The sequence below is a fragment of the Mesocricetus auratus genome, unplaced genomic scaffold (genome assembly GCF_017639785.1).
Source record: "Mesocricetus auratus isolate SY011 unplaced genomic scaffold, BCM_Maur_2.0 Super-Scaffold_100041, whole genome shotgun sequence".
Taxonomy (NCBI): Eukaryota; Metazoa; Chordata; class Mammalia; order Rodentia; family Cricetidae; genus Mesocricetus; species Mesocricetus auratus.
This window is the reverse complement of record NW_024429218.1, coordinates 5,694,438-5,766,371: the sequence shown is the minus strand read 5'-3', so window position 1 is coordinate 5,766,371 and position 71,934 is coordinate 5,694,438. Positions and strand designations below refer to the sequence as shown.

Here is a 71,934-nt window from a genome sequence, read left to right as displayed (position 1 = left end):
CCTATCTGCAATGCATTGCTTCATGCTGTTCTCAGACTCTCTCCCTCCCTCTCCCTCCTTCCTCTCCTCCCTCCCCCCCTCTCTCTCTCTCGTGTGCGTGTGTGTGTGCGTGTGTGCGTGTGTGTGTGCGTGTGTGTGTGTGTGTGTGTGTGTGTATGTGTGCGTGTGTATGTGTGCGTGTGTTGCCTGTGTGTGTGTTGAGGCACACCTGTGTTGTATGACTAGTCTAAGTTATGATGTTGAAATGAAGGGAGGATCCAATTCTGTACGAAGTCGATGGAGACAGAAAGGAGCCAGGAGAACGGCAGCATTGGTTGCTAACGACACTAACACAAAGCTCTGAGCTGGTATAAGTGCAGAGTCTTCAGAATTTCTCCCACAGGCCTGCAACACTTACTTTTGCCAGGGGGCAGGGATCATGCAGTTTGTAGTAATCTATTAAGCATATGTTGAGTTTTCACATATTATTGAACTTAATCCCCATGTGAAGCCTGCTAGGCTCATCTTGGGATGGTTTTACAGGTGAAGCAATGAGACTTAAGGATTCTTCTAGAGTGATACAAGCTTCAGGAACGCTTGGGGAGAATTCTGGAGATCTCTCTGTCATACTTCCAAGGTAGAGCTACTGTCACAGACTTTTGCCATCTGGACCACTCTGCAGTACATGGCTCCTCCTTTCAGATTTAGGGAGCCACACCCAACTCTGCTAATCTCTGAGGGAGTAACTGCTCCCTCAGTTAAGCAGATGAGGGGCATCTTTCTTGTCCGCTGGCCTAAAGTGGGGGCATGTAGCTTGAGCTGGCCAATCAGGCTCCCACCCAAGACTCAGTTAGAAGCTCATGAACTAGAGACGTGGAGTGGGGGATAATCTATTATGACAAATGGGATGGGCGGCATGGAAGATGATGAAAACCTCTAGCTTCCTAAGGCGGGAGAGTGAGCTGGTTGGTGTCATTTGTTACTTCAGATTCTCCAAGGCCAGCCTGCAAGCTGTGTGATGATCACTTCTCAGAGAGTGCAGAATAGGAAGTCAGGGTTCATAGCTGTCCGGTGGGGACACGTGGCACACGGTGCTTCAACCAGGTTACCAAAGCCGTTATTGAGAGTCGTCAGTCTTGATCATTCATGCCCTGGGTAGGATATGATAAAAAGGATAATCTGCACTTGTGATCGTCCCCCGGGATTCTATGTCTCCATCCTAGCTGGGAGAAAAACATCAAACACACTCCGGTGGAGGACCTGTACAAAGAACCTGGCCATCACTCACAGTCGCAGGAGTTTTAGGAACAAGGAGAATCTGGGACATTTTTGTAACGACATGCAGTCTAAGCAAAGATAAATTCAGTGTGGTATTCTGGGTGGCGTATTGGAACAGAAAAAGGATAGTAGTTGCCTCGATGAACCGTGGACTGTATTTATTGATAGTGTGTCAATATTGGCTCATTAGTTATAGCAAATGTTCCATACAAATATGGGAGTGCCAGGAGAATTATGGGAAACTGCTGTACTGTCTCCTCAACTCTTCCAGCAAACAAACAAAAAATTCCAAGAATTAAAGACTAGGGGCGGGAGAGTTGCTCAGTAGTAGATCCCTGACATTGCATGTGTGGAGCCCTGGGTTCCAGAGCGACAGAAAGAGAAACTAAAGACTGCTAACAACAAGAAATGTCGGAAGACAGCAAGCCTGATTCTACCTCTGATACTTGCTGGCTCCCTCTCTATCCCGTTCAGTAGAGACAGCCGGGCCTGCTTCTGTCTGGTGGGAATAGTTCGACGCTGTTGATATTTTGGTTTACAAAACTTCAGGCTTTATTCCACAATGCATTAGGTAAGCTAGATTTGATGGCACCATGCTGATGGGAGTTGATGGGCAGTAACTGAGAAGAATCTTGGATGCCTTGGTACGTATAAGAAGAAAGGATCATATCCCATGGAACAACAGGGAGATGCCAGGCTGGTTCAGGCATGCCGGGCTGGCTTCTGCAGCAGGGATGACAGAAGAGTCCTACGAAGCAGGTCCAGTCTGGCGGATCTCTGCATTTTATAAGATGTCACATATAAGCCCGTGGCTCTGACCCATTGACAAGGCAACCCAGGGAGTTTCTTAGGGCTTACGGGATACAAGGAACACAGGGCTGGACATAATCGTGCTTTCTTTCTTTGCGAGATTACACAGGGACATAAGATAAAGTCCAGAAAAAGTCATTGCAATTTAGGAGACAGCATTTAAGGGCTTCTTGGGAAAATTCTGTGGTCTTGGCAAGGGCTTCTTGGATTGGAGACATTGTCACCACTAGGCACGTGTGTTCCCTGTTAAGTCTGCCATTTTGACTGAGGAGGACTCCAGTAAAGCACAATTAAAGACCTGGGAGAGGAAATGAGAACTCCTGGTGAATTCGGAGTTGACTGCGGATGAGTCAGAATGTATTGACGGATGAAGAGTCACACAGGGTGGGCATCATTTCTCCTGTCTGTGCCCACAGACTCACCTGTCTGCTGATCTGCGGAGGTCGTGATCCCGGGATCCCTCAGGGTTGCAGTGGGAGCATGAGCAGGGATGTGGATAATCAGAACGCACTTGATCCTAACTCCACAAATAGTCCGTCCCTAGACAAGAGAGCGTAGAAAACTCCAATCCAGAGGGCTCTGTTGTCAGGCTTTATCCTGGCAAGATCTACACAGTGCCTGATTTCCCTCCCCCCCGCCCTTTATTTGAAATATCAATCCTAACATGGGATCATGCTTTTGTTCATGGAAACCTACTCATCAAAACTCTTGGCCGGACTGTTGAGTTTGGAATTGCTACCCTCCATTTCCAGGTCTCCTCTCTGCCATGATGTGCAGAGTTTTACATGGCGTGAGTGACAAAGGCACATCCTGGGACTTCTCGATCTGGCTGCCAGTCACAGCCAGTGCCTATCAATTCCCAGGTTCATTCTTTCCTGGATTCTGTGAAATTCTTTTCTGTGAAAAGATGAAAAACTCCTGTTCTTGATTTAATGTTTTTGGTTCTCCTGGTCTTTTCGATGCCAATGCTTCTCACTCCTTTCTCCCTTGTGCCCAAAGACACCCCTGTCTATCTGTGCCCACAGAAAACCCTATCTATCCATGCCCACAGACACCCTGTCTATCCATGCCCACAGACACCCTGTCTATCCATGCCCACAGACACCCCTGTCTATCCATGCCCACAGACACCCTGTCTATCCATGCCCACAGACACCCCTGTCTATCCATGCCCACAGACACCCTGTCTATCTGTGCCCACAGACACCCCTGTCTATCTGTGCCCACAGACACCCTGTCTCTCCGTGCCCACAGACACCCTGTCTATCCATGCCCACAGACACCCTGTCTATCCATGTCCACAGACACCCTGTCTATCCATGCCCACAGACACCCATGTCTGTCTGTGCCCACAGACACCCTATCTGTTGGGCTCTTGCTGCCATTCTTCACCAACATTAGGAGGATGTCTGATGGAGTCTTCTTACACTAACCATTTATATTAGCTCTCAATGTCTGCAATTTTGAGGAAGAAGGATCTAAGGAATTTAGATCATAAACTCTTCAGACATGAGGTTCAAAAACAACTTGACTTCTTGCGCCAGCATTGAGCTTGTAAATTCAGAGACAGGGAGACTGGGTGGGGCAAAAAATCTGTTAGAGACTCAGAAACCATTCCCTCAAAAAGCAAGTGTGGGTCTTGTTTTATTTTATTTGTCAGATATAAAGAGCCTTGTAACAGGATTAATTCTAGCCAATAGCTGAGACAGTGTTCACCGATACACTGTACAGAGTCCCAACACACAGTTTCATTTTGCTGTAAGGAACAATATATTTCACTGGACAGGCACACAAAAAGCCTGTCACATACTTATCACCCCTAGAAGCAGGTCACGGACCAGTAAAGTGACGTGCAGAACAAGAGGCAGTTTCTGCAGGCAGCAGCAATCTTCCCTGCCGTGGCCTGATCCTCATTAACAACAAATCTGATCGCACTGACCAAAATCGATGCTCTTCCCAGGGCTGCACCAGAAACATGTTTGTAGCACACGTGGTGTCGGCACCCCTCTCCCCTCCATTCCAAGCCATGGTCTTCTAGGCAGATTGGTGAAGGATGCTACTTAAGTGCAGGCATCTCCCGGCTTTGCTGGGAGAGCTTGATGAGCTCGGTTTTGCAACGGCCACCCACACTTGTGTCCCAAGGAAGCAGAAGTCCCTTTGACAGGACAGAAGCAGCAGTCCTTGCTGTGACAGATAAAGACCATCGGCTAGCAGACATTTGTGTGTGTGGCCAGCTAACTTTCAGTGTAATCCGTTTAGAAAAATGCCAGGTCGCTCAGTCCAGGAATCTGCTCCCAAATAGACCCTGTAAAGAGTTGGATTCTGTTTTCTTGTTGTGCCATTTCCATGATTTCTCAAGAGAGATTCTATCACCAAGTAGTCCATGGTGACTCTCATTTCTTAAAGCCCCTTGAGAGAAAAACCACCAGTGAGAATCGGGGTGTGAGGCAGACAGGGCATGCTTGAAAGTTTCCTGCGTTGAGGACCCTGCTTGGACTCCATAGAGATGTGACTGTGTTAGTTTCCTCTCTGCTGCTGTGATAAAACACTCTTAGCAAAGGCAAGCTGGGTGTGGAAAGAGGCGGGACCCTTGAGGACCACTGCCCACTGGCTTGCTCCTTGGGTCACGCTTTCTGACGTAACCCAAGGCCACTGAGGGATGGTGCTGTCTACAGCGTGCTGGGCCCTCCTACATCAATCACTAATCAAGACAATGCCCCCCACAGACATGCCATGGGCCACTCTGCTCTGGGAAGTTCCTCAGTCCAGGTGTTTCTCCTGGACGACTCTAGGCTGTGTCAGTTTGACAATCAATGCTAACTAGTGCATCGATGAAAGCAAGCCAAAGAACACAGGCTTCCCTCACTGTGCACGAGCCCAAACCAGTTTAGTTCAGATGGATTCTTCTATCCTTCATTCCCCGACGTGTTGGGGGAAACACTTGGATTGGAAAGAAACTGTCTGAATCTGGTTGTTACCAAGGGTGGGGGGAATTCATGCTGTCCTCCAGAGGTGGGATTACACGCAGCCTTTTGTGGGGGTCGGGTCAAGAGGGTCCTCAGGCAGCGTGGTGCGTTGTTGGAGAGGGGTGTTTGCACAGTACACGCAGGTGAAGGAGCTAGGCTGATGACGATCAGAAATATTACAGTTTAAATAATGAACAGATACACATAGATGTCCAGACTGTTTCAGAAAATATCTTTCCTATGCAGTTGTCCAGGTACATATGCATATGTATCTTTATAACAAATCACAGGTTTGACACCGTACTTAAGTCCTAACCAGTCACTTCGTCTGATGTTAGGATGGTGACCCCTGCTCCATTTCTGTATGCATACACATTCAAGCCATATCACTGTTATTTTCTATTGATTAGCTCTCACTAGATACCAGTCTTTTTAAGCATTCTTTATGTAAACAACACAAAATTGGATTTTCTTTTACTCCAACTTGACAGACGCCTTCGTTAGTAGGTAGGCTTAACTCATTTGCGCGTCATCATTTTAAAATGCTGTGTTTTAATTCCCTGGTTTTAAAAACGTTTTTTCCACTCTTAAGACCATTTATGCATGTGTCAAAGGAATGCTCTTAGAATAACTTAGAAGATTTGTATTTTGTAATGGCGATTATTTTTTATAATAGAATAATAAAAAAACGCTCTCCTTGTTTGCATTTCTTTAGGTGGAATGAAAAATCCAGTACTACGCAGCCTACTCTGTGTATACCATTTAGAACTTATTAAAGTTTCCTCATGGCTATTTAATATATTTTTAAAAAAATACTCAATGGGGAGTTGTAAGGAATATATAGCTATGAACACTGAGTACCTCATTAATTATGTGTGGCTTAAAAATGCTTACAAAATCTGCTTTCTGCCTCTGCCCTGTACCTCCCCTCTCTCAAGGCACCTACTGTCACTGTCAACAGTTTCTTGTGCATTCTTTCAGGAAGCTTATTTATGTATTTAATATACATATATGTGTGTGCATACATAGGTGAATTTTCTTTTAAATACATAAAATTCAATTGCTTTATGAACCATTGTATAATGTATACTGTGTTTCATTTGGTTTAGTGACATAGCCAAAACCACACAAGCAGACATACCTTATTTTGCAGCTCTTTTTCTGAGATTATTAAAATAGTCCCTCTCTGGGTCATTAGACTTTATATTTGTTCTTGACATCAGTTTTCTTGCTTGATGATCAGGGAGTGCGATTGCATACAATATTTGGACTTGACTGAGATTTTCTTCATGGCCTAATATGCAATAAAAAATTTAAATGTTCTGTATTGTTTTGGAAAGAATGTCTAGTTTCTTTTTAATAGTTTATTAATTGTTTATAATTCAAATTCTCTATGAAGCTATAGGTTTGCAGCTGGTCAACTTGCCAAGTTTTGGGAGATGTGAACCTCCCAGTAAGCTGGCAGTTTTGACAATCTTTTGTCCTGGTTAGTCTTTTGTCAACTTGAAGTAAGCTAGAGTCATTTGAGAAGGACATCAACTGAGAACATATTCCCACCAGACTAACCCAGGCAAGCCTGTGGGACATTTTCTTAGTGAGTGATTGACGTGAGAGGGTACCGCCCACTGTGGGTGGTGTCTCCTTAGGGCAGGTGTTCCTAGGTTGTATAAGGAAGCCTGCTGAGCAGGCTCTGAGGAGGAGGAAGGCCGGAAGCAGTGCCCTGCTGTTGCTTCTACTTTAGTCCGTGCGACTGTCTTTGATGAAGGACCTATGCAAGCTAGGATCTGAACTAATCTCTTCCTCCCCAAGTTCCTTGTGGCCATGGTGTTTTATTACAGCAACTAGAAACCTAACTGAGGTGCCTCACACTCCTAACTTACTGATTTCTCTGTATGTTTTGATCACTGTGGTTGGGATAAAATGCTTTGGGGTTTCAATACCTTCTTTACGTGTCATACAAAGTTGTATGTAGTTGGTATTTTCTTTAGGCTGCAAACCAGCTCCCAAATAAAGACATGGAGACTTACTGTTAATTATGAACCAGCTCCCAAATAAAGACATGGAGACTTACTGTTAATTATGAACCAGCTCCCAAATAAAGACATGGAGACTTACTGTTAGTCATGGAAGCTTAGGCTTTAGCCTATGCTTGTCCCTCCAGCTCATACCTTAGTTTAACCCATTCCTCTTCATCTACATTTTGTCTTGGTGCTTTTCCCTTTCTTTCAGTCTGTATGTCCTACTTCCCTGCTTCCCCCATGTCTGTCTGTCTGTCTGTCTGTCCCCTGGTGTCTCCCTCCCCCTCTCCCTCTGTCTCCTTCTCTTTTGCTTTCTTCCCCTGAGCTCCTCCTATTTGCTCTCCCCTCACCGGAAGTCCCCCATATACTTCATCCCTCAATATTGGCCATTTTATTAAAACACTCAGGTGCCTTAGGCAGGCAAGGTAAAGCAGCAATACATCTTTACATATTTAAACAAATGCAACATATCTTTGTATAGTTAAACAAATGTTCCACAACATCATTATGAGTCAACATATAATATCTCACTCAGTATCTAATGAAAACTGTACTAACCTCCACAGCTCGTTTTTTGTGTGCCTGTTTGTTTGCTTTTAACAAACAAATGTCTTATTTAGCTGTGATAGCATAGCTTACCTTTTTTCCATTCAAACAAAAGCAGCTTTTGCTGGAAATAGCATGGAACTAGACACATCCACTATAAAAAGTCTGTCGTGCCAGGTGGTGGTGGTGCACGCCTTTAATCCCAGCACTCGGGAGGCAGAGGCGGGCAGATCTCTGTGAGTTCAAGACCAAACCTGGTCTACCGATCGAGTTCCACGACAGTCTCCAAAACAATACAGAGAAACCCTGTCTCCAAAAAACAAAAAAAAAAGTCTGTCATGCACACAACAGAAATTTCTTGAAGTCTGTGAAACCCAGATCTCAGACTTGACTCCACCACCAACTGCCCTTATGACAGCATGCAAATTCAGGCTTCTCCAAGTCTCAGTGTCCTTACCTGCAGACTGGGACCACCAGATTCAAATTAGTTACAGCTATGGACTGTGATAAAAAAAAAAAAAAAAAAATGAAGTTGCCCACCGAGGACAATGCCTGTGATTTCTCAGAGGAAGTGGTGATAGCCGAAGCAGGATCCACGAGTCATCTCTTCATACAGCCAATTTTCTCTGTGGCTTGTGTCATGTCTTGCACTGTCCAATGTCAGAAAGGGCCTGCTGCCCATTCTCCCAAAGTCTAAAACCCCAGGAAAGACTCTCGCTCACCATGCAGCTCTATGACCCATGCCCTTCAAACTTGGGAAGAAGTGTTCCCTGGGAGCAGGGAGGAGGGGACCAACGTTCCACCTCAGGCAACTAGACAAGGGACACAGCTGGACATCTGCAGCACGGGCATGTCGGAGGTACCAAACCGTCTTTCGCCGTCAATGCCTTGCGTTCCTCGTGGCCATTGTTCCACTGAACTGAGGAGTCCACCCCTTTGAAGAAAGCTGTGCAGGACAGGGGAATGCTTCATTCTGTCAACTTTCCTTATGGGCGGCTCTCATTCATCTATGAGACGACTCTTCCAAGAAACAAGCACTCAGCCTCAATGGTGCGAAAACTGGACTCAAGTTAGTTATGGGTGACCAGAAGGACACAAACCCCTTAGCCGGCTTCTAAGACTGAGTTGTTCCAGAGATAGTCCTCTCCAAAGTCCCTCCATCTTTAGCCCATTGCCCCGTATGTGCAGGGTGACCTGATCCTAAGAGGCTAGGAGCACACTGAGTAGAAGCCCATACTGTAGCCCCTCTCAGGGACTGGGCTCTGTGACACTCTCTCTCACCCTGTGTCTGTAGTATGAGTCCTGTCAGACCTCTGAAAGAGGAGTGGCATGTGACCCTGTTGCCTGTCATCTGGGTTCATCCTCTTTCTGTCACTGTCCTTTGAGTAGAGCTGTAGACTTGTTACTGTGTCAGAAAGCTCTTCAGCAGAGTTTTGTACCTAAACACAGTGGTTAGAGGGGGAATTCAGCCAGTAGAGTGGACAGGAAAGAAAGGGTAGTTGAGGGGCCAGGGACCTGGAGACTAAAGCCAGCCTTCACCTGGGAGGCAGGACAGAGGCCGGAGGTCCAGCAGAAGCCCAGACTTCAGCTAGCAGGTGGCAGCTCTGAGACCTAACCAATCGGGGCTCTCTGTGTCGGACGCATGAATGTTGACCAGGGGACTCAGGAGAGGCTAGCGGAGTGAGCAGCGGGTGTCAGGACGGCAAAGAGTACGTGGTGCTCTACTATCAGAGGGCATGGAACTGGGTGGGAAAAGCTGGCCATATCCAGGAGGCCAAGCTTTCTCTCTTCTCCAGTGTCCTGCCAGCCATGGGCCCTGTAAATTCATTTCCAGAAAAGCCTCGGAGTCAGTTTCCTCTCGATTCTTCTTACAGCTGCCACCTGCCTAGCCTAGCTGGCTCCGGGCTCTATCTGAATGACAGGGACACCGTTGTAGCCACTCCGCTGGGGTCACTGGTGCCCTGACCCCTGTCTGTACCTCATGCAAGATGGAGCGGTCCTTTGAAAGCACAATCATGACCGTGTCTGAGATGGCTGCGAGGCCCTGCTTGCTATGGTGACTGTCTTCCCTACAGGCCGCGTCTGTGCCGCACCCCATTAGCTGTAGCTCACCACATTCTATCTGCAGCGGCTACCGGACAGTTCCCTGGACCAGCGCGCTGTTCTTCCCAGCGCATTCTTCCCATCCCCACCTGTCCAAGCTGCCCCTTGCCCTCTCAGGAATACTTCCCACCCCGTCCTTACCTTTGCAGCAGACGCCTTTCTTGCGAGCCTTTCTAGACAACCTTTTTGTTTCAGTGCTGGGACAGAGCCCTGGGAATTGAGCGTGCCAGGCAGGTGCTCTCCCACCAAGACAGTCCCCATACCTGGCACCAATGTCCTTCCCAAATCAGCCTCCCCCTGCCCATGCCTGTTTCCCTTACTGCATGTCCTACTTGTTCCCACCATAGAATTTTATCTCACAACACCTCTTATGGACCGGCCTACTGTCTGTGGCTTTCATTACAGAGAAGCTCTGTGCGGACGTTGGCAAGATTGTTCTTCACCTTCCAGGCTTTCCCCTGTGACCCACCAGTGTTAACTAACACATTAATTAAACATGGTTAGAGAAGGAATACAGATGAACTGGGTCAGTGTGGCAGAGGTCAACAGGGAGCATCATGGGTTCAGTTGTGTCTTCCAGAAAGAGGCTTTGAAGTCCAAACCTTCTGTCCCCACAAGTTTTGGAAGGAATGGAGTCCTACCAATGTCTAGCTTAAACTTCCCATCTATAGACCATGTGACCATGAATGTCTACCTCTCTGACCTACCTAGGTGTGATATTCTACAGTCAGGAACACTTGGCAGCTCCTAAGTACCCAAACACTCAAGTATTGGGTGACAGAGCTAGTGACAGACACCACTAGCCAATGACCTGGATTGCAATCACCCTGAGTCAAGACGGGTGCAGGAAATACATGAATGAAGTTGAAAGAGATGGACCTGCTGAATCCAACAAGAAGTACCTGAAAACCCAGGGCCAATGGTCAGAACTCTGAGGGCTAAGGAGAACAGTACCTCTGGGGGGGGGAGGGAAGTCAGTTCTTATTCCTTACCGAATATGGCTATGAAGTGAGAACCAAAAAATGCAAGAAATGAAAGAAAAAGCAAACCAAAAAATGCAAGAAATGGAAGAAAAAAAAACCAAAAAATTCAGACAATGCAACAAATGGACAAAAAGATAAACCGAAAATTGCAAGAAAAAATTCAAAGAGTTCAAGGGTTGAAAACTGAAATAAAGACAACAACAACAACAACAACAACAACAAATGCAATCTGAAGGAAGGCTGGAAATAGAAAAGGTGGGCAAACAGGTACCACAGATACAAGCATTAACAACACAATACAAGAGATGGAAGAGATAATCTCAGGTGTTGAAGATTCACTAGGAGAAATTGATTCATCAACCAAAGAAAATCTTAAGTCCAACAAATCCCTAACACAAAACATCCAGGAAATATGGGACACCATGAAAAGACCTAAAAATAATAGGTATAGAAGAAGGTGAAGAAAACCACCTCAAAGGGGCAGAAAGCATATTCAACAAAATCATAGAAGAAAACTTTCCCAACTTAAAGAAAGACATGCCAATGAAGGTACAAGAAGCTTACAGAACACCAAATAGAGTGGACCACAAAAAAAAGTCCCCTCGCCACATAATAATCAAGACCCCAAAGATACAGAATAAAGAATATTAAGAGCAGCTAAGGAAAAAGGCCAAGTAACATATAAAGGCAAACCTATCAGAATTACACCTGACTTCTCCATGGAAACTCTGAAAGCCAGAAGGTCCTGGATAGATATTCTACCAACACTAAGAGACCATGGATGCCAGCCCAGACTACTATATCTGGCAAAGCTCTCAATCACTATAGATGGAGAAAACAAGATATTCCATGACAAAACTAGATTCAAGCAATACATATCCACTAACCCAGCCCTACAGAAAGTTCTGGAACAAAACCTCCAACACAAGGAAGTTAACTACAAACAGAAAAACATAGGCATTAGATAATCCCACTTTACCAACAGCCAAAAGAAAAAAGGGGTGGAATTCCACACATAATTCCACCACCAACAACCATTCTGAATCTAAGAAGAATGAGCAATCAATGGCCATTAATATTCCTCAATATTAGTGGCCTTAACTCACCCATAAAAAGACACAGGCTAACAGAACAGATTCGAAGGCAGAACCCATCCTTCTGCTGCAGACAAGAAACACACCTCACCCTCAAAGATAGACATTACCTGAGGGTTAAAGGTTGGAAAAAGATTTTCCAATCAAATGGAACCAAGAAACAAGCAGGGGTAGCAATCCTAATATCTATCAAATTAGACTTTAAAATAAAATCAATCAAAAGAGATGAAGGAGGTCATTACATACTCATCACAGGCAAAATCCACCAAGATGAAGTTTCAATTCTGAACATCTAAGCCCCAAATACAAAGACATCCACGTTCGTAAAAGAAACATGACTAAAATTCAAATCACATATAAAGCCCCACACACTTATAGTGGGAGACTTCAACACCCCACTCTCACCACTAGACAGGAATACCAGACAGAAACGCAACAAAGAAACAAAGGGTCTAATAGAAGTTATGACCCAATTGGGATTAACAGACATCGATAGAACATTTCATCTACATAAAAAAGAATATACCTTCTTCTCACCACCACATGGAACCTTCTCAAAAATCGATCCCATACTTGGCAACATATCAAACCTCAGCAGCTACAAAAAAATTGGAATAACTCCATGCATCTTATCAGACCACCATGCATTAAAATTAGAATTCAACAACAACACAAATTGCAGAAACCCTACAAACTCATGGAAATTGAATAATATACAACTGCACCATTCCTGGGTCAAAGAAGAAATAAAAAAGAAATGAAAGACTTTCTAGAATTCAATGAGAATGAAGACACGACATACCCAAACCTATGGGACACTTTGAAAGCAGTGCTACAGGGGAAGTTCATAGCACTAAGTGCCCACATGAAGAAACTGGAGAAGAGTTATACTAGAGAATTAACAGCTGAAAGCTCTAGAACACAAAGAAGCAAACTCCCCCAAGAGGAGTACACACCAGGAAATAATCAAACTGAGGGCTGAAATCAATAAAGTAGAAACTAGGAAAACAAAACAAAGAATCAATGCAACGAAGAGTTGGTTCTTTGAAAAAATCAACAAGATAGACAAACCTTTGTCCAAACTTACCAACCAGCAGAGTGTGAACATGCAAATTAACAAAATCAGAAATGAAAAGGAGGACATAACAACAGACTCTGAGGAAATTCAGAGAATCATCAGGTCATACTTTGAAAACCTGTACTCCACAAAATTCGAAAATTTAAAGGAAATGGACAATTTTCTGGATAGCTATTACTTGGCAAAATTAAATCAAGAACAGATAAGTCATTTAAATATACCTATAACCCCTATGGAAAAAGAAGCAGTCATCAAAAGTCTCCCAACCAAAAAAAGCCCAGGTCCATATGGCCTCAGTGCAGAATTCTACCAGAAATTCAAAGAGCAGCTTATATCAATTCTTCTCAAATATTCCATGCAATAGAAGCAGAAGGTTCTTTGCCAAACTCTTTCTATGAGGCTTCAAAAATCCCCAAGCCACACAAAGACACAACTAAGAAAGAGAACTTCAGACCAATATCCCTCATGAACATTGATGCAAAACTACTCAATAAAATACTGGCAAATCAGATCCAAGAACACATCAGAAAACTCATCCACCATGATCAAGTAGGTTTCATCCCAGGGATGCAGGGATGGTTCAATATATGAAAATCCATCAATGTAATCCACCATATAAACAAGCTAAAAAGCAAAAATCACTTGATCATCTCACTAGATGCAGAAAAGGCCTTTGACAAAATCCAACACCCCTTCATGTTAAAGGTCTTGGAGAGATCTGGGATAACAGGAACATACCAAAACATAATAAAAACTATATACAGTAAACCAACAGCCAACATCAAACTGAATGGAGTGAAACACAAGGCAATTCTGCTAAAATCAGGTACAAGACAAGGCTGTCCACTCTCTCCATACCTTTTCAATACTGTACTTGAAGTTCTAGCCAGAGCCATACGACAACAAATGGAGATCAAGGGGATACAAATTGGAAAGGAAGAGGTAAAACTTTCACTATTTGCAGATGATATGATAGTTTACATAAATGACCCAAAGAACTCTACCAGGGAACTCCTACAGCTTGTTAACACCTTCAGCAAAGTGGCAGGCTACAAGATCAACTCAAGAAAATCAGTAGCCCTACTATATACAGATGATAAAAGGGCTGAGAAAGAAATCAGAGAAACATCACCCTTTACAATTGCCACAAACAACATAAAATACCTTGGAGTAACGCTAACCAAACAAGTGAAAGACCTGCATCACAAAAACTTATAGTCTTTAAAGAAAGAAATTAAAGAAGCCCTCAGAAAATGGAAAGATCTCCCATGCTCTTGGATAGGTATGATAAATGTAGCAAAAATGGCAATCCTGCCAAAAGCAATCTACAGATTCAATGCAATCCCCATTAAAATCCCAGCACAATTCTTCACAGACCTTGAAAGAACAATAATCAATTTTTTATGGAAAGACAAAAGACCCAGGATAGCCAAAACAACCCTGTTCAACAATGCAACATCTGGAGGCATCACCATCTGTTGGCTTTATGGACGCTGTAACGATACGCGACACACAGTTACTGAAAGTGAAGCTAAGTATTTAATGTAGAAGATTACTCACAAGATACCAAACCCCGAGAAGCCCAGCAGATCTCAGCTAGCGACTGGACCGGAAGCCGAACTCCAGGAAAAGAGAGCGAGACTTCCTGTGCGCTGTCTTTTATGCCTTCCCCCCGTAACGCCCCTAGCCATGCCCAAAAGTGGGCTTGGCTAGTGACGTAGTTCCGCCTACGTACGTATACGTCTTTACGTCCAGCCATATACGTCTTTAGTCCTGCCTAAAGTGGGTGTGGTTAGCGGTGTGGTAAACCGCCCTTTTATTACCTCATCTGTATGCGCCTCTAGTAAGTCACATGTTTAATGGCGGCATAGACTTAGTAAGTCACATGTTTAATGGCGGCATCAGACTTCCTCCTACAACCATCCCCGACCTCAAGCTCTATTATAGATCTGTAGTCCTGAAAACAGTTTGGTATTGGCACAAAAATAGACAGGTCGACCAATGGAATCGAATTGAACACCCTGACAAGAGCAACAAGAGCGGGGTAAAAAAAGGGACCGCGGTAAGAGCAGTTGGTTTGCTCCTCTCTGTAGGTAAAGAGAGAGCGGGACAAATGGTTCGTGGAGCAGCGAACCGAAAGTAAAAACATTGTTAGCTTGGCTAGCAGGGAACCCAAAGTAAAAGCTAAAAAGAAACATTAGAAGCTTAAAAGAAACATTGTTAGTTTGGCTAGTGGCGAACCGAAAGTAAAAACATTGTTAGTTTGGCTATGGGCGCTTCTCAGTTGCACCCAATTTTTTGGCTCTGAATGAGCTGCTTCGTTCTAAGAATTTAAGATTTTTGGAAGTTAGGGAGAGATCTTGATTTTGCATGGGACTGAGGAACAATATGGAAAATACACAAAAAGTCTGGATACTGTATACTATTGTGTTTTTCAATTTTTTGATTGCTCAGGAAGGAACAACTGCTAAAGTACACTTGATGATAAATGCTGCTGAATTATTTCAAACGCTCAGAGGTGGTGTTCGGCCTGTCTGGAGACTAGTAAAGAGTTGCCTTGAGGATCAAAAGTATAGTGAGGCAGTTAAAAAAGGGAGAAATGCTTTAGAACAATTACAAGAGGAGAGATCAGAGCAGGCAAACAGTGAAAAGGGAAGAAAACAGAAAAGATGTACTCAGCTCTAGAAGATCTAGAAGACTCAGAGTCTACGGACTCCAAGGAGGAGGAGGAGGATGAGAAGGATTAGGAGGATGAGGAGGATGAGAATGAGGAGGAACTCCAAGCTCTCATAAAACAATTAGAGATAACCAAGATCAGAAAAAAAGGAAAAGAAAAGGGAAAGCCTTTTTAATTGAATTTGCCAACGAGCAAGCTGCTGCTAATCAGGCTGCAGGAAATCACCATTGGGATAGGGATATGCTACTTGGACAAGGTAGATTTGCAAGCATGCAGACAGGATATCCAGTACAGGTGTTTGAACAAGTAAATCAGATAGCCATTAAGGCTTAAAAATCATTGCCAAATAAAGGAGAAGTGAGTGGCAATCTTACCAAGATCTTGCAAGGCCCTATGGAACCTTTTTCAGACTTTGTAGCAAGGCTAGTGGAAGCTGCTGGAAGTTTTTTTGGGAACCCAGATGCAGCCATGCCTCTTATTAAACAGCTAGTCGTTGAATAATGTACCAAGGAATGCCGTCCTGTAGAAGCGCCTAGCAGTATGATTTTATTCAGACAGAAAAGAGATTTTGGTATCACGACCGCCATAGTGACTGCCATCACTGTTGTAGCAGTTGGGGCTACTGTGTCCGCTGTTGCTTTGTCCAGTACAGTGCAAACTACCTCTGCCTTAAATAACTTGTCAGCGAGTGTGGTTCTTGCCCTGGATTTGCAAACGTCTCTCAACTCTCAATAAAAAGGAGGCCTTATGATCATAATCAGCGCATAGATTTAGTGCAGGAACAGATTGATACTCTGTGGCAGTTAGCCCAACTGGGATGTGAATGGAGAATGGCTGGACTATGTGTTATATCGGTACAATATCAAAATTTCACTCACGCGGCGAACCTGTCTAAAAGATTGTCTCAGTTTCTATTACAGAATTGGACATCTGAGTTTGAAGATCCCATGAGAGAACTCCGGATGGCTATTGTGCATGTGAACTCCACTCGAGTAGACCTGTCCCTTGCTAGCGGCCTGACTTCCTGGTTAAATTCTGCCATGGACCATCTAAAGGAATGGGCACGAGGGTTTGCTTGTAAGCAGTTAAGCTACCCTCGGAAGACAAGCCCGATTGCATGAAGGTTGTACCTGAGATCCTTCCCCTGGGAAAATAGGTATGGGATGGGCCTGGGTCACCGAAGGCATAGAGTCTGTGGGTGTCACCAGCACATTATCCCAGGTCTGCACACCAGGGATCAGGCCTCTATCTTCACCCATTCTGTCTTTAATTAAAGAAGAGGGAACTGTGGAGAGCTGCGACGTGCTGCACATTAAAGATGGTGCGGGCTTTCGCCTACCACCCTCCTGACGGTGAGTGCTCTCTGTGATAAACAACTCCTTATTTGGTCAAGGCTGGATATCAGGCTTGCCTCCTCGTATGTGGACCTATCTGCTGTCGCCAAGAGGTGTGCTGGGGTTGGCTATGCCTAGGCCATATAAGCTGTGGGCTGGCTTTCCCCGGAAGAAGAAGATTTGTTCAAGGTTCCTGAATAAACTGCTTGGAGAAGAGTTCCTGAGTCGTGTCTTCCTTGCTGGTCGAGGCAGTCGTGACACCCAGCAACTCCACTCTTAGGCATATATCCAAAAGATATACATTCATACAACAAGGATGTCTGTTCCACTATGTTCATAGCAGGATTATTTGTAATAACTTGGAAGCAACCTAGATGGCCTTCAACTGAAGAGTGGATAGAAAAATGTGGTACATTCACACAATGAAATACTATTCAGCAGAAAAAAAACAATGGAATCCTGAGATTTGCAGGCAAATAGATGTCACTAGAAGAAATCATCCTGAGTGAGGTAACCCAGTCACAAAAAGAGAAACATAGCATGTACTCTCTCATATATGGATTTTAGACATAGATCTGGGGAGTGCCAGCCTACAATTCTATGGCCAGAGAGTCTGGGAAACAGAACCTTCATTCAGTGGCTGATGGAACCAGAGGCAGACTCCATGGCTAAGCACTGAGCTGAACTCAAGAAAGCCAATAACAGAGAGGGAGGACTGATGACCAAAGGGATTAAGACTGTGCTGGTTTAACCCCCAGAAACAGCTGACCTGACAAAGGTTAACTCTTGAATCCAAGGCATCAGCCTGGGAATCCAGCATGGGACTGATCAAGACCCCCTGAATGTGGGTGTCAGTGAGGCTGCCTAGGTAATCTATTGAGCCTTGGGTAGTAGATCAGTATTCATCCCCGGTATACAAATGGATTTGGGCACCCATCCAACAATGAGAGGTGCACTCTCACCCTGAACTCTTGGGGGAGGGTCTAGGCCCTGCCCTGGATGAAATGACAGACTATGGGCACCCCCATGGAGAGCCTCACCCTCCCTGAGGAAATGAGGGGATATTGGGGGGTTGGTGGGAGGGCATGGGAGGAGGGGAGGGAAAGGGAGAGGGACCTGGAATTGACATGTGAAGCAACCTTCTTTCTAATTTAAATTTAAAAATAATAAAATATAAAAAAGAGAAATTATGAGGGAAATGGGGGATGGGAAATGGCTTTCTCCACCGTCTAACCTCTAGTTAGCCACGAAGAGAAAGCATTTGAAAAATACCTGTGTCACCTACCAACCTGAAGCTTTTCAAAGGCCCCTGTGAGTATGGCAGTTTATGTGAAAACAGATAGAGTAGTGGTTGGTTTAGAAAACAGATCAGAATGATTAAAAGTGGCATAATTTGAATCAAGGGTAGGGAAACATTCACTTGCACAAGTCATTCTAATGAGGGATTCTGGGAATTATGGACACATGTTTCTGTGCAAAGGGCTTAGAAACAAATCTAAAATTAGAAGATGCTAGAGAGAACCACCAAGTCCGAATGATTTTCCGTACCTACCTAGAATTTATTAAATGCTACCCTGTGGTGAGCATTCCCCTGTTGTGTTTGGGTTCACAGGAGGCCCGGGTGCTGGTTTCCTTCCTGAACTCAATGCTTTCCCATTAGCTGAAGTGAACCCTGAGGTAACTTTACCTCCAGTCTCTATTGCAGCTCACCCTGTTTCTTTTGGGCAGACTTTTAAAATGACATTTTCAAAACCCAAGAAGTGCTTAAAAGCAAGCTAAACATGATTGCATTGACTTTGACCACATCTCCCCCTAAACATAGTAGTTTTTATCTTTCCTTTATGATTTAGATATCAAAAATAAAGGAAGTATTCTTACGATCAGGAAGGGAGAAATTATGTACAGTTGGAGCTGGAGCCACGATTTCTTCCGTTCCCTCTCTATGCAGAATTCAAAATGCTTTTTTAAAGGAACCAGCTCAAAAGCTGAGGGAGGCAGAATGGCTGGGTCCTTATTCTAGGGCGTCGTCATTTGATCCAAGTGACAATGCAGCAGTTAAAAGACTTCGTGTTAAGTCTTCAAACAGGAGCTCTCTTTTTTATTTATTTTTTCTTTTTTTTTTTCCAAAGCAGGGTTTCTCCAGTTTGGCATCTCAGAAACCAGCATAGGATGGAACCAGACCCCCTGAATGTGGATGTCAGTTAGGAGACCTGGGCAGTCTATGGGGCTTCTGGTAGTGGAACAGTATTTATCCCTAGTGTATGAATGGATATTGGGAGCCCATTCCCTGTAGAGGGATACTCTCTCAGCTAGACACACAGGGGATGGAGTAGGCCCTGCCCCAAATGATTCAGCAGATTTTGATGATGCCCCATGGAAGGCCTCACCCTTTGTATGGAGCAGAAGAGGGATGGGATGGGAACCTGTGGGGGGCCTGGGAGGATGGGAGGGAGAGGGAACTGGGATTGATACATAAAATAAGATTGTTTCTAATTTTTAAAATATATAAAAAACTACATTCAATAAATCTTGTTGAGCCAGAAAAAATAAACAAAAAAAAAAAACAAAAAAAAAAAAAAAAACACCAGGGTTTCTCTGTATAGCTTTGGCGTCTGTCCTGGAAATATCTCTTGCATACTGGTCTCAAACTCACAGAGCTCCACCTGCCTCTGTGTCCCAAGTGCTGGGATTAAAGGCGTGCGTCACCACGGCCCGGCTTAAACAGGTAATTTCTTGAGCTTTGGTTATTTAGGTATAGCACATTGTGCTGGGAGACATGTCTACATTGAGATACAACCTTGGTCTTCAGCAGTCGTCAGTGTAGCTGTTGCTTGCATGGTCTTCTATTGTGATAACTCAGGATTCCTGTTGGGAACTGGATTTTCTCCTGGGATGTTCACTGTGAGGTTGCTAAGATGGCCACTGCCGGGTTTAGAAACGTGGAACGCTCTGTGCCAATGTACATTCACAGCAGTCTCCATGAGTCCCACATTCACCTTTCGCCGCCGCCCTGTCACTCATGGATGGCACAGGTTGACTTGCTGGATGCCCTTGTACTGAACCGGCAGACCCGGTACACTGGAATGCCGAGGGCAGGCAGGGGCAGACGTTTCCTGTGGAGGGTGCTGGCAGACGTGCCTCATCAGCCCCACTGTGATTCACCTGGAAGCCCACCAGGCAGTGAGCGGACCCAGGCACTCTGCTAGCAAGTTTCTCTCACCAAAGGCCCACTTAAGTGAAAATTGTGTGCCTCGGGTGCAGGTGCTGCCTCTTGCCTCTGAAAGCCGAAAGCCTTGGCCTCTCCTGCTCCTTCTCGGGCCACGTCCCCCTTGTTTTTCTAGGCTGCCCCAGGCACTTTAAAATGGCGAGCTGCTGCACTGGCCTTGGTACGGTCTCCTCCTTTGCCATGGCACGCAGAGTCGGCACAACGGACTGCGTTGATCTGTCTGGGCTGAGGCCTTCCTCACACCCAGATCTGACGTGTGCCCCAGTGTTCCAGAGCCTGCACTCACAGCCACCAGTTAACGTGGCAGCCAGCCCACTTCCACAAGGTGCGTGGCTGCTTTCAACAGGGCAGCGCGCCAGGCCCGGCCCGGCTCAATGGGATCTGAAGCAAGTGACACAGCATATGGAGTAGGGCTTTCCTGCGGCCAGTGTGGTCACAGGGGGAGCCTCATGCTCCCCTCCGAGGAGTGTCACTATGGAAATATCTCATCACTACACTATTTTTATCATTCTGTGCCTGTTCTTGTGGGGGTAGAAATTAGAGTCGCGGGATTTTGTAGAAGCACTGTTTGGAATGGAAGTTCCTCTTGTTTCAAGACAGAAGGCATGGATGGGGCTGATACGGTGCACAGAAAGGCTTAGCAAGATGTGTAGGATGTCATTCCTTCCCAGACCATGAGTGGCTCTCAGAAGAGGGCTGCAGCACAGACAGACAGTGGCGATCTGAGGGCTGGGGTCAGGGCCAGACAGCTTTGGCTCTGGTAACAAGGAAATGCTATTGCCAAACTGTCTTTTTAAAAGCAGTAATTTGTTGGTGTAGGTGTGCGTGCGTGTGTGTATGTGTGTGTGTGTGTGTATGGGTGTGAGAGTGTGTGTGTGCCTGCATGTGAGTGCTTGTTTGTATGAATGAATGAGTGTGTGTGTGTGTGTGTGCGCGCACGCGCGTGCGCGCATGTGCTCATATGTGTGTTATGTACGCAGGTAAGCACATGCTAAGACATCTGACTTTGCAGACTGAGCTGTCACTGTGTTCCCAGTCACCACACACATGTGGTGGTCAAAGGACACCACTATGGAGTTGGTTCCCTCCTTCCACTGTCTGAGGACTCTGGACCCAGACCACCAGGCTTGCCGGACGTCCCTTTCTCCCTTGGAGCCAGCACACCGCCTGGCTGCGTCATTGCGTTGTTCAGCAAGCTCCCTTCTGTGTCTCCTGAAGACAGGCATCAACGAGACAAGAGGCTGCATGGGAGACAGAGCAGGAGGGTGTGTGGGGAGTAGCACTGCTAATTACAGTGAAAGGGAGCCAGGAGGATTTATGAGCTCCTTCTTGAGAACGTTGCTAATAGTAAGCCTCCTCTAAGGCAGGCAAGTTCAGGTGAAGGCCCCAGAGCCTCCCTGGGAGGAGGGAAACAAGGCTAATAATGGCAGCAATATCTCTTCCTGCAGCGGGTAGACTCATTCTATACCCTTTCATGTAACAATCTGTAGTAAGAAAAGTCCTCTAGAGGAACAGGATCAATAAAACATGTGTATGTCCATATCTATAATATAAAGTACATGCACACACATAATAAAACCTAATAATAGTCATTTCATGAGATTGGCTCACGTGGTAAGGGCTTGGTAGTTCAACCACGCCTGGCGGCAAGCTGGAAAGGCTGACCACCCAGCAGCAGCTCTTCATGGCAGTCCCTAGCTGGAGCGGAAGGCCTGGAGGATTCCTGAGGAGTCTTCAGAGAGCACTGGAAAGCTGAGGGAGCAGCAGTGTGATGTCCTCTCAGTCCAAGGAGGGTGGCACACATACACACAGTCACACACACACACCACACACACAGTCACACATACACCACACACACAGTCACACACACACATACACACACACAGTCACACATATACCACACACACAGTCACACACACATACACACAGTCACACACACATACACACACACACCCCACACACAGTCACACACAGAGTCATGCACACAGTCACACACACACCACACACACACATACACACACACCCCATGCACAGTCACACATACACACACACACAATCAGTCATACAAACTGTCACACACACATCACACACATAGTCACACATACACACAGTCACACACACACACACCACACACACATACAGCCACACATACAAAATCGGTCACACACATACATCACACACACAGTCTCACACACACACACAGTCACACATACCACACACACAGTCTCACACACACACACACACACACACACACACACAAAGAGAGGCATACATTCACATAATTTTACATTTTAAATAAAAATAATAAATTGGTGTAAATCTGAAAACCTCACTTTGGAAAAGATAGTGGGGTTTGACAATAGAACAAATTACAGCCCAAGAAGTTAGAAACCTTGAGCAAAGTTCAGTAGGCATTTTTGGCCAGCAACAACATGGAAGGACCAGCATCCAGGACGAGGATGTCTATGGAAATGCAAGACAACTTCCCAGAACCTGTGCTGCTATTCAATTCTGCTCAAGAAAACAACGCTTCCTGGGCACAAGCTAACACAAACTGCACAGTGTCACAACTGGCCTTGTTCAGCAGCTTTTCCCTCCGCCCAGGGAGCACTCCAGCCAGTGTCCCAGGGTCATCAGAGCCACAGCTGTGGGTGCTGCTGATATCCCAAGTGTATGGCTGGGGCCCAGATCAGTGGTATTCGGAACCCCAAGTATAGATGGTTTTCTTAGTGACTGGTAAACATGGGTGTTATTAAAAACTAAATTATGTAAGTCAGCAATGTAATAAATTACATTAAAATCCAAAGCAGTAAATACACACTTTTTCTATTTTCAGTCGTCTTAAGGGTGTTTGTACCCATCTAATCTGCATAGTGAAGTCTGTGTCCATCTCTTCCCAGCTCCGTGATTAATAACATCCAGTGATTGCTTAGAACTGACCATGAAACCGGGGTCACCAAATGGTGACGATGACGAGGAAGATGGCAGAGGGGAAGAGAATGGCTTTGAGACAGTCTCACTTTGTACCCCAGGCTCGCGATCTGCATGGGTCATTTTCCAGATGGACGGCCATGCCCAGCTGTGCTGCCGCTTTTCCGGATCATACCACAGACTGAAATCTACCCGGGCTTCCTGTTCAAGAAGAAAATCCACCAGGTCTCTCACACATCGCCCTGTTACCTCTACTGTGTGTTCCTAAAGTTAAGCTCTGCTTTGTATTTCTTTCTCTTTCCAAACTGTAGATACCAATTTAATTTATTTATGTATCTTAAATTTTAACTATTTCAAGATTATAAAATAATTACATTATTTCTCCCTCAAAACCCTCCCATGTACCCCACCCTGCTGCTCTCTTTCAAATCTATGGCCTCTTTCTCTTTAATTGTTTTTATATATATTTAAGTGTGTACATACATATATACATACATATATATCATATTCCTAAATACATAAACACAACCAGCTCTGGCCATAAAATGTTGCACGCATATTTTGTCTCAACTGAGTGTGCCATTCTGCATGATAGGGACAATAACCCTCTCCTGCCCCCCTGTTGTGTTGGTTCTTGGGACCTTTGTCTCTCCAGATGGGTGGTCCCAAACACAGACTGGCTGTATCTCCTGCTCAACACTGCTGTGTCATTCTCACGCAGAATCGAGTATTCCATGTTTGATTTAAGATGAGGAGCTATCTTTTCTTTCTTGGTTCTCTGTGATTTAAAGGGAAGAGTCTCCAGTGCTTGAAGAGATACAAACGCATTAGTCTTGGATTTGGAAAGGCAGCGAAAGAATTGGAGTGGGGTTTAGAGGGCACAAAAGTAGGAGGTGTTGGTTGACGTTTAATGTCTATAAATGGAGAGCTGGTTCACTGGACCACACGGTCCAAGCAGGCTCTTCGTGTGAACAAATCTCCGCAGCTAGACGAAATCTCCCTACACCTCAGCGGAAAGTGCAGAACAAGTCTACTCAAACGTCAATGTTTTAAACATTTCTGAGGAGACAAGATGCTTTGGATTTCAACTTAACAATGTCATTTGTACCCCTCAAGTGGTGGACTAATATTGTCCAAGGGACACAAATCCTGAGAGTATATATATCATAAGGGCTCACCCCTTGGGAGGGTGAGTTGATCATGTTATGCCCTCTGGTCTGCTCACTTCTGTTTACTAACACATCTATAACAAATATGAATCGTTTTTATGATTTATAAAAGTGTGGGACTGGAGAAACGGCCCATGGTTACGAGCACTTACTGCACCTACTACTCTATCAGAGGGCTGGAGTTTGGATCCTAGCACCTACATGAGCTATCCTCAAGCACCAATGGATCTGGTGGTCTCTTCTCTGGTTTCTGGGGACACCTCACATGCACACACACACACACACACACACACACACACACACACAGAGTCGGGGGTATGGACACACAGGCATAAACAAAATCTTTTCAGAAAGAATGGCTATAAATTTTTAAATCTTTGAAAAAAAACTTCACAGCCAATCTTAGTCAACTTTAACCAAAATGACCTCAATTTGCCTATACCCCATGTCTCTTGATTTTATCCTGTTTTTCCAGAAAAACCACATGTCAACATCAAGCAGCCAACAGCTTACCTTCAGTGTCCTCCATTGTAGTCTGGAATTTAATGTCTTTTTCAGAAGAGGACAGACCTTCTGGGGAAAAAAAAACCAGCTCCTCTAGGCCAGTGCTTCAAAACGAAAAATCACCAAGCAAAAGTATAAAAGGCACACTCCATGGTACACACAAACGTCACCTAGAGATCTCCACTAATGTGTGAAGCTTGCTCTCTCTCTCTCTCAGCTTATTTGTATACTAACCTATTCTAATATTTTAGACTACTAGAACTCTAGTTTTGTCAGGCTGGCGTAGACTGCCCTTCTTCTCCATAAGTTTATTTTGTGGCTTTTGTATTGTGGCTAGAATGCTTGGTGACTTTCAATTTTCTGTTGTTTTTAAACAAATCTCGAGTCTAAGTAGCAGAAATGTCTGCTGGTCTTTTAGTCTGAGCAGGTGGGCAGAGTATAGGCATCAGCTGCTTATTTTCATACTTTCATCTAAAACTATTCCCTTTAATATGTTAGAACAGAAGAAATCTTTTTTTTCTTTTTTCTTTTCTTTTTTTTTTTTTTTTTTTGGTTTTACAAGACAGGGTTTCTCTGTATTGTTTCGGAGGCTATCGGTCCAGCCTGGCCTCGAACTCACAGAGATCCGCCTGCCTCTGCCTCCCGAGTGCTGGGATTAAAGGCGTGCGCCACCACCGCCCGGCCAGAAGAAATCTTGACTAGATTATACAGTACTTTTTAAAGATCTAAGCGTCATGAAAGAATTAATTTTAAAATCAGCTTTGTTCCCCTGCTGTTGATACTGATATCTGGAGAAAAAATATGCAAAGTTTAAAATAGTTTAAAATTGTATTAAATAACCTAATCTTTGCTCCTTTCAGGAAACAATACAGAAAGAAATCTCTGACTTCTGCACATCACAGAGCACACTCAAGAGGGTTTCTTGTTTGTCTGTTTTTTTGTTTTTTGATACAGATTCTCATGTCATCAAATAACCTAGGCTGGATGTAGATTTATAGCAGTCCTCCTACATGACTGGTGGGATTAGTCACCACACATCTACACTTAAAATACTTTACTGGTATCTGCTAACCTAATATCTTGAACAGTCGATAAACATGTAAGTTTTAAAGCTCAGCATAAAAAAATATGGAGTGGACTATTTAGGAGTGATGGTGTCCACAAAAGAATGTTCTACAATGTACAATGATGGAAATACTCTGTGGTGATTGCCACCATTAGTCACTTGCAATCACTGAGCATTCCTGCCGTGTCCAGGGTGACTGAGGAGTGAGATTTAATAATACTTAATTTTAATTAATTTAGATGTAAATAACCACACATGGAGAGTAGCAAACATACTGGTCTCCTACCTCTATAGTTATCATTGGTTGACTTACATTTAGATAAAAATACCTGTGGGAACTTGCCACACGGTAATGTTCTTTTTGCTTTTGTAAAGTCAATGTTGGGGTTTCCCTAATTTCCCAAAAAGAGTAAATTAGCTCTTTTTATTGCCTTTTTCCTTCCAGTTCTTCCCTTGCAGATGGTGGAAATGAGGACTTCATCTATCCCCCTCGAGAATACCACTAGCATTTCACTCTGGCTAAGGAAGAGACTAGCTGAACCCCAGGGGCAATCCTGGTGAGCCTCAAACTGATTGGAAAAATGAAGTTCTTTATTTTCCACTTAGAGGAGACCAGTGTGTCAGCCACACCGCTTCTATCTTTTACATACAACTAAAGACATCTACTGGTGATTTGCTATGAATGACTAGACATTTTTCTGGGGTACCCGAAGGTGGCTACCTGTGTGTGTTAGAGCCCCAACGGGAAACAAGGCACACTCCAAACTACAGTCAAGCTTGGGAAGGAGTTCTATGCAGAGGTGCCGACCAAGGTAAAGGAAACCAGAACCCAGGACCACCCCGAAAGTCCCTGTGTTAACAGGACTAGAAGAGGGCACTTCTCCGATTTGAGAGCCCTTGGTGGTTGGCAGCAGCTACGCTATGGTGAATGGGACACAGCCAGCCTCGAAACCTTATCTCACTCCTTGATTTCCTCTTGGCCCTTTGTATTAGTTACCTCAGACAGACTTCCAGACCACAGACAGGGTGGATAAACATGAGTAAGAGATCTGAAGAGGAAACAGAAAGCAGCCAGCCAGCCCTTTAAGCTTGATATGGATGGAGAGAGACACAGACGGTTGAGTACTTACCACACAGGGTAAAGCTGTGCTATGAGATATTTGGTTACACTGTGTAAATATATGTCACTTGGATAGGTTTAATAAAGAGTTGAGCAGCCAATAGCTAGGCAGGATTTCCAGGCACAGGGGATGCTGGGAAGAAGGAAAGAGTCACCAAGAGATGCTGAGGAAGTCTGAAATGTAGGTGATGAGGTAACAAGCCATGAGCCACATGGCAGCATGTAAATTAATATAAATGGATTGATTTAAGTTGTAAGAGTCATCAGAAACAAGCCTAAGCTAAAGGCCAAGCTTTCATAATTAATAATAAGTCCCCATGTCTTGATTTGGGAGCTGGCTGATGGGGCAGAAAAATCCACCTACAAATGGTGCTCGATGTGTGGCATGTATGTCCATGTAAGACCTGAGAAAGCTTTTTAAAAAATGTTCTAGCTGGGTAGTGGTGGCGCAGAGACAGGCAGATCTCTGTGAGTTTGAGACCAGCCCTGGTCTACAAAGCTACAGAGAAACCCTGTCTGGGAAAACGAAGGGGAAAAAATTGTCCCAAATGCACAAAACAGAGCCCAATGCGGCTTCCTAGTCTCACAGTCCCCTGTGCGAGCTGCAGTATACAGACACGCCTCCTGGTTGCTGCCTGAAGGGTTGAGCAACCAGTATTCCATGAGCTAAGCTGTGCAGCAGGTAAACTACAGACAGAAAAGATTACAGATATGCAGTACAGCAGAACCAGACAGGAAAAAAAAACCCCTCTTAACAGGTTACAGTGTGTTTAAAAAAAATGTGCATAGGCTGAAGAAAGAAAAGAAAATAGGTAAAGATAGTCATAGAAAAAATAGTCTATAAATAATAAGATAAAGTCTTTAAAGAAAAATAAAATCACATGAAAAGAATAAACCACACAGAGATAAAAAGTACACGGGAAGTCTGAATCCCACATGTTATTGTGTTGTCTTTGTTTTTTTTTTATCGCTGATGAACAAACAGTACCTGCTGAGGGACACTGGATTTTGGAAACTGCTATTTATTTTTAAAATGTCTTAACTTCAAAAATGGAAATTAAAAAATATGTTGCACTGGAAAAGAGGTTATGCCTTTGTTTCCACAGAAAACAAAAGGCTGTGGATTCATTCAAGGTTAAAGAGGATCAGGTTTCGTCAGGAAAGACCCCCCGAAAATCCTGGCTACAGACATAAAAAAATAAACCTAGAAAAACTACAAAACAAGCAGCCTATATTTTACCTGCTCAAACATAAAACAAAAAAAAATCATCTTTGGCTGGCTTGTGTACAACACACAGTCCATACTTGTGTTAATGCAGATATGCATGTTATCTTTAACAGTTTATATGTTTTCAAAGCCAGGGGACAAGACACTGATGAAAATGGGTGGCCCAGTTATCCAGACTCTCAGAGTGCCTCTGTTGCGGTTTCCTCAGAACTTACATCCAGAACAGCTTCAAGGCTGCTGGCTGAAATGGTCCAGCCTCACAGACTTTTCTAGCCAGGACTTGACCACTATTCTAATTTTTTCAGGGCCCCTAAAAGATGCCATCACCCCCAGACAACAGGAAGCAGTCTAGAGAACACAACGTCCACATTCCCAAGAGGTGGGATGGGTGGATTTTGATTATTCGATGGGTTGCAGATGTTTGTCGTTGTTTGGGTAGATATAGAAATATAACACAGGAGAAAAAGACAATATTAACCTCAAATACTTTATATTGATATGGATTTTGCTATATTGAAACAAACTTAAAGTTATTTGGTTGTATTAAATGTACATTGTCCTCTTGTTTAAGGTACCGTACCTGTGCAGCTCATTTAACAATACAATATAAATTCCTAGTCCTTAAAAGTTATTATTGCAAGCTATTTAGGATAACAAAGAAATACAGGTTAGTAGTTAGTCACCTATAACAATGAAACTTATAGTCATGTTAGGTATGTTTTCAATGTCAAAGACATATATATATATACATATATATGTTAGATAGGTAATCTTCAGACACTTCAAAGACTTACAGAATATGGCATTTTAAATGTTTTAAAAACATAAGACTTTTCATGACAGTGAGACCCATCTGCTCCTGGCAGCACCAATTTACTTCAGAAAAGACGATGGGCATCAAAGAAACTCCTTATGGAGTTTACTTTCATTGTGGCAAGGTTAGCCATTGGGCAAAGAAACTGTTCTTGCCTTGACTGCTGACAAACTGAACAAGCAAGATAAAAGGCAAAAAGACTCTCAAACTTTGCCAAGATAAGGCTAGACAGTCCTTCAAAATTCCTGCTTCATAGGAAAGTCTGTCATTTACTCTCAGCCTGTAGACCAAAAATGGATGTGCCCCAGTGTCACATAGGAAGCTTGAGTGATTGTCCAGGCAGCCAGATGTCTGTCATTTCTATAGGTTTGGAAATGGTTTGCACTGTACTTCCTGTTTACTCAAGTAATAGTATATCCTTCTGGGGTCTTCGATGGGGTTGAGATTGGATAGTTTTAGTTTATACTTTTCCTTAGTTAGGATAGAAAGTAAATTAGATACAAAACTTTTGACTCACAAGATAGGATAAATCATGGAGTATTTTCTTTAAAATACTGCCATATACAAATGGACTGGATGTTGTAAACGTAATCCTTACTTGATAATTGCTCTTACTGTATATAGTTTTACTATGCTAAAACTATACATAGTAAAACTATAAGAACTATAAAAAACTATATAGAGTTAAAAACCCTTTATTTTTTATGTAGACAAAAAGGGGGAGGTTCTGTGAGATATCTGATTATGCTGTGTAAAGGTAGGTCACTCTGATTTAATAAAGAGCTGAGTGGCCAATAGCTAGGAAGGATTTCCAGGCACAGAGAATTCTGGGAAGAAGAAGAAGACTGGAGTTGCCCAGAGACATTGAGGAAGCATGATGTACAGAAAATAAGATAAAAAGTCGTGAGCCATGGGGCAGCACGTAAATCAGTTTAAGTTATAAGAGCCAGTTTAAAACAAGCCTAAGCTATCAGTCTGGATTTCATAATTAATTATAAGCCTTCGTGTCATGATTTGGGGTCTGGCTGTCAGGAGAGAAAAATCTGTCTACAGCAGTGATTTCTTCCTGCAGAGCTCTGGAGGGGTGTGATGTCAGCTGTCCCTCTTTCCTTTCTGGCGTCACTTCCTTTGCCTTGGATCTGGCTATCCTGGGATCACACACCCTCCAAAGAAAGGGTTCGCTCACAAACTCACTCCGGGCTGTGTTTAGAAAGTAAGAAAATCGATGCGAAGTGTCCTAGAGGATATTGTGGGCATGTGAAAATAGGTCTGAGGGATGACCACGGCCCCTCACAACGGTTACCTAGTTACCAGTTCTTTCACCCTTGGTTACCTAGGCTGCAGCGCAGCCCTGCCATGTTTGATCAGTGAATCAAACTCCAGGCAAGAAGTAATCGCTTCGTCCTTGAAAGGGAACAATTAAAGTGCAGGGTGGCTGCTTTTGAGATACTTGGCAGGCTCAGAGCATCTGAGAACCAATTCCAGCCATGCTCTGTAAGCCAGCCACCCTCCATGGTGACTCCGAATGAAGGTCCTCATATCCTGTGTGCTCAAAGTTGGTTCAGGGCATGGCCACAAGCATGGCAGGGCTGTAAATACAAGCGAGTGTGGACCACACATGCCAGTACACAGGTGTTATACACTTACAGGGTAGACGCAGGAGGATCTCAGGTTTGTGGACAGCCCAGATTAATACATGAAGAGATGCTGTCTCAGAGAGAGAGTGAAGAGAGAGAGAATATGGAGACAAGGAGGACGGGAAGGATGAAGGGGAAAGGGAAGGAGGGAGGAAGGGGGAAACTGGCCGGGCGACTTCAGTAGGTCTCCCATGTCAAAGCCAGGGTCCCATAGGAAGAGTGGAAAACAAAAATGTGATTTGGGGACATAGAGGAGCCAAATATAAAACACTGTTGGCCAATAGAGAAGCAGGATAGGTGGGACTAGGAGGATTCTGGGAAATGTAGTGAAGAAACTAGCCGCCATGTGATCTCCCGGGAGGAGCGGATGCAGCAGGAGTGCATCCTCATAAAGATAAGTCCTTATAAAATATATATTAGTAATTATGGGTTAATAATCAAGTCAGAGCTAGCCATTAAGAAGCCAAGCAAATGGCCGACAGCTTCATAATTAATATAGCTTCCTGTGTGTTCGTGTGGGACTGACGCGGCTCTGAAACCAGGCTGGCGGGAAGACTACACGTTACAAAGGTCCTTCTGACTGGCAGAATCAGATGGTCCCTGCTCATGAGGGCTGAAGAAGCATCCCTTGCTCCAGAGTGTGTAGTCTCACTGGCGGCAAGCATCTTCCAGAATGGCACTTTGTTCTGCAGGTTCCCTCAAGGACCCCTGCAAGTATATTTCCACAAGATGTGCATGCTGCCCTGGGAAAGAAAGAAAGAAACATCGGCTGAAAGCAGTGTTGAAGGGAGGGAATGTACTGTCTCGATCTGTCGGATGCCCATACAGGTGGAGGCTGCAGGAAGCAGATGCTGGGTCTGACCATGGGTTGATAGACACTGATTTGTGATTCTGAATTTAGTAGCCTGTAAAGGGAAGCCTTCCCGCCAGCCTGGTTCCAGAGCCGCATCAGGAGGCTATATTAATTATATAATAAACACACAGGAGGCTATATTAATTATGAAGCTGTTGGCTTTGCTTGTTTCTTACTGGCTAGCTCTGACTTAAGTAATTACCCCATAATTGTTAATCTAAGTATTTCTCTTACCAGAGAACTTTCCAGGCTTCCTACCCCATGGCGTTACATCTTGACTTCCTGTGTTTCTCCTTCCCAGAGTCCTCCTGGACTCCTAGTCCCACCTGTCTTGATTCCCTATTGGCCAGCAGTGCTTTATTGACATATACATAGGACTTCCCCAACAGTAGCCTTGCAGAGACACTTGAGGCTGGCCCAGGGATGCTCCTGCAACAACTTCTTCAAGCCTACTGACCACACGGCCTAAACGGGACGCAGTGGAGATAAACTGGGAGTGTGTGTGACAGGGTGACGTATGTATACGCGTGCAGAGAGCAGAGGACAGCAGGTGTCCTGCTCTACTCATTCCCCACTTAACCCTCGAGAGCCCGGCTGGGTCTGCCACGGAACTCTGAGCTAGGCTGGTAGCTAGCACACCTCAGTTATCTTCCTGCCTCTGCCCCTGCAGAGCTCTGGTGTTACAGGCATGTGCACAGTCAGGCCTGGCTTTTTACAGGGTGCTGGGAATTTGAACTCAGGGCCTCATGTTTACATTTTTGGATACATCTGTGAGAAAAGAACCAGCAGTTTCTGCCGGGAGCGGAACTGGTATAAGACCTCTTGTAAATACTGCCAGCTGTGGAGGGTCCTAAATAAGGATAGCATAATAGAAGCCATCTTCATATTCCTACTGTATCCTTAGAGACCAACGCTTAGTTAACTTTCTATGTCTCTGTGTCTGCTTATCTTCCTGTACAGCATACTTTCAAGGCCTGCAGTCCAGGCTCTCCCACCCTTCTGTCACCTGGCCTGCAGTCCAGACTCCCCCTGCCACAGACTTGTGTCCTTGGGACACACCCTGCCAAGACCAAGCTCCCTGCTTCAAAGCAATAGCCTCTCCCCCCTAACTCCCCTGCTCTGCCAAGCTTCCTGCTTCAACCACTATTAAGAATCCTTGTGAGAAAATAAAATTTTGCAGCTTGATCAGAGAGCCTGTCTGTCTTGCTGTCTGTCCTTGTGTCTCTTCTCCCATCATTCCAGGTTCCCATGGGCTCCACCTTCTTTGTGCCCTGCTGGCCAGGGCAAGTTTCAATGAGGAAAGTATAGGAATGGGTTCACTTTAAAGGCTCTGTTTCTCAGAAGAACACCAGTTGCATGGCCAAAAGGACACCATGGGAAATAAGATGAAGTCGGGCAGGTTGTCTTTAAGAATCTCAGTGGTGGCATCCTCTGCGGGCTAGAACTCACAGTCGGAGTTGCAGCTATGGAACCAGGGCTCTTTCATTCATGATGATAAAGGGAACAAGACCTGCCAAGGAGCAGGTGGTAGTCTTTAACTATCCAAGGAAAGGTAGACAAGTTACCACTGTCAGCAGCAAGGCCCCAGGATGAACGAGGGTGCCTGGTTTCCAGATCGCCTAGCAATGGAAAACTGATGAAGTTGATGGTTGATTTTGTTAACTAAAAGTCGAGAGTTGTTCAGTAGAGGACTGATGTCCATCAAGAAGTTTCCAGATCTAGGTCGGTTAACAAGCCCAGACCCATTGATCTGAGTGAATAGAGGGCAGGGTCTACAGCACAGCCAGCAATGCCGTTCAGGGACACTCAGGACTCACAGTGGGCTCACCCCTGCCACAGGGGGTGTGATGGATTTTTCTTCGTGTCCCCTGTCCTAAATCATCAGTATGACAATAACAGAAGGTAGGACCTTTGGAAAGGAATTGCGTCATAAAGGTGGAGCCCCTGGGAACGTGATCTAACCTTACGAGAGGGAGCATGGAGGAGATGTCTTTCTGTCTCTGTGGGCAGGCAGGTCTGCAGGAGAAAGGCAGTGCTGTGTCAGCTTTCATCTCTGCCATGACACACGTCACCAGGACACATCATTACTCTTTTATTTCTTTCTTTGCCTTGTGGATAAGTCCACAAAAACATAATCAGCAGTGAGAGTTTAAAATCCTAAGTGATGCTCCTTGGCTTCAGAATGGTCCTTCCAACCATACAGATGTTCACTGAGAAGCTTAGAATTTGGCTGCATGATATTTATTTGTGACTTCAGTACAGCAAAGGATCCAAAATATTTCTTTATGATGAGTTTATCGAATTGGAAAAAGCATTATTTGTGGCATTGATATCTTCAGATCAAAACTCACATGAATGTAAAAGATCAAAACAAAACAAAACAAAAACCAAAGAAATTTACCCAGCTTATACATACAGGTCACCCAAATCTCAGTGTCACCTACCTTTTCTATGCTAATGGTTTTATCTTAACTCATGGTTATGGGGAGGAATGGACCAGGGCTGTGTTCACAGAATCCAGCTTCCCAAGGCCTCCGATTGTTTGCTCTGTCCCTGAGCATGGCCCCACACAGGCTCTTTGTCATGCACAGTAGTATCAGCAGCTCATCAGTAAATATCTATGAAATAAGATGACACAAATTCTTGAAAGACAAAGGGGCTAAACAAATAGGAGGAAATGAACCAACGACAGAAAGGTCTAGTGAAGCAAAGCAAAAAAATCAGTATGACTGACAGACTTCATAAGGCGACTGACAATCTGTCCCTTCACTCACAGCTCTCACGCATTCTGCATAGTTTATGGTTGTCTCTTCTAGTGTTTTCCTTTGGGAAACTTCCATTGACATGCCTTCCAGATAACTGATTGCTTCTTCAACTGTGTCTAGTCCACTGCAGAATCTCTCAGAAACTCTGTGTTTGTAAAATTTTCTTTCGATTTTTTTTAATTTCCATCTTCTCCTTACGTTGCCCGAATGTGATGCATGATGCTCACTTTTCCCTTGAGGACCTGCAACACAATCATAGTTGATTGACAGCCTGAGAGCCATTCCAAAATCTCTGTGGTTTCTATCCGGGCTGATGCTTTCTCTTCACATTGATTTGTTTTTTTCTTCACGTCGATATTTTTAACATGCCTTGTTGTTTCCTGTTGAATGTAGACATGAAGAAAAAGCAAATCAATGTAAATAAGCATTTTTTTAATGTGCCTTGTTGTTCCCTGTTGAATGTAGACCATAATGTGCCAACTGAAAGGGCCCCAGTAAGCAGTGTAAGATGATATGCTTATTTACATAGGAGCTAGACGGTTTCCTTTTTGCTGTGGGTGGAGACATCAGAAGCCAAAATACCCCAGGAGCCCTTGCTCTTGTTTCTCTTCTGGTTTGATGTTTTCATAAATTAGACCTGATGAAAACAGTTCAGGTGAAACTCCTCGTTGTTCAAGGGAGACGTATTGAGATGCTGGTAAGATGTGGAGAGAGGCATTCTGGAGTCTTGTGCTGCAGTCTCCCTGTGCTAGTGAGGGCATGCCCTTGCACTGTGACTCTCACAAGTACTTGGCAAGTTTTTCTCCCCTCTTAGCTGAAGCAAGAAGGCAAGAAGGGACTGGATTTTGGTGTTTATCTTTCTGCAGGTCAGCTGAATCTGGTAGCAGGCACTTGATTGGGTTAAGTGAGCCTCCTGAGGACCGGACTTGAGGAAGAGAACAGTGCTCTAGGCTAAAGGGAATACCTTCCTCCTCCCACTGCCGGAAGCAAATAGGATTCTGCTTTCTTCTAACCTCCATGGTGAGGGCTTGCTATATCTAGCGGAGGTAGAGTTCATGAGAATGTGGATGTCTTTCAAGACTGCCCCTACCTCCTCCAGGCAGGCATTGAAATTCTATGATAAGCCCATGTTAATTATATCAAACAATATGCTCCTTTGTGATACTCTCACACATGCATGTAACATACTTCAACCATGTTCACCCCACTGCTATATCTCACTCCCTCTGCTCTGGCCTCTTTCCTGACCCCCACCGCCCACGGCATCCTTCCCTACCTTGATGCTGCTTGTTGCTGTGACCGTTTTGAAGGGTGAGGCAGACTCTCCATGTACTTTTGATTCTCATTCCCCTCATGAAAAAATGTCAGAAATTTCTTCTTGTAATTATGGAACGCTGTCACTTTAACTCTCCAGCTGTCCAGAGTCCCTAGGAAGGCATCAGTCACAGCTTAGGCCTCTCTGACCTGTGAAGGCCAAATGAGGGTATTTGATCCCCTAGAGATGGAGTTACAAGTGCTTGTGAGCTGCCCTACCTGGGCATTGAGAACTGAATGTGGGTTGTCTGCTAGACTAGACCCTCTGCTCCTTCTCCAGCACCATGTCTTCTGGCATGCCGCCAAGCTACCTGTCATGACAGGAATAGACTAGACCTCTGGATGTGTAAAGCAAGCCCCAAGTCAATGCTTCCCTTTATAAGAGTTGCCATGGTCATGGATGATCTATTGCTGTCTCTTCACAGCAATAGAAACCCTAACACCGGTGGGATTAATGCCTTCTGCAAATCTTGCACATCAGCAAGAACTTGAAGATAAATGCCTTAATTCATATTTGTAAACTGAAAATTTTAGTTTGATCCAGCATTTCACTAATAAGCCTGCCTACCACGTCCTGCAATCTTGTCAATTTCTTCTGTATATATGTGAACGTATACAGTTGACAAGAACAGGAAAACTGAAAGGCAAGCACTGGTTTGACACGTGGGCCATGAAGTCTTCCAGGGTCCGCCTGAGTGGGCCAGAGCCCAAGTCAGAGGCCACAGTAACGCCTTAGGACCACCAGTAGTTGTTGGTTTTGATGACTGGAAAGGATCAAGAAACAAGCCTTCAGGTTCACCTGGGAGGGGTCATCTGGGTCAGACTCAGTAAGGTGAGAAGACCACCCTCAGCCAGGTTGACAGCTTCCAGGGGTGGTCCCTGCCTGAGTAAACAGAAGAGAGTCTCTCTCTCTCTCTCTCTCTCTCTCTCTCTCTCTCTCTCTCTCTCTCTCTCTCTCTCTCTCTGCCTCTTGATGGGGGATGTCCTTCTGTATACTGTGAATATATATTTCTCTTTTTTATACATTTTATGTTTCTCTAATTGGATCAAACTAAAATTTTCAGTTTACAAATATGAATTAAAACATTTATCTTCAAGTTTTTGCTGATGTGCAATGGGCAGGTAGGATTTAGGCAGGTGGGAAATCTAAACAAAGATAGAGAAAAGTTGTCGGTAGAGTCAAGGTGATGCCATGTAGCTGCCAAAGAAGCCAGAGGTCTGGGCATCACTGGCAAGCCAAAACCATGTGGAGATACACAGATTAATAGAAATGGGTTAATAACTAAGAGAGAGCTACCCAGTAAGAAGCCTGATATGTGGGACTAGATTAAATATAGGTTAATTTTATTCGGGGAAAATTTGCTTACATAAGAAACTGATGACCCGAAAGTTCCAGCTTCAAGGATCCAAACCCAGGCTGCTCTCAATGACCCCATTCTAATGCCGTGTGTGTGTGTGTGTGTGTGTGTGTGTGTGTGTGTGTGTGTGTGCGCGTGTGCGCGTGCGCGTGTGCGCACACATGTGTGTCCAAGTATGTTTATGAGACGTGGGTTCATGTTCATGAGTGGAATGTGTGATAATTCAAGTGAGGAATGTCTGTGCGGTGAGCGCTGGCATTTGAACGCTCGGTCATCAGTTGTCTGCGAGGTTTAGGAGGAGGCGCAACCTTGCTGCTGGAAGTGTATCACTGTGGGCAGGACGTTGACAGTAAGTGCTTTGTACCTTTTTTTTTTTTTGCCTTTGTGCTTGCTTGCATTTGAAGGTGTGAGCTCTCAGCTAGCGGCCCCAGCTGCCGTGCCTGCTGCTTGCTGTCATACTGGACTCCACCCTGCTGAAAATAGTGTAATAAATGTGGCTAAAGTGTTTTTAATAATACTAATTTACATATTACATTGCTAACATTAACTTTTCACTTAGTTATTCTTAGAAGAAAATAGTAAATGGTTTGGTATTTATTGCTTTCATTCATTATCACAGAGTCTGTGAAAGAAGTAAAATGATCTTCCCATTTTACATACAATGAAACTGAGACCTAAAGAAACAGCAACTTTCTCATATCCTGTAACTTGCAAGTGGCAGAGTAGAAGACAGCTCAGAAATGCCTGCCCAAGCTCATAATCATTGTCTCGGTGCATTAAAATTAATTAGTTAATAACATAATAAAAAAATTATAGTCCTTTGTGATATTGGTCAGTTCTGACCCTTGCCTTTGCTGTTTGGCTCCTTTATACAATAAATCTTTGGCACTTAATTTTGAGCATGTAGATAGCTAAATGTGTCTACGTTTAATTAAGGAGAAGTACATTTAATGGAGATGGCAAATTTCAAGTGCTTGGCTCTCCTGTGAGCTGTCGAAGCCCTCTCAGTTAACCCTCAGACTTGCGGGGACGCTGACGTGAATGACAAGAACTGACAGCATCTGGAGTGTTCCATTTCCCTTGACACCAATACACAATCCTGTTCTTTCAGAGTGGAAGGCGCCCCTTTCTAGCCACACCCAGGTAGGTGGCCTGTAGAGTACAGCCTTCTTAGATCATGGTCACTACGGCGCTTCATCCTCAGTCACAAGTCTGTGTCACTTTCGAGCAGAAGCTTGCTTAGGACAAGGGCATTGGAATAGCAACATCTAAGACTTCCTTTTTACAACCAGAACCAGTGTTTTCTCCATACAGAGTTAACCCTCTCCTTAGTATCCTGTCTGTGGGCATAACAATAGGTATATCCTGCCGATGATAGCGTAGCTGTCAAGATGGCTGAGTTCTGAGACGACTTGGAGCAGGATAGAGGGGACGGGGAGGAAGGTCAAAAAGCAACGTCGCTTTCCCTTGCACACTCCCTGGAGGGTTCTAACCACACTCAGAGTACCACACCTTACCCTGTCCCTTCTCAAGGTCAGCTCTGCCCGGACAGTTTTAGCGTCAGCTTCCTGAAGCTAAGGCACACCCATAGTGAGCTGGGGGCCTGAAATCTCCCGTGCCGCCCTTGCTACCCAGCCTTGGGTCCCTTGTCTTCATTGCATGTGTCCTTTCTGGGGGTGACAAGGTCTCTTCCACCCCAGCCGGGGCAGTGGTGATGGTGACTGCCAGTGCTCTGGCTGCGTCTCCCTTGTTAGCAGTGACATCACTGTACATTAAGGACATCATATCTCCCTTCATATTAAAATGCCTGTCAGTTCTCCTGCTCAGAGGCTGTAAATCTGCCATGGTAGCCCGAGCTCGGGGAGTTTTCATTATGAAAATATGAAGATAAGCGGTCTGTCTTACCGTCAGAGGCAAAGAGGTAGACTTCGAGTAATGGCATTACTTGGAGAAATAAATATGTATTGCCCTAGCCGAGTGTTATATAAGCAAATTTTGAAAAGATAGCTCTTTTTTTTTAAAGTTCTTCAAACCCAGGCTTTCACAAAGCAGGCTGGCACAGCTGATAGGAAACAGGGCCAGACGGCGATTTATGAAGGCGCGTACTTCACACTCGCAGTAAATCACGAGGCCCAGCCAGAGGTGTTAGCCCTTCCCGGTGAGCCGTCCAGCCTGAAAATGGCAAAGGAATACCTCACCCAGGATTCACCTCCAATCTGCCTTCGTGTTGGATATAGCTTTCTTGTCACATTTTTTCCCTTTTAAAACCAGCAGTATGTCCTTACCGGCTAGAGTGTGCTTGACCTGCCTGTTTCACACAAATGACCAGTGGGACATGAGGAGTCTGGCCCAGAGAGGTAGACATGAATTCCTGTCTAACCACAAGAAAGTACTGGGAAACATCTGGAGGACTTGGAACCCTCCTTGCAACTTGAGAACTGTTTGCGAATGGACACCGGTGCAGAGGTCCTTGGAACGGTGACGTCTCAGAATGGAAGACCTGAGTGGACCCCCCAATAGCCTTGTGCCCATCTGTGAAGGAAGCCAGAGTTCCTCAGTGGTGCCATAAGGGACAAGTCAGAAGTCTGCTCTGACCTGGGAGCTTGGGAGGAGACATCAGGTTTCATATGCTTTTACTTTTGTCAGTGAAAGAGGTCACTGGGATCAAAGGGGGTTCTTGAAGATGATCTGCAAAGGGAGAGCAAAGCAGCCCACTGTGCCTGGCGTCCATCTTTCTAAGGATTCCTGGGTTCAGATAATCCTGCCTCTCAGACCTGACAACAAAGAGCATGTCATAGGCCAGGGTTAATTTCTTTTGCATTCAGAAAGGGCTAACATCTAGATATCTCCGGAGGTATCACATTGACAAAAAACAGGAACAGCCCGATGTTTCCTGCCTTGCTTGGATGCAGAGCTATGTAAACCGGCCATTATAACTTTTCCAAGGTACGCTCTAAAGTAGCTGTATGAATGGTGTTTATCTGTTCCTCAGTTGGTTCAGGCCATTTGGCTCATGGGTAGAAAGCCACAAGTGGATTGATGGATTAGTCCTAATCAGAAGAGGAACACTCACAGGAGCCCAGAATGGCGTGGACCTACAACCAACTATCCAGTTACTAAGAACAAAAATAACAGACTCTCTCCCAGATAACCGGAGCTCAGGCATGCCTCAGCTGCCGTATGTGAGGGGCTGTCTGTCCACCCTGCATCCTTACCAAACAGGGCCTGCTCTGGGCCTGTCTTGTTGGAAGAAGCAACCCCACGTGAGAACACCTACATGTGAAATCAAGGTCAACGACACAACTCTGCACTTCCCTCAAAGCAAAGAACTGTCTTGGCAAGATGAGGAGTTTGGGGACACTCATCTGTCTAGCCCAACAAGGTGGAATGTTCTCATGGGGGACCTTTGCCCCCCCCCGTCTCCCCATCTTAGAAAATGTAGATCATGTTACAGAGGTTAACAACGTCAAACTAACGATGCTGTGTGTGGGAGCTGATGGTGGGGACCACTGCCCTGAAAACAGCGACCTAAGGGAAGCCTGTGCCAGGTGAAATGCAAAGCCAACTCGGCATCAAATCTGAGTGGCGCTCCGGGGAGTCCATGACTTGACAATCCTCACGGGAGTTCCAGGGCTCCCTTTGGGGCTAGAAAGCTCTTCGGGTCAGCTGTCTTACGGGTGCCCCAGGGAGGCAGCAGCGAAGGCTTTTGTTTGTCAGTCACCACTATGATCACACGCTGAAGAGGCCAGTACGGAGGTACTCTGAGACACTGGAGGCGGGAGTTCAGGCACTGGAGTGGTTGCTGACCCCTCAGCCCACTTGGGACCAGTTAGCTCCCACAGGCAGTGGTGGCAGCTGGAGCTGAGAACCTTCGCAGCAAGCAGAGTCCTGGGACTCCACCAATTTCAAACAGACGACAAGGTTTATCAAAGACACAGACCAACAGACACACATGCAGTATCATCTCCAAGGCTACAAAGGAGTGATGTGATCAGTGATCACCCCAAATCTTGCCCCTTCGGGGACCACTACCTTTCCTGCTTACAGCAAGGGTGAGCAGGATGCTAACCTCCCAACATCTTCGTGAGCCAGCCCTCTGTAGTAAAGAAATCACAGCTGCAACAGTCTTCCGGCTTCACAGGCCTACTCATGCCCTTTGTCACTGGCCAGCTGCCAGAAGCGGACACGCCGCTCGACAGCCGTGTGTGACAGGGACGCTGGGGCTCTGCCACAGGCAGCAGCACAACCCCTGGGTCCTGAGCACACTAAACCAGCTTTTCAATAAGGATAAGATTTTTAGAAGCGGAGGATGTTTTGAAACTTTGCAGACAGCCTGAGACTCTTGAACACAGAAGCCAGGGACCCAGGCTCCATTCACGTACAGGCTGATCAGTTCATTTTGTCCCAGGGCCGTAAACTATAGCAGTGTGCTGTAAATACGTGCCACCACTGTGTCATTCCTTAAGTCATCCTGCCAGTCAGAAGAGCAGGTTGCTGGCAAACCAGAATGAGTCAGCAAACTCACGGTCAGCACTGCGGCATAAAAAAAAGAGAGAGAGAAATGAGTTTAGAGCTTTCTGTGGGCTAAGGAAATTAGCTGTGTAGCAGAAGTGTTTCTCAAAGCAGGCAGCAACAAGTATCTCACAGTTTGCTCCTCCTCCAGTTGAGCAGTGGCCCCAAAGACCCCTTGAAACTGGAGATACGTTGACTACGTTGACCATTAGGAGATGGCAGAAAGGACACACATGGCTTCTGAGGGTGGGTCATAGAAGACTGCCAACTTGCTTGTGGGAGCATTTACATCCTAAAGTTAGTTGCCATGCAGAATCACTCACTACTAGCTTCTGTAGAGAGGTGGCTTTGGGAGCACATGCATGTGTGCGCATGCACACACACACACACACACACACACACACACACACACACACACACACAGGGGGCTCAGCCACTCCCAACTACACACACCTATGGTTGATTCAGGGTTAGCCACCATCTCACCGCAAGCTTCTGAGAGACCCTGGGCCAGAAATCCAGGCCTATTCAAAATTGTACATAGACACTCGAAGGTGATAAAATAATATTGCTGTTTCACACGGTATTGTACATGCAACAGGTGACAAGAGAAAACAGGCATTTGACCCGCAACTGCTGTGGTGCAGGAGTCTGCGATCACAACTGTGCGCTAATGATCAGGACTTCCTGGGTACACATTCCGGGTCTGTAATGTATCAGCCACGAGACTGTGGGCAGGTTACTTGTCTGTGCCTCATCAATTCATTTACAGCTTGCTGATGATAACGGTCACGACTTTGAAGAGTTTATATGAGAGTCGAATTGCTTTCTACCTATAAAATGTGCCCAGAGAAAAACCTGTCAAGTAGCAAGTGCTTGCTGAATGCTGTGAAAAGAATTCCAGGCTCTACAGAGTTTGAAGCAAGTGCAGTATTCCCTAAAACAAAGAGACGGGGCTGGCGGGATAGCTCAGCAAGTAAAGGCGCTTGCTGACAAGTCTGACGACCTGAGTTCAATCCCTGGAGGAAGCTTAAGGGCAGAAGGAAAGAACTGACTCCCACAGTGTGTGCATACACACACACACACACACACACACACACACACACACACACACATACCTGGGCACACTAAATAAGTAACTATTTACTCTTTAAGAAGGCAAATATACATATTTACAAACATTCAAAGTCCTTGGGGCTAAGCCTGTGATAAGGTGTTCTGGGTCATCTGGGTCAACCCTGACCTTGCACTGTAGGAGTCTGCCCCACAGGGAGAGACAGAAAAACAAGTATTTACAAAGGAGACTATTTTAAAGTAGCTGTCTTCGTGCGTTCTCACTGGCCTAGGGCACTGCGTAAAGCACAATTGGCATTTCCGAATGTGCAGCTGTCTGGGAACACAGCTCAGTGATAGAGAGTTGGGCAAGCGTACCCAAGCCCCGGGCTCTGCTCCCATTGCCACACTAACAGTAAAGTGTGCAAAGCCCTGGAGACTAACAGCAAAGTGTGCAGAGCCCTGGAGACTAACAGCAAAGTGTGCAGAGCCCTGGAGACTAACAGCAAAGTGTGCAGAGCCCTGGAGACAGTGATTCTACATCTGGGCTCTATCTAAGCAAATACTCGGATGAGAATTTTATATATTTGCATATTTGTGTATGTATATGTGTGCATATATCTTGGTAGAATGCTCACATGCATAGACATTTAAATATGTGTTGTTACGAATGGTGTAAATAAAAATACATGGTTGTTTAATAATAAAAAAGTTAAGTGGCTATGGGGTATTATGCTACTATGAAAATGATTTCATAGTTACAAGCATGTAAAGATTTTCATAAATTATAATTTAAAAAATTATGGAACAGTGTGTAAGATACAATGTAAGAATTAAGAGACACATAAAGGGAGTGGTTCAACCCTCGAACACTATTTTTTCTGGGAATGGTGAAATAAAAGGCAAATTCTGAGATTTTTTTAAGAATTGTAATTTTCCTGCCTTTTTACAGAAGATCTGCCACTCTTTTATGATAAACATGAATAAAACGTCATAAAAGGACGACTACATCTTGCTTTTCCTCTCTTTGCTCTCTCCTCTTGCTCTTCCCCCTTCTCTCTCTTGCTCTCCCCCTCCTCCCGTTTAATAAACTCCACGTGGCTAACGTAAAAAAAAATAAAGGATGACTACCTTTCTCATTAAATGTTCATATTTTCTCTCAGTTCTTGATCCATCTTCAGTTAAGGCACACAATTAATAAATCGCCACTTTTTACAGCCTTTTGACTGGAGTTCAGATGTGTTGGAAGAGCATTGAGGTGCAGGTTTGTTGGGTTAATACACGGATTTCTGGAAAACCTGTCCTTCAAGTCCACGTCTGGGGATGAAGCATGCTGACATTCCAAAGAGTGGATTACATGCTAACGTGAGAGCTGAGAGTATAGTGGTGGATTATGGGAGTGTGATTTGGTGGTGAATTATAGGAGTGTGATTTGGTGGTGGGGTGTGGGAGTGTGATTCAGTGGTGGATTATGGGAGTGTGATTCAGTGGTGGATTGTGGGAGTGTGATTCAGCGGTGGATTATGGGAGTGTGATTCAGTGGTGGATTATGGGAGTGTGATTCAGTGGTGGATTGTGGGAGTGTGATTCAGCGGTGGATTATGGGAGTGTGATTCAGTGGTGGATTATGGGAGTGTGATTCAGTGGTGGATTGTGGGAGTGTGATTCAGTGGTGGATTATGGGAGTGTGATTCAGTGGTGGATTATGGGAGTGTGATTCAGTGGTGTGGCACCTAAACAGAACAGGTAAAGTTCTGGGTTCAAACCTCCACATGAATAAATAAATAGCTAACAGTATTAATAAAATAAAGAATCATCTCTATGATTTAGCTGGATTTGTTTTCTTTGGAGTAATCCCAGGATTACTCATCTCAAAAGTCCTTGGTGTCCTTGTCTTGATCACAGCTGCTGCACGCTAAGCGTGTGGCATGTGTGTGTGTGTGTGTGTGTGTGTGTGTGTGTGTGTGTGTGCACAAAAAAAGCCTGGAAAATGGTCAAGGGATGTAAATAATCCCAGCCCTTGTTTTGTTCAGCACCTGTGCCCAGGAATAATGTCCACTCTTCCATGGTTTTGGTGAGGTTTGAGTGAAGTTCTGGGCTTTATGCGTGGTCAGGCAACCGCAAAGCAAAGCTAAGAACACTAGGCCAATGGCACATCACCAGTGGATGAGGATTGAAGGAACGTCAAGGTGAAAAGACAGGCCCTCAGAGCTTCAGAGTCCTCTTCTACGGCAACCGGCAGAGCCTAATACAGTATTATCCTCTGAAATGCCTGGACACAGCCTAAGAGAACAAAATCCACTTTCTTCTTTCTTTCCCTGAAAGAGCAGTCAATTTTCTGTAGAGTTCTTTCAGAATCTATTTTTTTCTTGAATTTTGAATGTTTATAAATATGATTGAATTGTTCTCACAATAAGTTACACAAGAGTGATTTGAGTTATTTGGGGGTGAGTGGTATCTCTAACAATCTAATCTTCCTTAATTGATAGTTAACTTTTTGTGCATGTATGTATGTATATAGATATAGATATAGATATATAGATATATATCATGTGCATGAATGTACACATGCATGTTATACGTGTGTGTGCATGCACATGCATGTATGTATACATGTGGAGGCCAGACGTTGATGCTAGGGGTCTTTTCCAGTCACTTCTCCACTTAAGCATTTTGAGACAGCTTTCACTAAAACTGGAGTCACCAGTAGGCTAGACTGCCCTAGCAGAGAGCTCTGGTTCAGCCTGTCTCTGCCTCACCAACACTGACAGCCACCCCTGCCCTTTGTGTCACATAGGTGCTTGGGACCCAGAGCCAGGGCCTCATGTTTTCATGTTTACCTGTGTGCAGTCTCCCTTGGCCTCAGTAGTTAACCTTACATCCAGGAACCAGGTTGCCCTGTGGTTAGGCGAGTGAATGTGTCCTTGAAGGGCCTACTGTATTTCCTGCTCCTGAATAGAAGAAGTTAGACTTGGACTGTAGTCATCAGCTTAGTCACTGATAGAGAAGTATCTGTTAAATAGTTGTGTATGACTGGGGTTGAGAGAGCAAAGTTCAAGGAGTGCTTACATTCTAATTCTTCTAGGACCCACTAACAGACATCATTTCCTTCATATTCCGTTTGCTACCTATTACATCAGTGATACTCAGAATCTCATCCCGGGATCAATTGAGGGCTTATTCATTTAGTCATTTATTCACCTATTTTATATTTAGAAGCACCTCTTATTTGCCAAGCAGAAAGAAAATAGGTAAACATTTTTTAAAGGAACAGGCTGCAATCTGGAAACGATGGAGCCTAATCAAACCAATGCCCGGGCCAGCACTTGGTAGCTGACCCACACGCTGAGACGGAAGTACCCCCAGCAGCGTCTATCATAATGGCAGATTAAACCGGAAGTGGACAGCTAGGTGTGGGGCCACCTGCTTATAAACGCTAGGGCTAAAGAGTCACTGTGGAGGCCAGCTGGGGCAGTTGAAAGTCAGCCTGGGCTATTTTTTCTAGCTTGATTTCTATTGCTATAATAAACAAAGACAATGACCAAAAACAACGTAGGAAGGAAAGGGTTTATTTGGCTTACACTTCTGGCTCACAGTCCAGCCTGGAGAGCAGACGGGAACCTGGAGGCAGGACCTGAAACAGGGACCACGGGGGACACTGCTTACTGGTTGCTCTCATTGCACTCCTTTTCATAACTCGGGACGCCATGCCAGGCGGCCGGGCCCGCCCTACAGGTCAGCGCATGCGATGTCAACATTTCCCGAACGAAGAATGCCTCTTCTCAGCGACTCCAGCTTGTGTCACGGTGACAAAGACTATCCAGCGCAGCCGTGCAGTAAGGACTGGGTGAGTGAGATGGCTCAGTGGGGAAGAGCACTGCTACACAAGCGTCACAGCCTAGAACCCACAGAAAGGTGGAAGGTGACAGCTAGCTCCACGGTTCGCTCCCACCACCATACGCTAGGGCACGCACCCCCACCCACCAGTGTGTGAGATCACACACAAAATTAACAACAACAATAAACAGGAGCAATAACAACAAGAACAATACAGTTGTTTATTTTTGGGCGGTTTTTGTTTGTGTGTGTGTGGTTTTTGTTTGTTTGTTTTTGTTTTCGAGACAGGGTTTCTCTGTGTGGCTTTGGCACCTATCTTAGAACTAGCTGGTCTCGACCTCACAGAGATCCGCCTGCCTCTGCCTCCCGAGTGCTGGGACTAAAGGTGTGTACCACCACTGCCCGGCGACAACAATACATTTTCAAACCAAAGAAAAAAAGAGATTGGGTCTTGGAAAACTGATGAAGTCATAGGGGCTCCCCTCATGGCTGCATTTGTGTCTTTATTTAAGATGATAGAGTGAGTTCCTTTGCCAACTTCCTCCTCATGAAGATGAATTCAGAAGCTGCCATCAAGGACGCAGAGAACCAAAACTGTTGGTGCCTTTATAGTGGGATTCCTAGTCGAGAACTGTGAATAATGCATTTTATTGTTTGTACATAGCCCAGTCAACCCAGTCTACGGTATATTGTTATAGCAGCCCTCGTGGACTAAACCATGCTAACTCATTAGTAATTTCCAGCTATATTATATTCTGTATGAGGAAGACAGTCTCTAATGCTAAAAGTTACTGAGACTTAACATTTGCTCTTAAAATTCTCTGTTCTGTGTGGATGAAGGTCAGGGCCCTATGATTGTTCTAGAACTTGATCCTGCTTATTTATAATTCACTATATTTTAGCTACACCAGCAGGATGGTGAAAGCAACCCTCACCAGCAAAGCATATGGATTTGATATTCCACACTGGAAAATTAAGGACATCTGGTTTTTGCTATAAACATTTTTGAAAGTCTAAACATAAAGCATTCATCCAATTCATCAATATCTTGGAAACAATTTAGTCATTATATGTCATAATAGAATGCGTTGTGTATTTTTTCTGTAGGAAGAAAAAAAACCCAAACTGTCACATTATCAGTTAAGACCACATTATAAAGAAACATTTGAAAACTGAAAGCAAGTTTATTTTTAAGCAATGTGATAGAGATATTCTGGAAGGGAAAAACCCTTGAAGATATAAAAAATGCACTTTAATAGTTAAAATAATTGCATACCCTGCCAACCTGCTGATATCTAAAATATTCCCAAGTTTTATATGCTGTTCTTTGTTTATTTAAGTTGCCCATGCAGTTTGAATTAGCTCCGCTGTGGTAAAACCGGCTTTACTGAAGCTGGAATGCACCACTGCAGGCGTATGTATACAGATTTCTAACATAAACTATAATTCATAAAGCCCACGGAAACTCTTTTCTTTGTAGCTGGGTAACCATTTATGTTTGAGGTGAAGATGTTAATATGGAAATTTTCTGAGCTCAGAAAGAGGACGAATGCTATCATTCTAATTTATGACCTTTCATATAAGGCCAAATGTAAAGGCAACTTCAATTGTTTTATACCCCAGAGCCAGCACATAGCAGACGGATGAAATTTGGAGTGTTAGACATAAACTTTTATTGCCAAATTATAAATAATTTCTACCACTTATAATGTTCACCTTTCAAGTTCATCTTGATTAAAATACAAGGGCAGCTTCACACCAATTTTACTGCACTTTACAGCTGGGAGAGGCTTTCTGGACTCACAGATCATAGAGCATCACGGCATTCAGGGTACCTTGCTCATGGGATCCAGACCAGAGCCCACCTATTGAAATACAAGTCTCAGCACAATGATGGTTGATGAAGGCCAAATGCTTGTGTAAACCTATCAAAGACTGTGTCTGAAACCAAGTACGCGTGATGTAGAAAACCAATTCTTTTTAGGTGAAAACAAAAGGCCTGTTGGCTTTTGTGGGTGGTTTGAATGAAAAGCTATCTCCCATAGGTCCAAGGATTTGAATGTTTGGTCCCCAGTTGAGGGTGCTGCTTGGGGGAAATTATGGGGCTTTTAGGTGGTATTGCCTTACTGGAGGAAATGCATCACTAGGGCTGAAGGGGGGGAGGGTGCAGAAATGTTATAGCCTGGCCCCAGTTTCCTGGTATCTTTGTGTGTCTCTCTGTGTCAGTGTCTTTGTGTCTGTGTCTGTCTGTCTCTGCCTGTGTCAATATTTTTGTCTGTCTTTGTCTTTGTCAGTGTCTGTCTGTCTGTACCTGTGTCTGTATCTGTGTGTGTCTGTCTGTGTGTGTGTGTCTATGTCTGTGTGTGTCTGTCTGTGTGTGTCTGTCTGTGTGTGTGTCTATGTCTGTGTGTGTCTATGTGTGTGTCTGTGTCTGTGTGTCTATGTCTGTGTGTGTCTGTGTGTGTGTGTCTGTCTATGTCTCTGTGTGTCTGTCTATGTCTGTTTGTGTGTGTCTGTGTTTGTGTGTGTCTGTCTGTGTGTCTGTGTGTGTCTGTCTGTGTCTGTGTGTGTGTCTCTTCCTCCCCTGTCCCAGCTTCATACGTGTGAATGAAGATGTGATCTATCAGCTTTCTGCTCTGACCGCCTGTTGCAGTGCCTTCCTCACCATTGTGGACTCTCTGGAACCATATAAAGTCTTTCTTCTGTAAGTCACTTTTGGTCATGTTTTATCACAGCAACATAAAAGTAACTAATGTCCCTTTACCTTAGACATATGCCTATCAGTCAATTAGCATGTGATTATCTCAGAAGACATTTAATTCTAGAATCAAATAAAGAATGTTTTCCTTAACAAATAATATTCACATCCCTTGAAAATGGTAGATGAGTGGACATGGAGCAGCATGGCTTAGATGCTATTATTACCCAGGCTGAAGGTCCAGGAAAGGTCTGGGTGCCCACCAATGTAATGGCTAATACAGTGCTCAAAAAAATCAGTCACTGTTCTTGGAAGTGCAACACTGATGTTCAATATTAAAATATGCTCCAGAAAATTTCCGCTAATCCAATTCCATGTCTTCTTTTACCATCCAATCACTTACACTCTCAGAAGGATGTTGGGTGCTTCATGAAGTAAGCCAGACACGAGAACATATATATATATATATGTGTGTGTGTGTGTGTGTGTGTGTGTGTGTGTGTGTGTGTGTATGTATATATTAAGTAACACTCGCCCTGGCCTGGGAACTGCAGGCAGGTCCACTCAACCAAACAACCACAAGTATGCTGACATCGCTGTGCAAGTCCTGCTCCAACCCACTGGGAGAGGGAGTGCCTCAGACCAGCCTGCACCCACCGTGAGACCCATCAGAAGATTGGACCTGCTTGCACCCACTGGAAGAGAACACTGGACCAGTACCCACCAGGAAGAGATCCCACCTGCACCCATTGGGAGAAGAGATGGAAAGATGACAATAAAGAACACATTCAACACCAGAGTCTAGGGAGTCTACACCTGCAAGACCTGAACATCCCAACACAGATGAAGCAGAAGAGAACAACCTTAAAAACAATTTCATGAAGATGATAGAGACCCTAAATGAGGAAATGAGAAAATTCTTTAAAGAAGTGGAAGAAAAGACAAACGAAAAATTGCAAGAAACAATTTAAACAGTGCAAGGTTTGAAAGCTGAAATAGAGACAATAAAAAAAACACAATCTGAAGGAAGGCTGGAATTAGAAAAGATGGGTAAATAATCAGGAAATAACCAACAGAATACAATAGATGGAAGAGAGAATCTCAGGCACTGAAGATACACTAGGAGAAACAGATTCATCTACCAAAGAAAATCTTAAGTCCAACAAATCCATAACACAAAATATCCAGGAAATATGGGACACCATGAAAAGGCCAAACCTAAGAATAATAGGTATAGAAGAAGGTGAAGAAACCAAGCTTAAAGGTGCAAAAAACATATTCAACAAACTCATAGAAGAAAACTTTCCCAACCTAAAGAAAGACATGCCAATGAAAGTACAAGAAGCCTACAGAACAACCAAATAGAGTGTACCACAAAAAAGTTCCCTCATCACATAATAATTAAAACACCAAATATACAGAATAAAGAAAGAATATTAAAAGCAGCAAAGGAAAAAGGTCAAGTAACATATAAAGACAAACCTATCAGAATTACACCTGACTTCTCCATGGAAACCCTGAAAGCCAGAAGGTCCTGGATAGATGTTCTACAAACACTAATAGACCATGGATGCCAGCCCAAACTACTATAGCCAGCAAAGCTTTCAAACACTATAGATGGAGAAAACAAGATACTATACGACAAAACCAGATTTAAACAATACATATCCACTAATCCAGTCCTACAGAAAGTACTGGAAGGAAAACTCCAACCTAAGGAAGATAACTACACTCACAAAAACATAGGCAATAGATAATCCCACTTTACCAAAAGCCAAAAGAAAAAGTGGGTAAATACACACATAATACCAACAACAACAACAACAAATCCAAAACAAACAAGAATTAACACTCAATGGTCCTTAATTTCCCTCATTATTAATGGTCTTAACTTGCCTGTAAAAAGACACAGGGTAACAGAATGGTTACGAAGGCAGAATCAATTTATCTGCCGCATACAAGAAACACACCTAAAGGGTTGGGATAAGATTTTCCAATTAAATGAACCCAAGAAAAAAGCTGGTGTAGCTATCCTAATACCTAGCAAATTAGACTTCAAACTAAAATCAATCAAAAGACATGAAGGAGATCATTTCATACATATTATAGGAAAAATCCATCAAGTGAAGTCTCAATTCTGAACACCTATTCCCCAATTACAAAGGCATCCACATTCGTAAAAGAAACATTAAAACTCAAATCACACATAAGACCTCACACAGTTATAGTGGGAGACTTCAATACCCCACTCTCACCACTAGCCAGGACCACCAGACAGAAACTTAACAAAGAAACAAAGGAACTAACAGAAGTTATGATCCAATTAGGTTTGACAGACATCTATAGAACATTCCATCCAAACACAAAAGAATATACCTTCTTCTTCAGCGCCACATGGTACCTTCTCTAGAATCGACCACATACTCAGCAAAATAGCAAACCTCAACAGGTACAAATAATTGGAATAACCACTTGTATCTTATCAGATCATCGTGGTTTAAAGTTAGAATTCAACAGCAACACAAATTATAGAAACCCTCCAAACACATGGAAATTGAACAACGCGCAATTGTAGCATTCCTGGGCCAAGGAAGAAATAAAAAAAAGAAAGACTTCCTAGAATTCAACAAGAATAGAGACACAACATATCCAAACTTATGGGACACTTGGAAGCAGTGTTAACAGGAAAGTTCATAGCACTAAAGGACACAGTCAACAAAACAAAAAGGCAGTCCACAGAATGGGAAAAGATATTCACTAACCCCACATCTGACAGAGGGCTGATTTCCAAAATATACAAAGAACTCAAGAAGCTAGTCACTAAAACACCAAACAATCCAATTAAAAAGTGGGGTACAGAACTAAACAGAGAATTCTCAATAGAGGAATCCAACATGGCTGAAAGACACATAAGAAAGTGCTCATCATCCTTAGCCATCAGGGAAATGCAAATCAAAACAACTCTGAGATACCATCTCACTCCTATCAGAATGGCTAAAATCAAAAACACCAATGACAGTTTATGCTGGAGAGGATGTGGAGAAAGGGGAATACTCCTCCACTGCTGGTGGGAGTGCAAACTCATACAGCCACTTTGGAAATCAGTATTGTGGTTCTTAGACATATACCAAAAGACACATTCATACAACAAGGACATTTGTTCAACCAGGTTCATAGTAGCATTATTTGTAATAGAGCTTGTAAGGAACCTAGATTCCCTCAACTGAAGAATGGATGGAGAAAATGTGGTACATTTACACAATGGAGTACTACTCAGTAGAAAAAAATGGAATCTTGAAATTTGCAAGCAAATGGATGAACTAGAAGAAACCACCCTGAGAGAGTACTATGCTTGCCCACTTAGTTTTATGATGTTCAAGTCTCCCTGATAAGTTAGACTTATGGGTGGGAATTTAAAGACTGGATTCTGAGCTGGAATGTGGAAAAAGCTTTGAACATGTTGTCCTTGTGTGTAAAGATGCTCCTTTGGAATGTGGAGGCTGCCTGTGTTTTGGTAAAGGCCAGTTACAAGCTGCTGAGAGGCTTCTTAGGATAACCACTTACTTACAAGTTTGCTGGCCCAACCATTTGTTGCCTTGGCAGTTTACAGAGATGGGCGCTCGAAGACAGTGGCGACTATCCTGCCGATGAGCCAGGCCCCCCAAACTCTTCCCACTTTATGCTTACCAGCCAGGCTCAATGGCTGCATCCCGGCTCTGCGGCAAAGCAAAAGCAGCCACGGATCTATGTCTACTACCTTTCTCAGTCTACATATGTAACATACATATAACAATGAAAGCAATCAGTGAGGAACGTGGTACAATTTTTTTTTGAAACAAGGTTTCAAATAGCCCAGCTGATCTCACTTTGTAGCCGCGGATGAGCTTGAGTTTGTGATCCTCCTGCAGGCACTGTGTGGGTGTCCGCCACTATGCCCATCATTATGGTGCCAGAGGTCCCAGCTATACCCTCAGCTTCCAGTTTGATCCACAAAGCAGCCTATTTCAGGGACAGAGCATGTCTCTTCTCTGCAGACAGTTATTTGATTTTACTTGTGTTAATTGTGTAATTTACAATTCCAAAGCCTAAAATGCTGTCTTATCGGTGTCTGTAGTTGGTGGTCTGGACATTGGCTGAGGTTTTTACAGAGGGATAGAAAGATAGGGCTGTTCCTTATCAAATCTCACCCCGTCATTCTCTGTCTGCGACAGCAGTCACAGATCTATTTCTTTCGCCCTTCACTAAGGCTCTTAGGAAAGGAGGAACCACTTTCTGTCTCGGGAAACAACAGTCCTGTATTTCAGGGCCTGTCAGACCTAACAGGGCGTGCAGCTGCTGTCTGAAGGTCTTATAACTGTGTTGATGATTGAACATCAGAAACGGAATTAAACACAAATCCTAAATGCAATATAAAGGAGAAATTAACATATAAATGTAAAATATAAATGAGAACATGGGTGTAGGAAAAAAAGGGATCAAGTCTCCCTGTAATCTTTTCCTCCCGTAAATAGACAGCATACACTAAGAATTCATACGCCATCCCAAACCAAGTTCCCACACAGTACTTAAATGGTGTCTGCATGCAATTTCCAATTAAACTAATTTGTATTTTCTTCTTACAATTGGCGCCATTGTAATTCAGAGCTGCTTTAAATTATTTATACTTTTTGTAGCAACATTGCTATGGAAACAATCTCTAACAGTAACTTAAACTTCATACATTTAATTAATATTCAGAAGTCGGTTGGGAGCTTGAGGCTTTTAACTTTTATTTGTTTTAAATTATTTAAGGCTATTTGGGGGTACTTAATAGCCTATTATTTTAATCGTTAAGTTTCTGTTTCCCGTGATTTTAAGGTATTCTTTACTGTACTGGAATCTCAAAAGGTCACTTCTAGTTTTTTTTTTTTTTTTTGGTTGTCTTGCTCTTGTATTCGCTTTTCTGGCAAAGGGGGGGACATCAGAACAGGGGCGTTTACTTCAACCCCTGAGCGCCGAATTCGCCACCTAACTAACCAGTTCCGGGAAGTGAGCGTTCTGGCGCGGTCTGACCCTTTTGGCCCCCGCGGGCTGCCGTAGGCCAGGAGGCCTCTGATTGGGCGAGACAGGGAAGCGCGCTGCCGGGGGCGGTTTCGGTTTGCGCCGCGCGCGTCCGCGGAGGCCTGGCCTGTGAGGGCTCCGGATCCGGCTGCGAGGTGAGCCCGCGACCCGGGCGGGGCGATGGGGGCGGGCGGGTGCCCGGAGCGGTCGGCCTAGGCCGCGGAGGGCCGGGGCCGGGCGGGGGAGCGGCTGGAGCCCGGGCCGGGCCTGCGACCCGGAGAAGGCGGCCCGGGCCACGCGGCCTCGCGCTCCCGCGCCGCCCTGCCGTGCGCGCGCCCGCCCGGGGTCAGGAGGCGCGTCCGTCCCGCGCCCCCCCGCCGCCCCCCTTGGTGCGCGCCCGAAAGGAGCCTGGCGGTCCGTGCGTCCGTCCGCACGCCCGTGTGCCTGCTGTGCTCCGGCTGCTGTCTGCAGCCCCGTCCAGGGTTCCGTTCACGTGAAAGAGGCGTAGCAGGGTGTAAACTTAAGACTCTTTTCGTGCGGGCCCCCCGGCTTTGTCATTGCGCGGGCCCCGTAAGTTATCCAGGGGTTTCTCCGATTGCTGCATCGTAGCGTCCGTGTGACCTGTGATGTGTCTCTCACTGTCTCCTTGGACAGGTCCTCAGAAGGGAGGTTACTAGGTTAGATGCTCTTGCACGTGGCCGGGCTGGTTCTTTTTTATAGTGTAAGTATTTTACCTCGTCCGCGAGGGACACCGGTTCTTCCCCCCCCCCCCAACCATGAAGGCACCCACCGTGTTTCCAACAGTAGCACAGCGTCTCCTCGGAATCATCACCGAGCTAGTTTAAAGGGTGCACGGTGTGGCACAGTCTGGCCTTGAACCCTGGGTCTCCCAGCCGTTGTGGTTCCGGGGTTCCTTCAGGCATTGATATTTTTTATTGTAGTGCCTGTCGTTCTGCCGTCAAGGTTTTCCTGCCGAATCTTCGCGGGAGGGGCAGGGAGAGAGAGATACTTGGTATTGACTGTGTGTGTTGGTATTCAATCCTGCACAACTTAAGCAGGTGTGTGTGTTGGTATTCCTGCACAACTTAACCAGATGCTGGAACAGGAAGAGGCAGGCAGTAACCATCTAGCTATAACTCCCTTATTTTGCAGATGAGCCTGGGGTGAGAGGTGGGATGGGTAGCAGAGGAGATTAGAACTCAGGTTTCCTGCCTCCCAACTGAGTTCCCTTAACTTCTGCATCAGGTCCTCGCTCACTGAAGGGTGGCCTAGTAGAGTTTAAAATTCATTTATTTATTTATTTTTAGTTCCCTGGCTTGTTTTCTCCTTTTATAATGAAGGACTGGAAAATAGAAAAGTCACTTCTTTTGTGTCCAGAACTAGGAATTTATTATTTAGAATGTCAGCCCCTTCAAGATTTTGATAGTTGTTTTCAGGCTCTGTGTGTTGGGATGAAATACTCCTGATAAGTAATACAGTTGTCCCACGGTATCTGAGAGGGGCTGGGTGCAGAGCTCCCAGTATCAAAGAGTGCGTGGGTGTTCAAAGTTCTGTGTATGTGTTTGCAGGTGACCTGTGCGGTCTTCCCTCGTTGCTCACATCACCTCTAGATTACTCGTGTGTAACAGGGGTGCACTGGAGCGTTGTGTGGGGAGGGATGACAAGGGAAAGCCCTTCAGCTCTGTGGCGGGTAAAACCATTGGAGCTGTAGTTGCAACCTCATGTTGCTAGATGTGGGCTGATCCCAGCTAAGGGGGTGACTAGTTTATACTCATCATCTGGCTCTCATTTGCATCTTGATTATCCTAAAGTGCCTTGCTTGTTGTTTAAACCAGAAGATAAGGTTTGAAGAAGGGTGGTTCTTGGCAAGCATTCTGTCAGTTGACATGTTGGGCCACATAGTCCCCTTGTTGTAAAGGACGAGCAACACCAGTGGTTATCAAACTGTGGGTTGAGTCCCTGTTGGGGGGTTAAGAGACCCTTTGGTGGAGGTCACATGTCAGGTGCTTACATATGATTCATAACAGCAAAATTACATTTATGAAGTAGCAATGAAAATAATCTTATGGTTGGAGTCACCACAGCATGAGGAACTGTATTAAAGGGCCGCAGCATTAGGAGGGTTGAGAACCACTGCTGTACACTATAGACTGTTGAGGAATATCCTTGGCTTCTCTTCACTACAGTCTAGTTCCCACTTTCCTGTCATGACAATACATAATGTCTACAGACATTTCCAAATGTCCCTAGAGGGTGGGACACAAAAATCATCTCTGGCTGAGGACAGCTTGCTCTCAGGAATTAACATAGGCAACTTGATGTCACAGCACTTATGGCCAAGCCTGGCAACCTGAGCTCAATTCCTGGACCCCCCCCCCTTAGTGTAAAGAGAGGACAAATTTCCAAAAGTTATCCTCTGGCATCCAAATGCACACTGTGGCATATGCTTATTGCCCCTGCGCCACTAAATAAAACAAATGGCTAAAAGCAATGGAAACAAAAGCCGAAGGACAGCCTTTTGGCTGAGTAAGCGTCAGAAACCTGTGTTTGAGCAGGCATCTCTGTAGAGTGGATGTCCCGCCTTCCTTTCCTGTGTCACTGGGCATTCGTGAAGGTCTTAGTGATTAGCAGGGCTAGAGGAGGACCTTTGGTGAGGAGGGATTGGGACAGGGCTTTTGTTTGACACTGGCTTTGAATGCTTCTTCTATAGACTTAGTCTGTTTAGGTGCCAAGGCTACCTGTCCCCTTAAAGCTTAAAAATTTCTGTAGGAGACTGGATCTTAGCATATCATTGGGTTAGTAAAAATGACACACATAAGTACCTCCTTCCCTGCTTCTTCACCCATTGTTAGCTTAAAAAAAAAGTCACTGTACAGCAGATGCTGTCATACTAGACCTCTTGGTGGCTTCTGACCAGAAACAGAGTGCCAATTTTAAAAATAGGTCACTTAAAACAAGCCTGCAAGCCGGGCGTTAGTGGCACACACCTTTAATCCCAGCACTCGGGAGGCAGAGGCAGGTGGGTCTCTGTGAGTTCCAGGCCAGCCCGTCTAGTTCCAGGACAGTCTCCAAAACAATACAGAGAAACCCTATGTTGAAAAAACAAAACAAAAACCCACAAGCCTGCATAGGAATCAGGGGAAGGACTGGAGTCCTAGAGAAGGTCAGTATATCTGATTTTGAAAGGAGAAGTTTTACCAAGGTGACCCTGCCAGAAGGAAGTCCTTTTCTTGTGTTTATGCTTTAAGAGTCTTATCTCTTGCTTCAAAAATTGTCAGAACTATTCCTTCTGCCTCATCCAATTTAAAAGATGAAAACTTAAAATTACTTGAGCCAAGTGATGAGAAAAATTGTGGTGCCAAGACCAATTTACTTGTACAAAGTGGATTTATGGGCAAGTCATTAAGTACCAGGGAGTACAAGGAACCCAATGAAGAGTGATGCATCCTGGGTGATGAGTTTGAGGCGGCCATACTTGTTCCAAATAACTTCAAAAGCACCTCCTCGAGCCATCTAATAGAATGTCCTCTAGGGAACACGTGAGGGGCTTGCTTTTAGCCCCCCTTCATGCGGTGAAGTCTTTAGAGAAAAGACTCCTTTTTAGAAGGTGCAGATAGGGACACATATGGAGAAAACAAGAAGCAAAGCATGTAGGAGTCTGACCAACGCTGCGTGCTCTGCCGCCTGAAAAAGGAAGCGGGACCCTAGCAGATCCCTGCCTAGGGTTTTCTGTGCCCTCTCCTGACCCTGGTGTCCTCCAGCGGCCAGTTCATGAGAGTCTAGGATCACAAAGACGGCAGACCTGATTCTGGTCCAGCCGACCCCAGCTGGGGAAGCTAACCCAGACTCGTGCTTCTCTTCCCAAGAACCAGTGTGGATGTGGTGCACTCCAGCAGCTCTCCTTTCAAACCCAGAACGCCAGTGCCTTTGCTGAGCTTCTCTCTTTGCTGCTGGTGGCCTGTTTGCTGTGTTTCTGCTCACGTGTTCAGAAAGCTTCCTCCGATGTGCTGGGTCTGGGCTCAGGCTTCTCTTGGTGGACCTCTGTATGTAATTCTACCTGAACTCTGTGTGAGTGTGTTTATCCTTCTGGAGAGTAAACTCCAAGGCCATATCTTACCTGTTACAGCCCTTGGCTGTATCTGAGGTTTTAAAGCGGTGAGCACTGTTAACCCTAGAGTTCTATTTTCTTCTTTCACTAGCTTTTCATCCTGAAATGTAAATGCTGTTAGCACTGGTGAAATTAATAATCCCTGCGCTTACCAAAAACTAGGTTTTCAAAAAGTGTGTGTGTGTGTGTGTGTGTGTGTGTGTGTGTGTGTGTGAGTGAGTGTACACGTACATTCTCATGTGGTGGCCATAGTTGGCTTTGATGAGTTCCACAAAGCTTTCCACATGGTCTCTCAGTGAACCTGGAGCTCACTGTTTGACTAGACTTGCTGGCCAGCTCACCCCTGGGAGCCTCGTGTCTCTGCTCCTAGTGCCGAGGTGACCATGTGTCTCAGTGCACCTAGCTTTACCTGGTGCTGCGGATCCAAGCTCAGGGGGGTGCTTGTGCTTAGACAGCAAGCACTTTTCAGCCCTGTGAGGTTTGCGTTTTTAATGCACACTGATAGCTTTCTTATTTCAGGTTGTACATGAGGGAACTGGCCTCTGTGACAGCAAGTAATCCCAAGACTCGAGAGATGAGTTGATGGTGTCCTTAGAAGTTTTAGCTCTAAAACAGCACATGTGCAAGACACAGGCATGTGGCTTGGAGATGAATGGGAGGATTTGTTTTTACTAAACTCATGAAAAGTACTGAATCTGTTACAGTATTTACTTTGCCATTTTTCTCTTTAAACTCAAAACAACATAAATAAAATTGGTGTGTGACCAGCATCTTGGCTAAATAGCAGTTGTAATTTTAGATATTTGTTAAGAAAATGAGCTGAGAGCTTAATGGAAATGTTAAAATTTGCTGAGCAAAATAATCAGTTGATGATTTTTTTTATTAGTGTTTGGGGATAGCAGCTGTGGATGGTTCAAGTGATAATTTCTAAAATTTATATTTTCTTCTATTTAACTTGAATACTTAGCTTCTTGGGTAAGAGAATTATTTTCCTTAAATTCTTGTCCCTTTGATATTATCTGTGCCCCATAACACACAGAACATAACTTCTGGACTCTGAAGTAGAAGTCTGGCTGTATTTTGTACACTTGTGTGGAGCTGATGAACTGTGTGCCACCTTGCATTACAGCTTCACCAAGTGGCTAATCCCGCATGCATGGACACGGAGAGCATCTTCATAGCATTGGGTGGATATACTCAGAGGGAAATCAACAGTGCTATTTATGGAAGAATGTATGATCTTGATTGAAAACCAAAATGTAGAATTGGGGGGTGGGGTAAATCCTTACTAGTGTACAATGAGGTGTGGTAGCTACATAAGAGTTGCTGCTGAATTTCACTAAAACAAAACCAATTTCCAGTTTCTGACCTCTGCTTGAGTGGCTAGTATTTTCCTTTATTTATTAAAATACTTTTTGAGGGGTAGCTATTGCACAACAGGAAAAAGATTGAAAGACTTGATGGAACTTGACATGCCTGGTGCAGTTAATTTGGGTATGCAGTGCTATTTCTGTTTAGACTCTTAGGTATGAACTCTCAGACTTTCCCCTTGTTGCTTAGAGCGCTCTGACCATAATTGTGACTGAACTTCACACCCCAGCACCCGCCAATAGCTGCCTCATTGGCTGTCAGCGCTAACTTAATCAGTGCATGGAAGTGGCGTGTGTATGTGTATATTCACTTTTTAGCTTTTACTCATGACTTTTCAGAGACATGTTTAGATGTTAGTTGTTGATGAGTGGGCCTACTTTGTATAATGTGGACTTTAAGTTGGATTTAACTTTAGTATTCTACCATATTTTTGTTTCACCACAATTTGGCAGAAGTTATTTAATCTTTCTATTCTGTTTTCATGAGTAAAATGGGAATATTATGCCTTCTAGGGTTCTCACAGAGATTGTTGTATTTATAGATGTTAATAGAGCTGTCTGCATAGAACAAATGTTTATTAACTGGGCTGAGGTGGTGGCAGCTATAAGGGTGTCGTGTGTGTGACACAGCAGGACAAGTGATTGGGAATAACTGCTCTGTAGTCAGCTCCATGGGCTGCCTGGACACAGGTCACTGTCGGTGCTGCAGTACGTCATACGAAGTGCTTTGATGATCCAGCTCCTGTGGACATGTTAAGGGCCCAAGAGTTTTGTTTGGCTTTATTTTATTTTTTGGTGAATAATTAACTTTAGCCTGTACATTTACTGCTGTTTCCTATCTCTGATCAGGGTTGTTAACAATGAGTCTGCGGAAACAAACCCCTAGTGACTTTTTAAAGCAGATCATCGGACGGCCAGTTGTGGTGAAACTCAACTCTGGAGTGGATTATCGAGGTAGTGTTTAATCCTAACTACTGTAACTGCAATGAGAAACTGTGACTTCTTATTTTATTAACCTCTTAAATGTACCCAACAGACCAGATGTTGTTCACTGGCAGTTTTCCTGTCTTCGATTTCTGAGGTGGTTCCTTTTATATTGAAAAGTCTGCCATCGCTGTGTGTGTTGAATCCATCCCCCGGCTGTCCCGAGATCACTGCTGCCTCCATTCACTGAGGAGCCAGCGGCAGCTTGCTATGAAAAGCTGGGGACCAAAGAGTGCCTGGGTTCAGCAGCATTGTGTTTGCAGAAGAGTTCAAGGTTGACGAGCTGTTATTTAGGCAGCATATTTGACAGTATGACCATCCCAGTCATATAACATATATCCAATGATGTGTTTCTGTTCTTAGAGAATGCTTTGTGACTGGCTGTGGTGGTGTGTGCTTGGGATCCCAGAACTGGGGAAGAGACAGGAGGATCTGGAGTTTGAGGATAGCTTCAGCTACATCTGATTTTGAGGCAAGCCTGGGCCACATAAGACCCTGTCGTGAAACAAAAAGAAACAGAACCCTCAAAAAGGCAATGAAGACTACTGAAAGCCAGGCAGAGGTCACTGAATGAGAATGTGGTGTTTTATAGAGTTGGAGCTCAATGACAAAGCTTGGGTTTCAGTCACAGCAGCTTAAAAGTTCTGTGGAACAATACCAGATTATGTTTTACAAATTATGAAATTTCTACTCTTCTCGAATTAAAATGTACTAAACTACTTAAACTGTTTGACAGAGTGATAACTCATTCATTAGCAAAGTTTTATAGCTGTTTCTTTCCTAAATTTCCTTAAGGTTTTCCCTTGTCCACATATTTACATGTAACCGAGCATGTTAATGACTTCAATACATTGCACTTTGTTTCCCATAAACTGAGATTTTATGGTTACCCTCACCGAGCAAGTGAGGAGCCAGGATGTACACAAGCCTGACGGGAAAACTTTGTTAAGAAATCACTGGAGGGGCTGGACAGCTGCTGCAGCACTAAAAGCACTGACTGCTCTCGCAGAGGACACAGATTCAGTTCCCAGCACCCACGGGCATCTCACAACCCTCTGTAGCTCCAGTTCAAGGGATCCAGTACCTCTTTGGCCACCAGACAACGAACAAACAGGCAAACACATGTATAAAACTAAAAGAAACATTTAGTAACCCGCTGGAGTCCCAGCACTGGGGAGTTCCACGTGCCCACATTGGGCAGCTCCCAGCCTCCTGTAATTCCAGCTCCAGGAGATCCAAAACCTCTGGCCTTCAAGGATACCTATACTTGTGTGTGTACCTGCACACACATCATTAAAAGTAAGATGAAATCTTTACAAATAGGGGGAAATCGCTTTCTTTTTTTCTTAGTTCCTTGACAGTAGTAGTCAATATTGCCAGTGTTTTTATGGTACGCTTGCTTTTTGAGTCAGGGTCTTGCCATGCTATCCAGCCACCTTGGGGCAAGTTCTCTTTCTGCCTTGGCTTCCTCCCAATCCTGTGGTGATATTTTGTTTATGATCTAACAAATAAAGCTTGCCTGAAGATCAGAGTGCAAAGCTAACCACATTAGTCAGCCATGGAAGCTAGGTGGTGGTGGTGGTGGTGGTGGTGCACGCCTTTAATCCCAGCACTGGAGAGGAATGTAAGTCCAGTGGAGACAGGAGTGCAGGGTGTTGAGTCTGCAGTCACACAGAGGACAGGATGGCCCCACCTTGTAGAGGTGAGAACTTCTCTGGTCTTGAGCTTGACCCCCAGTATCTGTCTCTGGATTTTTATTATCCGTGCTGCACATGCTGAGGGTTAGAATTAAGGCTGTGTGTGCTGCCTTGCCCGGTTTTCACCTGAAACTTGGGACACATTTGAAGAGGATGTTAGGTGTCGTAGCCTTTTGTCCTTTTTTCTTTAGGGAAAGTGTTTCTGTTCATAAAAGTAATAATACATGTTTTAGTTTGTTGTTTACACCTTCTGGAGAAGTAATGGGAAGCAGTGTTCCCCTGTGTGGGGACAGTCCCCTGACCACAGAACAGGACGGCCACCTGTGCAGCCGCTTTTTTTCCTTACTACAACAACCCGTAATGTTCTAACAAGAAAGGAACGGGGCTGGATGTGGGTGCGCACCTTTAATTAGTCCCAGCGCTTGGAGCAGAGGGGGGTGGTCCCTGTGTGTCGGTCTCCATAGTGAAAGCCCGAGGAGAAGGGAAGGGAAGGGAGGGGAGGGAAGGGAGGGGAAGGGAGGGGAAGGGAGGGGAAGGGACCCAGTGTCCTGTGACAGTTCTCTAGCTTGTTATGTGTCCTCTTGATCTTGGAGAAGAGGAAGAACTACAACTTAACACCCTGAGCAGGTTTTTGCTTTGTGTTAGTCTTTGCAGCATGGGCACTCCACATGCTAGGCAGATCCATGCCCTACAGCCGAGCCAAACCTTTTGTGTCTTCTAAGCTTTTTATGAGGTCAGATATTTTTACTAACAGTGAGTAATAGTGGCATTGTATTTTGAGTTGCCATTTTGGCTAATTCCATATCGTATCCTAGAGTCTCTCCTAGTCTGTGTGCCATAGTAGGGAACGAGCAAACTGTAAAGCGCTGCCTTGAGCGTTCTTTGACTAGGAAGTAATTGTCGCTGATAGTTGACAACAGTCTAGTCTGGCTGTTTGAATTCTGTTCCGCTAGTGTCTTGTGCTCTGATTACACACACACACGGTTTTGAAAAGAAACCTCTGTTTAGAGGATAATGGGGCAGAAGCGGAGAGTGAGGAGCATATTAATGAAGTGAAGATTTTAAATGGGGCCATTGACTTACTTAATTGAATTGAATCTGTAGCGTGTTTTTATTCTTACAAATACTACTTTAGATTAGAGGCTGAGAATTAGAAGCTTCCTGGCTACGTCTTTTGAAAAACGTCATCTGGTCAGATTTTGGAAATTTATTCCATCTCCACGCAATTAATGAGTCACCCGAACTGTTTTCCTTGAAAGCTCTCTGGAATGTTTGTAGCCGTCTTTCTCTATTAGTTTTGATTTTAAAAATAGTCTGACTCTGACAGAACAGAGTGCAACGTGTTGCAATGCAATGTGTTGTTCTGTGTTCTCAAGCTGCTGTTCGCTGGAGTCGCAGCTTGGAGCTGGGCTTTCAGGGGCACCTGCTGTCTGTTATCTTAACAGATGGTGGAGACTTCCTCTTAACCCAGGGCACATTCATCTGCTGCAGGAGATGTTGTGGGAGAGAGAGATAAATCTGCCAGCTCCGTGTCTCACTTAGTGGCTAAAGTCACAAATGTCGCTGGCTGGGGGCTCATTTGTCCATGCGTAGTTGCTATGTCTGTCCCTAGCTTCCAAAGGACACTTGGGTTGGAATATTCTAATGCTTCTACTTTTGTGAAGGCTTCCAAAGTTGCTGTGGGGATCACGCATCCCAGGAGGGGCGTGACAGTTGGCTGCCTGTCTTGGAGTTGTGGCTGCAATGACTCCTCTCATGCTATGCCCGTCCAGCCTTCATTCAGATGGGCACAGAGTAAAGACTCCTTTTGTGTTTGAGTCTATTGAGTTCTGTTTACAGTGTGAATTTTTATACTATGTGTTTGAAGGCTAATGAATAAAGTGATTGTCCGTTCTAAGATGTACCCTGTAATTTTCAGTTCTTTCTTACTTTTCTCCAGGGGTCCTGGCCTGCCTGGATGGCTACATGAATATAGCGCTGGAACAGACGGAGGAGTACGTAAACGGGCAGCTGAAGAATAAGTACGGCGATGCGTTCATCCGAGGAAACAATGGTAACGGCTTCCCGCTCTGTAGTGTTCAGGATGAGCCTTTACTCCTGTGGCAAAGCACTGGGAGTTTCTGGGTGATGTTTGAGTTCCCTTTTACTCCTGCTTGTGTGCTTGTTTGTTGTACTTGTATTTTACCTTTGTGAAAACCAGTTCTAGTTGTGTGTGGAAAGAGAATTTGCTATGGACTGAAGTAGAAACTCTTTTCCTCACTCTACTGATGAAGAGCTGAGGGATGTGGCTTTACTGACCAGGACCCTGTTATCTTTTTGTTTGGTTTTGTTTTTCAAAACAGGGTTTCTCTGTGCAGCCTGGCCTTCCTGGAACTCACTCTGGCCTCAGACTCACAGAGATCCGCCTGCCTCCGCCTCCGCCCAAGTGCGGGAACTAAAGGCCAGTGCCACCACTGTCTGGCAACCCTGTTGTCTTAGATGCCATCTATTCTCCCAAGCCACTCCCCACCACTCAGTACTTAGCCTGTCCTTTTTCTAGTTACCGTTCAGGTGCCATTTGTGGGTTGAGTCCAGCAGAGGTGGCAGCAGAAGGCAGGGCCCTGATGGTCACCCTGTCTGCAGGTGCGTGCTGCCAGGCCTCCTGTGGCTGTTTTACGTCACTTCACTTAAAGTGCAAATTGTCAATAAAACCATATTTGAATACACATCAAATTGGCTAGCCTACTTTTGGGTCCCATCCCTAGGTGGAGTTGTTTTTTTGTTTTGTTTGTTTTTTTATTGATTTCTTTACATCTGAGTATGAGAATCTTTTAAAATTTAGACTCTTGAAATAAGGTCAATGTACTCTGGGAACAGTACAGATTTCACCATTCCATAAAGCACTCATGGCATGTTAGCATGCAAGAAATACAAGGGAACATAAGAACTTATTTGCTGGGAGCATACCTAAAATACTTAAGGAAAATAAAATATATAAAATGCACAATGCTTTGAGCTTCAGCAATATTAAAATGTATCTGCAACTCAAAAACAAAATCCTGACTTTTATACACATCTCTTGCTTGCATTTCAGTAGAATTTCTTCTCCTTTCATATTATTCTTGCTTGACTTCCTCCTTTTATGTGGAAATATTATGCTCTTGTCTCACCTCAGGATAGCCGACAGCAGGAGACACTCCCACATTGCCATCCATCCAATTTGTCTGCTTTTCCCGGCAGTAGCTCTTCTCATGATCTGATCCCCTACGCTTTCCATGTTGTGCTTAGTGACAGTTGTCGTTATTCCAAAGAGGACCTGGGTTCCCTTGATTGGTCTGTGCTGGGCTCTCTGACTGAAATATCTACTGTTCACTTAGAACAAGCTTGTCAGGATCGGGGATGTGTTGGGTGGGAAAGAATACACCTGAGATTACAGCTTGGCCTCCTTTAACCCGTATCCATGCAACACCCGTTCTGTTGTACTCGGTAAGTTGATTATGGAGTGATCAGATAGGTTGATACTGTATCAAACTCAAAATAAGGACTTTGCTATCTTAAAAATACCTTCTCATTATTTTTCTCCTCTGGAAATTATAAAAGTAAACAAACTATAGTTTATACTGGGGAGATACACTTTTTAAATTTTATTTTAGAAACAATCTTATTTTACATATTAATACCAGTTCCCTCTCCCTCTCATTCTCCCATTCCCCCACAACCCCCCCACCCACCCCCAAGGATAGTGAGGCCCTCCACCAGGATCATCGAAGTCAGTTCTATCCATTTGCTTGCAAATTTCAAGATTTCATTGTTTTTTTTTCCATCCACTCTTCGGTTGAGGGGCATCTAGGTTGCTTCCAGGTTCTGGCTATTACAAACAATGCTGCTGTGAACATGGTTGAACAGATGTCCTTGTTGTATGAATGTGTGTTCTTTGGGTGTATGCCCAAGAGTGGAATTGCAGGATCTTGAGAGAGACTGAGTTCCATTTTCCTGAGAAACGGCCATACTGATTTCTAAAGTGGTCGTACAAGTTGGCACTCCCACCAGCATTGGTGTTGAACAATACTCAACTTTATATGGAAAAATAATACAATCTCCACCAAAATCCCAACACAATTCTTCAGAGACACTATTTTTAATGTGTTATCTGTATACATGTAAGCATATCACATGTGTGCCTGGTACTTGAGGCCAGATGAGGCTTCTGGACCCCCTGAAACTCGAGGTACAGGTGCCTGTGAACTGCTTTCTGGGTGCTGGGGACCCAGCTCTGGTGCGCTGTAAAATCTCCAAGTGCTTGTAAGGGATGAGCTGGCCCTCCAGCCGCCTGTGCTAGTCATTCTTAGTCTGAGAGCTCACCCAGAGGGTTTGGCTGGGTTACTTTTCTCAAAGCTCAATTCTGATGCAGCTAATTACAGAACATTCTTAACTTCCAGGCACGTTCACTTTTAATTCCCGTTCATAATTTGTAAAGTCAGTAACATAAGACTAGTTGTAATCATGTGATAGACTCAACTCATCATGATCCTCCATAGAAGAAGGTATAGAAGCCCGTTGAAGTGTGCAGGCCTGGCAGCCAGACCTTACTTGCCTTTAAAACTGCCTGGGTGGCTTGGGAGTGACTGCTAATCCCTCTTTGTCTTTTCAGTGCTATACATAAGTACACAGAAGAGACGGATGTGAAGACACCAGGAGCAGCTCTTCAGAGTGCGTGGGTTTTATTATCAAGTGTTGGTTTTGGTTTTTGTTCTTTTACTGTCTTAGTTGGCCTGTTTCCACAGTGGTTGGTGTGTTTTGCTGTTCTCTTTAATTGACCTTGAAATAAGATAGCGATGTTACATTACAGATTGAATCCTTAACTTTTCATGTTTACATTTACTTCTGTCTGTACAGAATGCTACAATTAAAACAATTCATTTCTCCTGGATTATTTTACTAAGACTCCAGCAGTGTCATTTCATTGAATGATTATGTATTCACCTGAATGGCGCACCTGTGATCACGACATTCTGGAGGCTTCCTTTGTCTCTTCCTCTCTGCTTACCATCCACACCATGGAAAGCAGGTAGATGATACCTTCTAGAAAGGCATACAATTTCAACCTCGGGCTATAAAGTGACAAGAGGTTGGAAGTTCAGCTGTTGATTAGCCACCTGGCTAGAAAACAGAGTTAGCGGTGGAACCTCCTCAGCAAAATGCAAATCTCTGGATTTGGAAATTATGAAGGTTGGCCATGCATGGAACCCTCAAGGTGGCCTGCCAGCCCGCCTGTGCAGTTAGACATCTTACGGTTCATGCTCCCTTTCAGAGCACCGACATCATTGTAGATCCTGCTCTGTCCAGGCTCCTACCTCCCCGTGTTCCCGTGTAGCGCTCAGGCTGTGCTGGGGGTGGAGCGAAGCCCACAGTGCATAAACTCAGTCAGTTTTCAGTGCCGAGGTGTGGCTCCGAAGGACTTTCTCCGGCCTCTTGCTTAGCAAGTGGCCTTAGGGAAAGGGTTGTATTCTGGTGATATGTTGCCTGGCACGGCCAGAGTCTTCAGGTCACGACTCCTGTGGATCAGGCTTGCCCTCCAGAGACTGGTTGCATGGACACAGGAAGACCATGGGTATTGTTTTGGCTTTCCTCAGCCCTCCTTCAGTCTAAACAGAATTCCTGTTGTGGGAGATGGGGTGTGTTTTTTAACAGTTGCCTGGTTGAAGGATCTGGGGGTAGATTGGATGCTAGCGGGCAGGGGATGCTTTCTGGAGAGGTGTATATGACATTTGTCTCATTTAAACAGTAACGAGAAACAGTTAATAACTCAAGAAAGAGGAGAAATGCTTTGTAAGGTTTGATGGTGTGCACACTGAAAATAAAACACTTTATCCTAAGCTTCAGTGATTGATCACTTCCAGACAGGGGCTTGAAAAGGGACCAGTATGTAAGCACAAATCACCAACTCGTTCTTTATAAATGGATGTCTCCGAGTGGAGCACATATGTTCTCATTTGTTTTGTGGCTTGTACGAGGCTGCCAGGTTACTGTGTGCCTTCACTCACGCCAGCAGCTGTCTCCTCCAGAGTGGCTTCCCTCCTGGCTTGGCTCACCTCTCCCCTGTCCTCTGCTCCAGTGTGGAAGTCTCCATTTCCCTCTGCCGTTTCCAGCTTAGTGGGCCTACCGTAGTGTTTTCACCCACAGAGCCGCGTTTAGCCAAGAATGACTCTGGGTAGTGCCACCATTTTATAAAGGACCATTATGCACCTGGACCAGCATACCTTTATGTGATAGAATACTGAAACAGATTGCAAATGCTAAAATTACCTTTTCTTAACTCTAGTTTCCTCATGGTTCGTGAATGGTTTTCAGTTGGGTTATAGAAAAGACAGTTGTTGCGGGGTGAAAATTATTTTGCTTGAGTAAATACATTTTCCTTATCCCTGTGCCCCCAATCCTAGTTGCTACCATCTTTCTCTTGGGCTGTGACAAAACAGAATGTTTAGTGGGAAACAGAACTTGTGCTTGGTTTCTGGACTATCTGACTTCACATTTTGTTTTGGTCTGTAAGCTATTCCTTGGCTAATCTTCCAAGCTGAATTGATTCTTACTTCAAACGTGTTTATCCCAAAACAGAGCTGTTGACAAGTACAAATACAGATGGTGGGCATGTGGTCTGATTTTCATGTTCTCCCCTCAGCATTCAGAGATGGTTCGCATCTTGAGCTTCTTGTTTGAGGCGATGTGTAATGCATGGTAGGAGTTCCTAATTATGTGACAAATAGAACAAAGCTTAAGGGGTTTCCTTAAGGTCTGGAAACAGCAGCATCGACTTGTGTGTGGGGCTTATCGCCCCAGAGGGTATAGTCTACTTCATTAGAAACAAGCTCTGTGGAAAATTCTCTTTGAGAATCCCAGTGACTCTTGAGGGACAGTATTCCAGACCAAGCATCCAGTCTGCAGGGTTCTCTCACTGCCGAGTGACATGTCGTCCTTTGTGCTGGCTTGTTCTGAGAGAGCAGTGCTCAGAGTGCTGGCTTGCTCTTGTGCAAGTCTCCACATGCTGGGGCCTGGGTTCTCCTGACCAGTCTACACTAGTTACTGGGGTTGGCTTGTTTTTCCTGCCCCAAAACCACCCTTTGTGAAAGGTAAGTGAAGTGCAGTATTTCTCTCCCCTGATTTTCAAGAGGGTCCTGCTCAGAGGCACCCATCCCATTCTGATAGGTGGTCCCCGACCGCCAGTGAACCAGGCTTCTGTACGAGGTTAGCTGTGTTCTGATGTGAACATCCAGCAATGGTTTTCATCTCAGGAGCTGCTGTCTCTTCTACCATATGCGGCAGAGCGGCCATGAGTGTTTCCATTGAGCAACCAGCTGTTACCTCTGAAGTCCACTTGTCTAAAAAGCAGCAGGATGGACAGTACGTATCCCTCGTGTACTGAGACAGGAGATAGCCCCAAGTGGTGCCCGCTATGTTCCTCTCTGCCTGCTTTCTTCTTGAAAAGTTAGGAGAGGTGATCAGGGGAGGAGATTGGAAGAAAGATGTTGGTAATCAGCACCTATTGAATGGCAGGTGTGGACAAACTATTATAGTGTTTCCCTTCTGTGGAATGCAAGAGTAAATGAGACGTGGATAATGGGGGGTCACTTGCAGGTGTGGCTATTTATGGGATAAAGTATGTCATGCTGTCTTTCGGATGAGCCAGAAATTTGAAGATAATTCATAAATGGATTTGATCATCTCAACTGTGTTCTTACCTTACAATTTCATGTAAACTTGAAGTTTGATTATTTCCATCTATCTGTTGATTTCTCTTGGACCTATTGGTTTAACTTCCTGTTTTTATACAGTCTTATCTACCTAGCAAAAGCCAGAATTGTCATGCTGTTTTGTTTTGTTTTCCAGTTTTAATATCATCATCGGCATCTATTAAAGAATTTTATTTTCTTGGTGGTAGTTTGAGAGCTACACAACAGACAAAAGTGTAGATATATTCTAGAACTATAAAAATCATATGACGTTTCAACAAGTGAGATAGAATAATTTTCAAGGCCTGATTTACAAAAGAAATGGAAAAGTCCATGTGGACTCCATTTATTGCAAGCCTCCAATGGAAATAATGCGGTGTGTCTGGCAAAATCTAATTGGGTAAAGGAGAAAGCCTACATAAAATAACTTCAGAGAAACAAGTTTATTACCACAGACTATATATGTTATTCCAAATCACCAGTGTTTGTATCAGAAGCCCCATTGAAATTACAGCAATAGAGGAAAAGCTAGCCGTTGAGCGAACGGCAGGGCAGAACAGCTTCCCCTCCCCACCGTCATAGGCGGTCTCCAAATCCTAAAGGTCTGGAGCAAGCGGTACCTCACAGGAGCCCATGGGTAAAACTCCATCCCTCCTTGTGGTCACAGGGGAGTATAAAGAACCGTCCCTAGCTCTTGTAGTTTTGCTTAGACTTGATGGCACTCCCTTCCACTTCCATTAGCCACGCAAGGTGTGTGGCCATAGTTTAAGTTTTCCCAGGAAAGAGTAATCCTTTCCCGTTCAAGACAGAAAACCAGAAATATAGGTAAAGATTGATTATACCACCGTGTGTGTATCAGATCCCCTTTTCTCCGAAAACCTAACTGATGGTGTGTATGCAGAGAGGGCTGCATGGAGGAAGTGTCAAGTCCAGCACTTGCAGGGTAGGGCTGCAGCAGAGTGGTTACAGTTTGAGCTTGAGTTATTCTGTGAGATACCCTCTTCCTGTAAGGAGGTCAGTCTTCCTATTCAGACCATCACCTGGCTAGATGAGGCCCAGCTGCGAGAGGAAGGGTGTACTGTTTGTCTCAGTCTTTACTAAAGTGTTAATCTCATTTAGAAAATACCCACACAGAAAGGGTAGTGTTGGACCACATACTTGGGTATTGTGGCCTAACCTATTTGTCACAAAATTAGCCATGTCTTAACTATATCCTTTACGTCATGAATGTCCTTAACAGTCCTCCATGAAGCATATAGAAGCAGAATTCTTAGATTTTTATTGCATTGGAAAGGGAATCCTTTAAGACTGAGTTCGGGAGACCTGTGTCCTTAATGTCTTAGCCATTTAATAAAACCAAAGACAAATCATGGTGACTGTTTTATGTCGAGTTAAGTTAACAGAATTCTCAGCCAATTCATTTCTAGACTTCAGTGGAAACAGAACATGGGAACAGCAAAGCCTAATATATCTTCTCCCCACCCTGGGGGTGGGTGATCTTAGAACCTTCAGTCTGCATCATAGCGTGCTTCCTGTAAAGTGTGTTTCCAAGGTATGGGTGTGTAACATCAGAACACTTTTCTTTTCTCCTAGTGGTGGAGCATAGAGGCCTAAGATGTACACATAGGCTGCTGGTGTTCTCCACATTCAAAGACGACACTAACAGTGGTTTGTTACTGCGGTGCTGTGGTGGGGTGCCGTACCGGAGCCAAAGTGACTTGTGTCTACACGTGCTGTTTGCAGAGATTGGTAGTTTTTGAAATGTCTGTCTCTTAAAAATTTTTTTTCCCTTCAGAATCTCTCCAGTTCTGATTATTACTCAACAGTCTTGTTTCTTAGCTGTCCTTAGCTGTGTCCACACCCGAGGCATTATCATCAGGGCCTGGGAGTGTAGGACAGAATGGAGACAGCCTATGAATCTGTCTCCTTTCTCCCTAGCTCAACTCTAGCTCCATTTGTTTCCATAACACAGATTCTGACTCAGATGTTTAAGGACAACTGGAGTAGTCGGGTGTCTCATCCAAACCATAGATGTCCACCAAAGGCTACAAGAGGAAGGCTTGGTCACCAGCTTGCAC

At 44.5% G+C, this 71,934-nt stretch overlaps 1 protein-coding gene and 1 long non-coding RNA gene across 4 annotated transcripts; one reads left to right on the top strand and one right to left on the bottom strand.

Moving 5' to 3' along the window:
* Window positions 1-1,398: 1,398 nt before the first annotated feature.
* Window positions 1,399-2,930, bottom strand: LOC110342335. Its single transcript, XR_002384379.2, has 3 exons — window positions 2,764-2,930; window positions 2,490-2,607; window positions 1,399-2,365 (listed from the first exon to the last, which is right to left on the bottom strand). It is a non-coding gene; the product is annotated as an uncharacterized LOC110342335 (long non-coding RNA).
* Window positions 2,931-54,032: 51,102 nt separating this feature from the next.
* Window positions 54,033-67,059, top strand: Lsm6 (LSM6 homolog, U6 small nuclear RNA and mRNA degradation associated). Of its 3 annotated transcripts, none has more exons than XM_005077734.4 (4): window positions 54,033-54,146; window positions 60,319-60,423; window positions 64,090-64,203; window positions 66,781-67,059. In XM_005077734.4, the coding sequence occupies exons 2-4, from the start codon at window positions 60,330-60,332 to the stop codon at window positions 66,813-66,815; spliced, it is 243 nt and encodes an 80-aa protein (XP_005077791.1). In that variant the 5' UTR covers window positions 54,033-54,146; window positions 60,319-60,329; the 3' UTR covers window positions 66,816-67,059. The 3 variants fall into 3 exon arrangements, with proteins under 3 accessions (XP_005077791.1, XP_012974319.1, XP_012974317.1); XM_013118865.3 differs by lacking the exon at window positions 54,033-54,146 and adding an exon at window positions 54,392-54,561; XM_013118863.3 differs by lacking the exon at window positions 54,033-54,146 and adding an exon at window positions 54,570-54,712.
* Window positions 67,060-71,934: the final 4,875 nt, after the last annotated feature.

What these genes read in the sequence shown, in the direction of transcription:
- Lsm6 (XM_005077734.4), top strand. Translation starts at nt 60,330, where the DNA reads ATGAGTCTGCGGAAACAAACCCCTAGTGACTTTTTAAAGCAGATCATC. An exon ending in CTCTGGAGTGGATTATCGAG is followed by an intron (nt 60,424 to 64,089) that starts GTAGTGTTTAAT and finishes ACTTTTCTCCAG; the next exon opens with GGGTCCTGGCCTGCCTGGAT. An exon ending in GTTCATCCGAGGAAACAATG is followed by an intron (nt 64,204 to 66,780) that starts GTAACGGCTTCC and finishes TTGTCTTTTCAG; the next exon opens with TGCTATACATAAGTACACAG.